Below are 72,089 nucleotides of genomic sequence, written 5' to 3'. Positions count from 1 at the left end.
GGTGAAATCGGGTGACAACCCCGCCCACTCCCCACATAACGGCACTGTTAAAAACTACTAATAGCGCGATAAATCAAGCACTAAATACGCCAGAGTCATTAAATTTTAAGACAGGGATCGTATGAGCTGACTTTATAGGAGCCGCGTTCGAAATTAGACAATTTACGTGGCACCGCCCACATTGAAAACCCATATCTTAGGATCTACTTAACCGAGTTCAACCAAAGTCGGTACATAATATTCTTCTCATATTTCTTTGATATGATTTCGGATTACAACCACGCCTATTTCCCATATAACAGCATTTTAAATTCCATCTGATTTTTTCACTTTCCACTATGCAAATCAAACAACAATGATTGTATCGGGATAAGACTTTGCGTGAATAATGCGTTTGAAGTACGCCACCTTGTGACCAAAAATTGTCTAAATCGAACCAAAATTATTCAAGTCCCTAGGTAGTGAATTTGTTGACCCCAGTGCCTATAGTTAACTTTTTACTTTATGTGTGCTCTTTTCACTTACCTTCTACCTTCGCTTCCTTACTCCCACCTTTGAAATTTGTTTGGTACTTTTTAGTATTATTAAAACTTTTTGACACATTTATTTTAAGATACAAAATTTCAGTAATTTATGAAGGTTATTATAAACACATTTTGTTTTCTTATTATTTTTTAAGGCGATACGGCGATAGTAACCACATGCAGGAGTTCGATAATATTGTGATTACCGGCAACAATTATATTTCAGCAATAGGAAATTGAAAGAGAAAAATACATTTTCAATAAAATAAATTAAAGATTTACTTGTAAAAATTTTAATTTTGAATACAACATCAATTGACAATTAACTATAACAATCGTGTGTTTCTTCGTAGGTATTTAAGATTATAAAATACACCGTTCTTTAAGTATTAACATAGGGAGTGAATTAAAAAGCTCTAGAGTTGTTTCGAGTTAACGTACGACTGCTATTACAACAACTTTTGCCAGGCATTACTTAGAATACGTTAACGATAACTTAAATTTAATACGCTTTATTCTAGAAATTGTGATAGCAAACAATATTGCCGACATGCTGTGTGGTATATTTGCAGACACATGCTCACTTGCCTACAAATACTTATGTATATCACATAATTTCTATTTTAAATGTAGTTTCGCGTAGGAAATGAGTATATTTAAAAGACCATGTGCAACTTTTACTTTTATATACACTAAACATCAAATATTACCCGGACTTCTTCTTCTTCTTCTTTTTTGACGTAGAAACCGCAGCCAGGTACTTCTCCACCTGATCTCTCCAACATAGTGGAGGTCTTCATTTTTCCACCGTCAATTAGTGAATCGAATACTTTCAAAGCTTTCTCATCCATCCGAACACCATGACCTAGCCGGCGTATCCGCTATATCTTGATTTTCTGAACTATGTCAACGTCGTCGTATATATCGTACAGCTGATCGTTCCAATGGCTGAGTATTCGCCAGTGTCAATACGTAAAGGAAGATAAAACTTCCGCAAAACCTTTGTCTCGAACACTCCTAACGCCGACGCACCAGATGTTGTCATTGCCCATGCCTCCGCATCATATAGCAGGACGGGAATAATGAGGAACTTGTAGAGTTTGGTCTTTGTTTATCTAGAGAGGTCTTTACTTTTCAATTGCCTACTGTTGGCAAGAGTGTATCTAGAACTTCAAAGTTATGATAGCCAACAACGATGTGTGAGCCAAGTTGCGAATGCGATGACTGTTTGTTTGATGAAAAGAGATATATCTTGTCTTCGTTTACAACCAGACCCAAGCGCTTCGCTTTCTTATCCAGTCTGGAAAAAGAAAACTAACAGCACGGTTGAGACCAATGATAACAATATCATCAGCGTACGGCAGCAGCTGTACATCTTATAAAAGATTGTACCTTCTCTATTTGGCCGTGCAGCTTGTATTATTTTCTCTAGATCGAAGAAGTCACACGATAAGGAGTCTCCTTGCCTGAAACCGCGCTTGGGATCGCACAGTTCGGAGATGTCCTTCCCGATCCTGATGAAGTTTAAGGTGTTGCGCAACATCAATTTATACAGACGTATTAATTTTGCGGGGGTGCCAAATTAAGACATAGCGGCATAGAGGCAGTTCTTTTCGTGCTGTCGAAGGCGTCTTTAAAATCGACGAAGAAGTGGTGCGTGTCGATCTTGTTATCACGGGCCTTTTCCAAGATTTGACACTTGGTAAATATTTGGTCAATAGCAGATTTTTCAGATCTAAAGCCAATTTGTTGACGGTGGGCTCCAGTCTTTTACGTACTATGCTCGATAGGACCTTATATGCGATACTAAAAAGGCTTATCCCGTTTTGTGGATTGGGCAGAGCACAAATCGTCCGCATTCATTCATCGAATCATATCCTGCAAATAAGCTGATATATACGCCTTGTCAGTTCTTGAATAGCTCGGCCGCAAATCCTTCGGCCTCTGCCGCTTTGTTGCTCTTCAGGTGGATAATTGCTATTCGAGCCTCATCATAGTCGGGCAATGAAACATTTAATCGATCATCATCGATTGAGGAATCGGCTTCGCTATCACCTGATATTACACATTCACTGCCGTTCAGCAGGCTGGAGAAGTGTTCCCTCCATAAATTTAGTATCCTCTGGACATCAGCCACTAGATCATCTCTTTGGATACTACAATAGTATGTTCCGATTTTGAAACATTCCGTTAATCGCTGCATATTTTCGTAGAATTTCAAGCATTACTCCAGTCAGCGAGCTTATTAAGCTTTTCATACTAACGCGTTTCTGCCTCTTTCATTTCCCTCTTCTTTTGACATCTACCCCACACGACAAGACAGTTCTCAACGTACCGGTTCTTTCGACCTTTCCTATAACCAATAGTTTCACTTGCCGCTGATTGAAAGGAGCTTGAAATGCCGTCCTACAGATCTCTTATAACGCGTTGCTGATGAGTGCTCCCAGACAGCAAGTCGAGTAGAAAACCGTTTGGCTGTCGGTTGTCATTGTGTGGCTTTTCGACGTCCAACCTCTCTTGTGTTTTTTCACTCACGGGTTTTGTTGTACAGAGCCGGATCATATCTTATCGGAACATACGGACGTAAAGAACACTGGAGGCATGTCATCTATCTATCGCAACATGATTGATCTGATTTTTTGCTTTTCGATCCGGAAACAGCCGCTGGAAATTGACCAGGACTGGTCTATTTAAATTGCACGCGCAAACTGAAACAATTAAAATTTTTTTTCTTAAATCAATATGCCATTACTTTGATTCCTGTGAAGTGTGATATCCATATGTCAATTGGTATATGTTTGACAGCTGTTTGTTTACGATGCGAACAATTTGTACTTTTTTTGCATATACAATATATCTGTAATAAATAAAATACACATGTAATTTAAATCTATATAAATAAAAACAATAATTTTGCAGCCCTTTCACTAAAATCACACATTTCAAATATATTGATTTAACAATCAATATAATAATTTTATGCTGTTGCATATCTTTAGGTATTTCGTTTTGAGAGAAGCAGCATCGAGCACATACACTCATTACATGCGAAGGCATATTTTACATTTTTGTACTCTCGCAACTTGTTGCTACAGAGTATAATAGTTTTGTTCACCTAACGGTTGTTTGTATCACCTAAAACTAATCGAGTTAGATATAGGGTTATATATAATATATATAAATGATCAGGAGGAAGAGACGAGTTGAAATCCGGGTGACTGTCTGTCCGTCCGTCCGTCCGCCCATCCGTGAAACTCTAACTAGAGTAAAAATTTAGATATCTTTATGAAACTTGGTAGACATGTTTCTTGGTACCGTGAGACGGTTGGTATTGCAGATGGGCATAATCGCACCACTGCCACGCCCACAAAACGCCATTAATCAAAAACAAATAAGTTGCCATAACTAAGCTCCGCAATAAGATACAAGACTGTTATTTGGTACACAGGATCGCATTAGGGAGGGGCATCTGCAGTTAAATTCTTATTTTAAAGTGGGCGTGGTCCCGCCCCTAATAAGTTTAATGTGCATATCTCCTAAACCGCTAATGCTATAATAACAAAATTCACCGGAAGCAAATGTTTTTAGCACTTCTATTGACGGTGTGAAAATAGTAGAAGAATAGAAATCGGGTGGCAACTCCGCCCACTCCCCATATAACGGTACTGTTAAAAACTACTAAAAGCGCGATAAATCAAGCACTAAACACGCCAGAGACATTAAATTTTATCTCTGGGATGGTATGAGATGACTTTATAGGAACCGCGTTCAAAAATATCCATTGGGCGTGGCACCGCCCACTTTTAGGTGAAACCCCATTTCTTGAGATCTGCTCAACCGATTTTAACCAAATTCATATTTCTATGTCATAGTGCGAAAATGGGTGAAATCGGACTACAACCACGCCTATTTCCCACCACCATAACACCATTTTGAATTCCATCTGATTCTTTCACTTTCTACTATGCATATCAAGCAAAGGGGATTGTATCGGGGTAAAACTTTGCGTGAATAATGCGTTTGAAATATGCGACATTGTGACCAAAAATTGTCTAAATCGAGTCAAAACTGTTCAAGCCCCTAGGTAATGAATATGTGGACCCCAGTGCCTATAGCTGACTTTTTACCGAAAATATCGGTCAACATAGAACAAGGCGGCAAGATCCACAAAGAAATCTAAAACAAGTACACCATTTGACTTTGCGAGAGTATAAAATGTTCGGTTACATCCGAACTTAGCCCTTCCTTACTTGTTATTATATAGCTTATATATGTCGAATATTTTAGAAAAATTTAATTTCACTCTTATCAAACATATTTTTGCGTTATTAATTAACTACAAGCATATGCTAATAGAAACAAAGCATGGTTTAAATTGACTAAGCAATTTCCAAACGAAATTATTACTGCGCGGCACTTCAATGCAAATAAACACTGAGTACATACCAATTTTATTTATTTTGCTTTATGCATTTTATTTATTTCAAATTGAGTTAGCATGATAAGAAAACTAATTCACTACTGATTGTTTGTTTGTTTGTTTATTTTAAAGGTTGTTTGATTGTAATGTTTCTGTTTAAATTCAAATTTCATGTTTTTAAAATTAAATGATATTGTAACTGGTAGACTGTCAAAAGTGGATAAATTTACTAACTTTAATTCAATTAATTTAATTGACATTGAAGCTTTAATAAATTCATCGATGTGATTAATTAACTATGAACACATTTCGTAACAAAAAATCGTTGCTGTCGGTTAAGTACAAGGACAAAATAAAAAAACAGTAAATACCAGATCATGAGCATAATACAGCTGCAAACAGCATATGAATGTAGTAAAATCTGGCAAAAACTGATAAATAAAGTTATATAAATGTGAAGATAGAGGAGAAACAGTTTCCAAAATAAAAAAGAAAAATATACAATCATAGGCATATATAAAAATATTATTTGTACATTAGGTAACATATCGCTTAGAAACAGTCAGAAATCCACTAGTTCACTATAATACCTAGGATCTCGACTAAGACATTTTTTTACAATTTTGAAAGGTTGTCACAGACGAATCATTTTCAATAAAGCTTGGAATCAGTATTATATTAGAACAATTTTTAAGGCCAGATAGGTTTATTTGCTTTGGAGATAAAAAATTCATTGCAAAAGATCAAAAAATTCCATGTAAAAGATATGGAAAAAGTAAAATTACTTAATAAAAAAGTAACGGACACCCTAATGTATATATCCGTTACATTTAAAGTGAACGTTGTATCATTGTCAGTAGTACAGCGTACTACGAGTGTGTAGTACATATTGGTGCTATCAGTTTCCAAACAAAAGAAATTGTTTATAATACCCTTTGTAGCCCCATATAAAGCTTTCTTGTCATTAGGTTACTCTTGAAAGAGCGACATACAGTTGACCATGTGAAAAACAGTCAACGCTCGAGTCTAAGCCTGCAACGTTGAAGGTTTGACCCTGCGATTTATTAATGGTCATTGTAAAAGATGTCTTTACCGGAAATTGTAAGCGTTTAAACTAAAAGGGTAAATGCGACAGTATCTGAGGGATTCGGGGAATAAATACATCTTCTCCGGTACTCAGGATGAATTGTGTGCACTCTATTATGAAAGTTTTCAGTGATTTTACCAGCAAACGCGTGCCATTGCAAAGTTTTGGTTAATCCTTCTCTCACTTTGTGTTGCAATGGAGAGTATTGCCAGCTTTTAGCAGCATCTCTGGAAATAGCCTGTTCTCACGTGAAGATGACGAAACCCTCATCATAGTTTTAAGCTCTAATTTATTGACATGTGGCCAAAGGTTGGATCTTTTTAGGGAAGCATTTATTTTCAGCACGTCTTCCTCGAGTCACAACTGGTAGCATTTGACGGAAATCTCCTGAGAACAGAATTGTACATCCACCCGTAGGTGAATTTTTTCCAGCGCTTCCACAGACGTCTTGTTTGACATGATAGCTTCGTCCCAGACTTATAATGAGCAGTCACGCATCAATTTTCCTGTATTGCTCTGTTTAGAAACACTACAGAAGCTGTTATTATCATTGGTTGCGATTGCGGGAGCTTGAATGTAGAGTGTGCGGTTCGGCCTCCGTCGAAAAGCGTAGCGGCAATGCCGGATGATTTATGGAATTTTTCCGGTAGATCTCACTTTTTTTAAAAGCTTTTTACTTTTTTCTGATCGATGTTTAATCGTGGCTCATCTTGACCTATATTTTGAAAGCTATTGTTTGATGTTTCTCTTGTGTATTCGGCGCTGTTAGTTAAATCTGAGTTAGTAGTAACAGCTGGCATCGGCAGCCCAAAATCTTGATCGATTTACCAGAAAGTAATTTCACTACTTTGTTCAATTCAAATAATGCTTCGTCAAACATGTTTTGATCATATTGTACATCATATGAGTTTAACTCTCGCCCTCGCCGAATCAGAATATTACTGGCAATATTTTCTTGAAATTTATTCCATAGATTAACAAAATCAGTTACTTGACAAAACGCTACTATGACGGCAAATAAATATCTTAATGATTTAGCTGAACTACAAACAGCAGCTTCTGATAATGTGTTTTCCCAGTGATCAAGCAGCCTACAAAGCTATGGGGCTCCAAGAGTTTTTTTACTCCAGGGAAACCATCAACTGCAGTACCTAGAAAGCAATTTTTAAATCTGTAATATCTTCGAAAATATTCATTTAAATCATATGCTTTAATGGGGAACATAGATCTATTATATATTAAATTAACAATGTATTTAAGGTATTTAGTTGGATAAGGATTACTGCTGTATTGATTAAAATTGCTTCGAAAATTAACCATTATTTGTCGTAATGGGATATCCATAAGAGATAGACATATACCATTGCGGAGTTTTCTGTAGACCTTTTCAATGGGAACAATACTTAGTACATTAATTTGATAAATTTCGTAGGGTTCAGCCTGCCTTTGCAATGTAAGCGGAAAAAATGTTATTTTTTACGACATTACATTAGAAACCTCAAGAAAAAATAGTATTTCTACACTATTCAATGGATGTTGTTATACATGCAAGTATAAACCTTCCACTTCAATCACTCTATCCATTAAAAAAAACCGCATCAAAATCCGTTGCGTAGTTTTAAAGATTTAAACATACAAAGGGATATAGGGACAGAGAAATCGACTTTGTTTTATACTATGTATTGAAGTGAGGTTTTTATAGACCATTTAAGACTTGTCTAGCCGTCTACTTTGTCCACTTGAGTATCGCCATCACTTCGCAGAATTGTTACTTAGCGCACACAAACTAATTTCTTACGAGTACATGCAGACGGGTGACATTTTGATTTCGATTTTCTTTTCTTTTGAATCTGTTACTTGGCTGGTTGTCTGTTATTTCATTATTCTCGCTGCTTAGCTTTTTATGTGATGTGTGTTGACTTGTTGAGTGATTTACAAATCTATGAAAAAATATACATTTGGCTGTGCCAAATGAAAACTTTTATTTATTTTCCTTAGATACCACAAAAATATCCGAAATGACGAAACAAATTCTTGTATAGTTTGAGCCATTAATATTATCATTACCAGGTGGCGTATTGGAATTTTCGATTTTCCATATAAATATTACATGAATATTCTATTTTATTTAGATATTTAATGCTGGTTAAATGTGTATGAATTCCAACACACCATTTCAATCACAATGATCGAACCACACACACGGAGCAAGGATGCTCCCCCTGGCTAGCTCATCGGCTTTACAGTTGCCACCGATTCTGATGTCTGGAGGTAGCCTGATGCTAATTCTAATGAGGACAGACACTCCTTGACATGCTATGATCACACGGTTTGCGCACTCAGGGCTAGTATTGCCGCTCTGCTGTCGGAGTGAATGCTCACCTCTCTAAACGAGGCTGTAGCAGTACTTCTACCGTCACCTTGATCGCAGCCACTTCTGCCTGAAAAACGCTACAGTGGTCCGGTAGCCTGAACCTAAGATTGACGGAGAGCTCTTTACAGAAAATCCCCTCCAACATTCCCTTCTAACTTCGACCCATCCGTAAAAAAGCTCACCGCGCATCTTCTTCAGCAGCTTCTTCTTACCCACATCTCTTTCGTCGGGATATGAGCAGAGAAAAAGCCACCTCGAGTGGCGGCAGGGGCGCAGTGATTCAAATTTTCAGGAATGCATCTGCAGGAGGAGAGAATTGCGGCGTGTCCTTGTTCGGACCTCTTCATAAGCCCAGCTTCTCTGAGCCTTATAGCACATTTCTCAGCAATGCACCTGCCGGCAATGTTCACAGATGCTTCGTTTAAAATAGCATTAAGAGCTGCGTTGGTGTGGTGCACCGGAGATTCCGATGAGCACCGCTCTTTGGGCCCGCTCAAGGTTTTTAGCCAGAGGGGTCCTTTCGAGCGCCCTCCACCCTACGAACACATCTTAGGACAATATTGGTTTGACTATGGTTTCGTAGAGCCAGAACACCAACTTTGGTGAGAGTCCCCGTCATTTCCTTATAACTCCTCTGCAGCAATATAAGGCAAGCGATGCCTTCTTAACTCTCTCCTCAATGTTTGGCCTCCAGGAAAATTTTCTATCGAGAATAAGCTCTAGGTTTTTCACTTTATCAACAGGTTGAAGACGTGAACCCCCGAAAGAGGGGAGAAGCACATTTGGGATCTTATATATCTTATTAAATAAAGCCATTTAGATTTTACTTGGGTCGACGGCTAGGCCGCTTCTATTCGTTGGATACCACGTTTAGGTACCTTCGGTGAGCTCATAGACGGTATTTAAGAATTTTTCTTTAACCATAACAACCACATCATCACCAAAGGCTGTCACCCGACAGCCTTGCTTCTCGAGTTCTATAAGTGGGTCGTTTACCACCAAGATCCAGAGCAGCGGGGAGAGTACACCTCTGCGGAGTTCTCCTATTAACCTTTCTGGTTGACTTGGTGCTACCCCACTCTACTATGACATTTCTGTCTCAAAGAAGATAAAAAATGAGGTGAGGATCAAACCTCATGATCCCACCTCAAACTTTTCGAGGGCTTTAACCACTGCCTCTGGCCGCACGTTATTTAAGGCCCCCTCGATGTTGACAGCAAATTCCTTGTGCAAAAGTACTATCTCCAGATCCACTTCGTCGTCGTGCCGCATATAGGCTGAGATAAGCCATAGTTCTCTAGCACTGTCCTCCAGCCTAGCAGTGACGACGTCCTCGCTGCTCAACATAGTCCCACAATTTTTGAAAGTGAGACAAGGAGCAGTTATATCTCAACCCTTGAACCCTTCACTAACTGGCGTATGCAATTTTCCTACAAAGGGGTTTCATGGCACCCCATAAGAAAACATGTTTTATTTATAAAATTATGACAAATTGAGATCAAAAATCAGCCCTTTAATTTATTTGGTGTTCCAAGTAAATCGGAATTTTACACATGTTGCACCTAGTCTTGCTCTTTCGATCACAACGTATCTGTGAGTAACGCTCATGAGCAGGAGGATTGAGAAGCATATGTTTATTGAGAATCGCAGATATTACTTTCTTTGATATTCTTTCTCAAAGTGGTCATTTGAAAGTGTTCTTCCAAATGCTATATATGAGGCTTATTATTTGCTTTTGAACATTTGTAGAGCACGCAGGAATTAATGCTAGCTCCATTTAATAGCCCATAGAACAGGCACATTGGCTAATGTTTTATTTTTTTTTTTTAACAGAGTATTTTAGCATCCCTTGTTTTCTTAAATTCCGAGATATCTCAAGCAAGATCATGTCATCATCTCTACTAAAGGCATCTCTTATCAATATTTTCTTTCCCGTCAGCACACTTATGACTTATAAGGTTAGGTTCATCATCGAATTCTTCAATTCCAGGATTAACCAGGTCTTCCTCATCACTCGATTCTTGATGTATTATATCATCTATTTCCTCAATTTTTAAACTACTAAATATTGAAATTTGTGCTGTTTCTCAATACTATAAAGTAATATTTTATAATAATAATAAATAAATAAATAATTTATATGATGTTTTTTATGTTACAACAAAACCTCAATAATGCATAGTTTAACCCACAATACTTTTATTTATGACAGAAGAGGAATGTATGTACTGTAACGAAATATTTTAAGAAAACTTTTTGTCCAGCACCCCTAGTAAGGTTCTAGGGTTAAATAAAAGTATTCATCGCTATCAAACTCAATTTTAATACTCCTTCATGAAGAAGAGCTGAGCATTTTACCTCATTAAAAGCTGTTAACAGTGGAGTAAGAAATTTGTTAGTCATTTTATATGGTAAGTGACTCAAAAGGATGAAGACATAATCGTTTTAATTGAAATAAAGTGGCAAGTTGTTAGTCTTCAAGGACTAACATGACCATATACCTAGCTAATTTTTTACAGTTTTAAAATATAGTAATAGGAAATGGATGCTAAGCCACGGAAAAGAATTAATATTAATATAATGTATTCAATGATTTTATATTAAAAATTGTCACATTTAGTTATTTTTTAAAATAACCAGCGTTTACTGTCTCCGTTCTAATAACTTCAACCTTATAATTTTATCTTGCTAAGTTCCTATACAACTTGTAGCAAAACTTCAATATCAAAACAAGAACTTTGGTCACTACATTTTGATTTATTGATTCAAATAATTAATGAAATTATACTTATGAAAACTAGAGGAAATTTTTAAGATCCCATATCAAAACAAAACTTCAGCAAAAGTCGTATTAAAAGCAAAATTTGCACATTTTGTCAAACATATATACAGTCCCTTTTTCATCGTTTTAATTTTTCAGATATTTCATATTATTTAAACAGTGTCTCTTCCTTCTTTCATTTCTTCAGCGCTCATGCGGTATGAAAAACTACAAAATGAAATCAACGGAAAAGCAATAAGAAATAGTAACAGGTGCTTAAGCTAAAGCTGCATACTTGAAAAGAACAAAAAACTTTATTAAAATAAAGTATAGAAAAGAAAAGAAGAACAAAATAAAGTGTAGAAAAGAAAAGAAGAATGAATTTCAATTTCTTGTCAGTGCTCTTCCGCTTCTTTTCACTTTTTCACTTACAATATTTAGTTCTGACTAAGTAAGTTCTTCACCATGCTTATCTGGCGTAATATTAAACTGCGCATAAACTTTTTTCTACTTACTTATAATTTGACCTCAGCGCTTGGAATTACACATTTCGGTCCTTAATCCACAGGTGTAGGTTAAATTTGGAGTTTTTGTGTTCGCATGCTTTACTGTTTCTATTACGAACTTGAAATTTATATTACTTCAGATCACTCATTCTGAAGACCTACATATTGACGGGACTCTGTAATTATTTGTATTATATTTTTATAGAGAATATTCATACTTTTATAATTCATTTATAAGTGAAAATAGTGTTTTATTATACTTTGGTAAAGATTCGGTATTGAAGCACTAGCGTTGATTATCATTTATTATAAGAGTTCATTTAAACTATAAATTTGATATTTTTTAGTTAGCGGTGAAGACGATTATCATGGAGTATAATAAAAAAAATGTAGAAAATTTTATTGACACTATCGGTATGTCGAAAATAAAGTGACAATTAAAACATAAATTCAACAAAAAATGTTTACAATCAAATTCAAATAGAAATTAATCCAGTATTTGTTAACGCGTATCGCAAAATACTTTTTTTCTTCAAATATACATACATCCTGAAGTATAAATGTACATAAATACTTACAAAATTATACGAGTATGTAACATCAATGTTAAACACGGCAAATCACTTGGAAATTGCACATATTATTAGATAAATAATTATATCCCTTAACCCTTTCACTATCGTAATATAAGCAGGGGTTTAGAAAAACTCATAATTTTTTTGTGGACCACCTTATGTATAGTAACACAAAAAAAAAATTTTTTTAATCTAGCGTCCTTGAAAAGGAGGATATGTCCTGGGATAATATGTCCCACTGAGTTATTTTCATTGTGTTAAATGTGAACAAATATTCAACGAAACTTTGAAAACAAATTAGTATCAAGAAACTCCACTTTCCGCTGACCCCAAAGTCACCTGACCTGACTGCACCAGACTTTTTTATATGAGGTTATATCAAGCAAGATGTGTACAAAACAAAACCCAGAAATCTGACTGAATTGAAGCAGTTCATTTAATCGGTAATTGAAGCAATCCCGACTTCTACCCTTCAGGCCGCAATGAATAATTTTCTAATTAGATGTCGTATACGCGTGGCTGAACGGTCCATATTTACGGTCTATAACTTTTAAAAATGATTAATTATATAAAATAAAACAAAATTGGATATACAATAAAAAAAAATGATTAATGATGAAATTGATAAAAAAAAAGGTATTATAGTTTATTTTTGTAGCAGGTTGCTCAGGAGAATTTAAATAAAGTTTTGACAATAAATTTTCAAAGCGATTTTGTGCAATAGCCCTATTTACAAACTCGCTTTCCATAGATTAATTTTGCGACCACTAATGAAAAATCTCAGGAAGTCTATGATAACCCATTGTAAGCGAAATTCCCTATACAATTTCTGTTACATCAGTTGGTGTTATATTACAGTTTCGTTACAGTAAAATTTCTTGAAATTGGGGCAAGATGGTGGGTTCAAACTCTTCAGTAATACAAAATCGAGAACAAAATAAGCCTTATACGAGAATATTGAGCAAAAACACGTCAAGTTGACCCTCCATTTTCCACTTGATCATCGAATTTGAATGTGAGTATTTTTTCATAAAGTAGTCATCATGAACAAGTAAGCTCACCCGCTCAGTTTTTTTAAATTTTAATTTTAAGAACAATTTTTTTTTAATTGCAAATTTTTACTACTTTTAGTTAAAAAAACAAGAAAAAACGTTAACTTCGGTTGCGCCGAAGCTATAATACCCTTCACAAAAACAAAGGCCCCTTACAAGAACTTGATTCCGAACGTTCCATTTGTATGGCAGCTATATGATATTGTGATCTGATCTGACCAATTTCTGTGGAGAATAATTTGTTGCCTTAAGCAATAACTCGTGCCTAATTTCGTGAAGATACCTCGTCAAATAAAAAAATGTTCCATGCAAGCACTTTACTCCGATCGTTCAGTTAATATGGCAGCTATATGCTATAGTCATCCGATCCATACAATTTCTTCGGAGATTAGATTAATGCTTTAAATAATAATACATGCCAAATTTCGTGAAGATACCTCGTCAAATGAGTTTCCCATACAAACACTTGATTCCGATTGTTCAGTTTGTATGGCAGCTATATGCTATAGTGTTCCGACAAATGAGCAGCTTCTTGGGGAGAAAAAGAAGTGTTCAAAATTTCAGATCGATATCTCAAAAACTGAGGGACTAGTTCGCGTATATACAGACGGACAGACGGACGGACGGACAGACAGACGGACATGGCTAAATCAACTCAGCTCGTCACGGTGATCATTTATATATATACTTTATATGGTCTCCGACGTTTCCTTCTGGGTGTTACAAACTTCGTGGAAAAATTAATATACCCTATTCAGGGTATAATTAATAATTAGAAAACTATTGGTGATTTTTTAATGAAATTTTCAGGAATTATAGTTCAAAACTTGTACTTTGAGAAAATATGTATGAATTTAAATAATTTTCAACTTCCCGGTAAGAAAATTGAAAATTTTCTAAAAATCGGGAAGTTACTGGTTTCACCCTATTTTGCAAAAATCGAGTTCTCAACAGATCTCGACGTTCTGAGGGTCGAGGAAGCTTTCCCGAACATTTCTACGATGATGTCCGTATGTCTGTATGTGTGTGGATGTATGTAAACCTCTTAGGTATAACTTTTAAACGGCTCAACCGATTTGAATAAACTAAACGGCATTCCAAAGGGTTTCATTGAAATTTGAACTTTAACGTATGAAATTAGCGGGAAGTTGCAGGCATGGCCCCTGAGGCCAACCGTTTTCCACATTTTTTTTCAAATTGTTAATTAAATTTTAAGTTAAGAAATTAAAATTTTAATGACTTCTCCCTTAAAAAATTTAAAAATTTATTTTTAGTATTTTGCAATAAATATTAAAGTAATGAAATCCGCAAAAATATTTGACTGATCGCGATCAGATTAAAGGCGGTCAGCGCATCCGGTATAGCGGTTTATGTTTGTGCAGTTCGGCAACGCCACACTTAAAGTGTGTTGCATATTGCATTTGTATGTTGGGATGATGATCTCACATTTTGCTTGCAGTGAATTAGCATGAATGTGGTAGAACAATATGCATAATACCTACCCGCTTAATAGTTTCAAAGAAATACTTAAGACGAGAATTCCCTAATCTACCAGAATGTATTGAATACCCGCTATTAATATTTCAAGGCCACATTTTTAACTGGAATTTCCTATTCTTTAAGTATTAAAAATTCATAATTTCTTTAAATTGAATATTTTTGACTATCTTAGTCATTGACTTATCTTTAGAGTTACTTAGTAATTATAAATAAGGAATAATACTTTATGTTTTAATTAAAAATATCGTTATTTTATGGTTAATTTTATTTCAACAAATGAAAGATAATAAATTAAATATTTTTTCATAAATAAAAAAACAAAGAAGTTAAATAATTGTTAAATTAATTCTTATAACTTATACGTATGGCTTTATTTCTTTTTTTTAACTTTATTGGTAACAATTTTAATGTCTTTGGCGAAAACTTTGCATTAGAGTTACATCACTCTATATTACTCTATCTGTCTATCACTCTATTATACATATATTAAGAGCTCTGTAATGATGATATTGGCGTGTATTTTTTATGGTTACACATCGGTCATAACGTAATTTAAACTTCTTCTCATGAGAGTCATGATCTTCCTGAGAGCAAAAACCAACGTAATTTTTTTAAATGCATTCTTACCCCATTCAAATAATGAAGTTGCATTGGTTATGTGCTTATCGCTTTCTCGTTTGTTTAAATGACTATAAACTCCCCCTCCAACTACACCGCTTCATCGAGGTTAAATAATGACACATCCTAATACAACACACCACACCTAGGAACACAACTCGCACTCACAACATACCCGACCACAGTGCACACGATGTCACCACAGAAGTTACCACCACACACGATGACACCCCACACAATCAACAATAAAAGAGGGATTGGATCTTCAATTCACCACATTCGAAGTAATTGCGATCCTGCGCGCAACTCAACTTTCAATTCGACACTGCGTAATATACAATCAAGCTCGCTACAAACATGCGTCAAACCATTGGTTTACCACATCGATCGACATTGCTCCGGATTTATTTCGACCATCCACTTCGATACCGTTCCGCACTCTTTTGCGTGAAACGATTCATTTTACTATTTAATACATCAATAGATTACGTGTAAAATAAACTTGTGTAAAAAATAAATTTTCGCATATTTTATATTTATTATAAATATTATGCATTTTCACTTGTAACATTAACCGTGTATGTAAGTGATTCACAAAAACTTATATATGTGCTGTGTGCTTTCCGTTAAAAAGGGCACCCAATTAATCAAGGTCCTTCGAGCCATAGTGAGCGGCACTATGGAGTAACAAAAAAAAAACCTATAAAAACGAAAGAAGAAAAATAACAGTGAAGTGGCTAAACGTTAATATATACATGCAAACGAACCAAAACCCAAAAAAATTAAAAAATTGACTAAAAAGTGCTCTGCAGTGAACTGACATACATACATGTACACATAGAAGAAGAAAAACAAATTGTTAAAAAATTAATTTAAACAAGTAAGGAAGGGCTAAGTTCGGATGTAACCGAACATTTTATACTCTCGCAAAGTCAAATAGTATACTCGTTTGAGATTTCTTTGTGGATTGGCTGATATTTTCGGTAGAAGGTCAACTATAGGCACTGGGGTCCACATATTTAGTACTTAGGGGCTTGAACAGTTTTGGTTCGATTTAGACAATTTTTGGCCACAAGGTGGCATACTTTAATCGCATTATTCACGCAAAGTTTTATCCCGATACAGTCATTGTTGCCTGATTTGCATAGTGGAAAGTGAAAGAATCAGATGGAATTTAAAATGGTGTTATATGGGAAGTAGACGTAGACGCACTATAATATAAAAACATGAAAAGAACGTTATGCACCGAATTTGGTTGAAATCGGTTAAGCAGATCTCAAGATATGGGTTTTCACCTAAAAGTGGGCTGTGCCACGCCCAATGGATAATTTTGAACGCGGTTCCTATAAAGTCATCTCATACCATCCCAGAGATAAAATTTAATGTCTCTGGCGTGTTTAGTGCTTGATTTATCGCGCTTTTAGTAGTTTTTAACAGTACCGTTATATGGGGAGTGGGCGGAGTTGCCACCCGATTTCACACCGTCAATAGAAGTGCTAAAAACATTTGCTTCTAGTGAATTTTGTTATTATAGCATTAGCGGCTTAGGAGATATGCACATTAAACCTATTAGAGGCGGGACCGCGCCCACCTAAAAAAAAAATTTAACTGCAGATGCCCCTCTCTAATGTGATCCTGTGTATCAAATAACAGTCTTGAATCTTATAGCGGAGCTTAGTTATGGCAATTTATTTGTTTTTGATTAATGGCGTTTTGTGGGCATGGCAGTGGTCCGATTACGCCCATCTGCAATACCAACCGTCTCACGGTACCAAGAAACATGTCTACCAAGTTTCATAAAGATATCTCAATTTTTACTCAAGTTAGAGCTTGCACGGACGGACGGACGGACGGACAGATGGACAGATGGACGGACGGACAGACAGTCACCCGGATTTCCACTCGTCTCTTCATCCTGATCATTTATATATATATAACCCTATATCTAATTCGATTAGTTTTAGTTGATACAAACAACCGTTAGGTGAACAAAACTATTATACTCTGTAGCAACAGGTTGCGAGAGTATAAAAATATAATCACCTTAAAGAACACAACAACAACCACACCAGCCTAAATCAGCTCAGCGAAGCAGTAACTGGGAGAGAGCCACAAGCGGAAAAAGGAAAACACAAGTATACCATACACACATATGGTATACAATATTGTCCCCAAAACCCCTGGCGGACCCCAAAGTGAGTCGTATCGTTTCCTATTCTTTTATTTTATCATGCATATATGTATGTAAAAATTACAGTTTTATATATATAAAACCTGTAACAAATACGTTTACCAAACTACAACAGTTCGGTAAAATATATATATACTTGTATATACCAACATATAGATGTATTATTAACAACAACAATAATTCAATGCCTATTTTTGCTTAGCTTCGTGTATTCAAATACACCATCAAGAAACAAAAAGCAAAAACAAATTTAAGTATATACTTGCAAATTTCTCCAGCAATACCCTTGTGTTTAATAAAGCAATAAGCAGGATTGCATATAATAAGTAAGCAAAGACAAAATAAAGCCTAAAACAAGACAGAGAAACAAATAAAAACACAACAAACAAACATACATATATGCATATCGAAATAACGTTTATATACTACATATATCGTTGAATATATATTTTTAATAAACATATATACATACAAAAATATATTTACAAAGTGCATACGGTAAAATACCTGCACATTATTTACTTTGCTTTCGCGCTCTCTTCGCTGTGCGAACCTACATACATACGTATGTACCTTCTGCTCAAATATAAACGAGACTGGCTCAAACAACAAAAACGGTTAATTATTCTTCAATATTTATTTTATCCCCTTCAAAATAGTCACCATTAGAGGCGATACACATATGCCACCTTTTTTTCCAATCTTCATAACACTTCTGGTAGGCCGCTTTAGGTATGGCTTTCAGTTCCTTCTTCGAATTCTCTTTTATAACTTCAATCGACTGAAAATGCTTTCCACGAAGCGGCAATTTGAGTTTAGGGAAAAGAAAAAAGTCACACGGTGCCATGTTGGGTGAATACGGTGCTTGCGGAACAATATTTACGTTGTTTTTGGTCAAATAATCGCGTACAAGACGAGACGTATGAGCTGGATTTTGGAACAAGTCGAGCAGACACACGTCTCATGCCCAAAACATCATGAATAATGCTATGAGCGGATCCATTTGATATGTTGAGCTCACTAGCTATCTCTCTCAGTCACACGACGATTTTCCAACACAATTTCCTTTACTTTTTCGACGTTTTCTTCGTTTATTGACGTTGCTGGACGACGATCATGGGGCAAGTTCTCCAGCGAATACGGCAATCCTTGAACGACTTATACCAATCCAAAATACGTGCACGTGATAGCAAGACTCCCCATATGCCTTCTGCAACATTTTCATTGCGTCCGTCGCACTTATTCCATTGGAATAACAAAATTTCAAACAAACACTTTTTGCTCAACGTTAATTTCCATAGTAAAATTCGAAAAACACACTCGAGGTTGACTTGTTTATAGTGCCGTTAAAAAAAAACTATGTGACAGATCGCGCTCAAATTTGACATGTAAACATATAACAGTCCTGCCAACCTAAGCAAAAAAAAAAGTATGGCCATATGTCATGTCCTTGTCGAGTTATGGATAAAGTCTCGTTTTGCGTTGGGCAGAAGGTATATATACACATTTATATACACAAACGGCAATTAATATATCTGTAACTTTATACCCTACTTTGGGACCTAATAAAGTTATTTAATATCAATTTCAAAAAAAGAAACAACTATCATAAATTTCGAATATTATCAAACGGCGATAAAACAAATATATGATAAACGAATTTATTAAAAATTAAAATAATTAAAAACAAAATACAAAAAAAAAGAACATCTTTTCAACAACATACTTACCCTCATATGATACATATCTATATACAATTTTACATACATATATTCAAAGTCCTCATAGGCAATACCCCTTGTTCTTTGACAAACAAAACAAGCAGGATTGCATACAAAAAAAAGCGCATTGATCTCTTCAACGAGCTCTCAATATCAAAAGAACCTAACTGCGTACAAACAAGTACATATTAGGGTGTACCTATATTCTTCAACATAAGGACATAAAAAGTATTAATAATTAAAAGTGCGGTTTCATGAAAAAATATATATATACCTATATCTAATAATAACAATAATAATATTGCAAGTAAATACGAAACTGTATTAATAAACGTTTTTCCAATATAATATAAATAACAAATACTTATTAACCGAAAAGAGTAATAAACTTTATTGCTTAATTCAAACCAGTATACACTGAGAAAATTTTAATTCCTTTTGACACTTATTTAAACATATAAATCAAATGATAAATGTTGATAATAAACAACATACACCTGGAGCTTCACGCTCAAAACAGGTTGCTATGCTTATTTCAGTAAGTGACAGGTTAATTAGATACTGCACTAAGTTTTTATCTTCACCGATTCAAGACAACTCAGAATCGTTATTAGAAATAAAAAAGCAAAATCTTACCAATTTTTGGACTCGTCTCCAAGCGGCTCATGACGCCATAGTAGAAACTGAGTAATCAGATCTACCACAAAATTTTAAAACCTCGGCTCTCGCCAATTATGAAAACTGCTTAGACCAGTACGGAGCTACAAAAGCTATGATCTCCGATCAACTAAAAAGCAATTGCACCTACTCCACATCAGCGAGTTGACCTGCACAAGTACAAAATCAAGGGGCAAGTTCAGGCATCCATCTCGAGGTGCCCGCATGTGACACAGAAATATTTTATGGAGGTTATGAAAAATGGCCGTCCTTCTGCGACATGTTCACTGCCGTATACATCAACCATCCAAAATTATCAAAAGCGCAAAAATTGTATCACCTCCGATACAAAACTAAAGGTCAAGCAGGCGCAATAGTTAAACAGTTCGCAATAAATGATGACAATTTCAAGCTCTAAAAGCAAGATATGAAAATGAAAGAATATTGATCGATAAACAAGTAACGACACTAATAAACTTGTCTAAAATTCCAAAAGAAACAAGTGAACAATTTGTTAGACTACAATCCACTGTTTCTAATTGTTTGTCGGTTCTATCGACACAAAACATTCCCACAAACAGCTGGGACCCTATTCTGGTAAATATATACACCGCAGCATTACCAGAAAAATCGTTACTTTTATGGGAGCAATCGTTCTCATCACGAAAGAAATGCCCCACGTGGCAACAAATGAATGACTTTCTAACTAACCAGTACGCAATCGATGAAAGGGTAGATAAAAAACTAATTAAAACAAAAATTGTTCAACACGACCTAAAAAGAAGCTTCAATAGGCCCCAAGCTAGTAGCAAAAAATATTAAATTAAACAGAAGAGTTTACAAAACGCAATCGTTCACATCCACTATGCACAAGAGGGCATAAACTATAATCTTGCGAAAAGTTTAAAAACTTAAAAGTTAACGAACGAAATAATTTGGTCAGATCAAAAAGACTTTGTACAAATTGCTTGTCACATGCGCATAAGTATAAAAATGGCAAAAGCAAATTCAATTGCTTATATTGTCACAAAGGACACCACTTAATGCTTCATTACAGCAAATTTCCCATATCACCCCAAAGAAGCGCTTATACAAAAAGAACCACAGGTTTAGTTGTAACAACAACTCCTAAAAACCAAAATCCCGAAAATTGCCAAAAGACACCATGTTGCTCAAAGGCACAAAAAACTCAAACGCTACACAGCGAAATACAAAATAGGGTATTACTACCCACAACAGTCATATCCATTGAACACCGAGGAGAGCTGTTAAAACTTCCTCAATAGACCAAGGATCACAACGATCATTTATAGCATCTAGGGCACTATTTTTGGTTTGGACTAGTTATGGAACCAGTTACCACGACAACAACTCAAGTTGACGAAAATTCCAAAGAATACCTTAATTCACAATTATGGAAATTTCGGGAGTTAGAAAAACGCCCCCTCATAACAACCCCAGAAGATCAGTATTGTGAAGACTTCTACAAAGCCACAACTACTCGATCAAATAATGGCCGGTACGTCGTTCGACTACCACCAAAGCCACAATCTACAAATTGGCACAAAAATCCATGTCAGAGTTTCTTCTGACAACCCCAGTGTTAAAAACACAAATATATATAATTCAACCAAATCATCGAGATATATTACTAAATATTCGAAAAGAAAATTTGTTGTACGCATTATCCGCAATAACATTTTTGACCCCGCAGGATGGCTCTCGCCAATTATGATACAAGCGAAAATGCTGGTCACAATTCTCAAACAATCTAAACTATATTCGAATCTCCCGATTCTTGACCACAATCGCCCACGTCCATACATAATATCGTTCGCAGCATAATTGTCCTAGAAAGTCGAAAAATCGACACCTATCTTACTATAGTGGCTTATAGTTGCCTAAATTTTCATTCAATTTACTCCCAATGTGATACATTAACGCACCTGGACTTACAGAAAGCAAAGGTCGCAGATATGGTTGATTGGAATCAGCTATAAAAAGCATCAAATCCTACTATCCCAGTAGCTGGATATTTCAAATATATCGAATTTACCACATTAATAACTCGAAAAAAGCCATTATCCATTCACGGCTAATCACTGTACTCTCTCAAGATCCCTCTTCAAAAGTTTGAAAGGAGCACCCATTCTGGCCATATCTGAGCCAGGCGCAGAGTCGCTATCCTATAAGTCGATAATACAGAAATAATAAATAACCGCCAATAAATATAATGTATCTACAAGTATCACATAATAATAAGTCGTCAAGCCAGAAAATTCATATTAAGGGTATATCAATATGACCCCCTTACGCACAATAAAGCTGCTTATCTTTTCTGAGCACTAGTACCAACATAAAAATACAAAATTTGATATAAAACCAAATTCGCGTATGTTATACCTACAGATAAATATGGATATACAACTACTGCCTTATAATGCATACCGCGCCCTCGGCTACTCCAACTGCAGTACGCCGTGATACCTGGGACATTTACAGCATATCTGTACTACTACTATAAGCTTCTTTAATTTTTTTGTGTATTTCGTGAACATTATATAATAATAATCGTTTTTGTTTTTGGATTTTCCTCCCATTTTCAATCACCGAAAGATAATCTTTCATACCAGGCATTACGCGGCTGACATCATCGGATAGATAGAAAGCTTCAATACGATCGAGGGTTTCAATGTTTAGAGATTTTCCTCTCTTAAGCATAAGTTGCGATGTGAATCCTCGTTCTTGTCGTATTTTTTTTGCAGTTGTCACCATTCATTTGGAAACCTTAAACTCTTTCCTTATCATTTTAATCGACCAATCTGTAGGAAGCGTAGTCAAAACCTGAATTTTATCAGCTCTACTAGTTTTATCATTGAAAGCAGATTTAAAGTTATTAAGTAAAAGCTCTTTTGGATCAATTTCACTATTTACATTGTTAATATTATCCGTAAATTTACTTACAACATTTGTTTAAACGTTTTGACATTCTTTATTACTTGAGACTCTCTTGATTTTGATTGGAGGTTTACCAATTTTACCAATTTTTTCAATTTTTAATTTGTTATTTACTGGTTTTCAACGAAAAGTAGGATCTTTTTCTTCGTCATCTTCGATAACATCATTTGACTTCTCAGGCTTGTTGACTTCAGGACATTTATTCACCGATAATTCACCAAGAATTTCAGGTTTTCGGCCTGAATAAATAGTCCGTTCAAATGAATTGCACATATAATTCCCAATAAAATCTTTAAAATCATAAGCGCGGCTTTTTTTTTATTAAAACTAAGTTTTTAATGACTTTTTTATGGTTTTTTTTGTTAAATGGATTGCAGCATTTCTTAACGATGCTCATGATTAATTATCAACGAAATTACAAATGGCTCGAGATATTCCTTTGTTGTTCACATACTTGTAGATACTGGGACATAAAATATTAAGATGCTTTCATATTAATTTTATTTAACCGCAAAGGATTTAGTTCGAATATCATTTTATGATATGTTTTTAATATCATTTTACTTAAAACAAGAATTTTAAGAATAAGAATGAATAGAAAAAAATATGGGGTAAAAAAAGTATGGATTTTTAATACTTAAAGAATAGGAAATTCCAGTTAAAAATTTGGCCTTTAAATATTAATAGCGGGTATTCAATACATTCTGGTAGATTAGGGAATTCTCGTCTTAAGTATTTCTTTGAAACTATTAAGCGGGTAGGTATTATGCATATTGTTCTACCACATTCATGCTAATTCACTGCAAGCAAATTATGAGACCATCATCCCAACATACAAATGAAATATGCAACACACTCTAAGTGTGGCGTTGCCGAACTGCACAAACATAAACCGCTATACCGGCAGCGCTGACCGCCTTTAATCTGATCGCGATCAGTCAAATATTTTTGCGGATTTCGTTACTTTAATATGTATTGCAAAATACTAAAAATAAATTTTTAAATTTTTTAAGGGAGAAGTCATTAAAATCTTCATTTCTTAACTTAAAACTTAATTAACAATTTGAAAAAAAAAGTATTTAAATTCATACATATTTTCTCAAAGTACAAGTTTTGAACTATAATTCCTGAAAATTTCATTAAAAAATCACCAATAGTTTTATAATTATTAATTTTTTAACTAAAAGTAGTAAAAATTTATAATTACAAAAAAATTGTTGTTAAAATTAAAATTTAAAACAAGTAAGGAAGGACTAAGTACGGATGTAACCGAACATTTTATACTCTCGCAAAGTCAAATGGTATACTCGTTTGAGATTTCTTTGTGGATTGACTGATATTTTCGGTAGAAGGTCAACTATAGGCACTGGGGTCCACATATTTAATACTTAGGGGCTTGAACAGTTTTGGTTCGATTTAGACAATTTTTGGTCACAAGGTGGCATACTTTAAACGTATTATTCACGCAAAGTTTTACCCCGATATAATCATTGTTGCTTGATATGCATAGTGGAAAGTGAAAGAATCAGATGGAATTTAAAATGGTGGCCGCGGTTGTAGTCCGATTTCGCCCATTTTCGCACTATGACATGGAAATATGAAAAGAACTTTATGTACCGAATTTGGTTAAACAGATCCCAAGATATAAGTTTTCACCTAAAAGTTGGCGGTACCACGCCCACTGTCTAATTTTGAACGCGGTTCTTATAAAGTCATGTCATACCATCCCAGAGATAAACTTTAATGTCTCTGGCGAGTTTAGTGCTTGATTTATCGCGGTTTTAGTAGTTTTTAACAGTACCGTTATATGGGGAGTGGGCGGAGTTGCCACCCGATTTAAACTATTTTCACACTGTAGGTAGAGGTTCTAAAAACATTTGCTTCCAGTGAATTTTGTCGTTATAGCATTAACGGTTTAGGCGATATGCACATTAAACTCATTAGGGGTGGGACCACGCCCACTTTAAACAAAAAATTTAAATGCAAATGCCCCTCCCTAATGTGATCCTGTGTACCAAATAAGAGTCTTGTATCTTGTTGTGGAGCTTAGTTATGGCAATTTATTTGGTTTTGAATAATGGCGTGTTGTGGGCGTGGCAGTGGTCCGATTACGGCCATCTACAATACCAACCGTCTCACGGTACCGAGAAACATGTCTACCAAGTTTCATAAAGATATCTCAATTTTTACTCAAGGTAGAGCTTGCATGGACGGACGGACGGACAGACAGTCACCCGGATTTCAACACGTCTCTTCATCCTGATCATTTATATATACATATATAACCCTATATCTTACTCGATTAGTTTTAGGTGATACAAACAACCGTTAGGTGAACAAAACTATTATACGCTGTAGCAACAGGTTGCGAGAGTATAAAAACTGAGCGGGGCATTACTTGTTCATGATGACTACTTTATGAAAAAAAACTCACATTCAAATTCATGATCAAGTGGAAAATGGGGGGTCCAGTTGACGTGTTTTTACTCATTGTTATCTTCACCAGAGACTGGTAGATGGAAACCCTCACTGCCCATTATATGCGAATTATTCATTATCTGTATTATTATCAGAGTTGCTAAAGGGCTCATGCATTTCTTCATCGGAATTTGGAATATACTCGGATTCGGACGCACTAAAATCTCTGAGGACAGAGGTGCTGGTATCTATGAGCACAGCCATTTCGTTTGCGTTGAAATTTCCACCAAAGCTTCTTCGATTCATTCTATAAAATTGTTAAACACAAAAATAGATTGACTATTTTTATATGACTACTCTACGCCAATGGAATAATATATCCCGTGACATTGGGATATATTATCCCTATTCAAAAACAAAACATTTATATTTTGAATATTCTGTTTCACTCAAAAATCCAGCAACTTTATAAAAGCACATGCTCATTCAATAGATGTTTCTGGCAGCTAATTGCTATAAAAAATTACGCAATCATTAAACAAACAAAAAAAAGATGACCAAAAACAGAAAACTACCAAGGGGACCATTTCTTACTCAAATACAGTGCAAACTAAATTTTTTCGATTTTTTAAACTCCTACTGAGATGCACGGCTCAAAGCTTCAACCCGGCTAACCACAATAGAAATGATGAAGGTTTGTTAAAACTTATGTAATTCATAAAACTTTTTTTCATTGTTAGGCCAAAAAAATTTTAGGCCACGTAGAAGTGTTTAGATTGTTTTGAAATATATTTCTATTCTTTAAATAAAAAGTGCTTGTAATCTCTGACAAAATATTTACATAAATCATTTATGTCAACTTTGTTGTTTTGTGTCGTATTACATGAGGATTGAAGACATTAGTTTTTATTAGTTACAAATAATCGGTTCCCAAAGTCACAAGCGTACAAATACTTCTCAGCTAGTTTCTTTATACCATATACTATTACATTATTCGTGAATGCATAATATACTATACATAAATACTTAATGTCGAAGTTGTGGTTTCCAAACAAGAAAAAATCGCAAGAACAAATTTGGCATTAATAACAGTCTATACACACAAATCCTCACTATGTTATGTGTAAGCGTTTGTTTAGTCGCTTTTTTTTTGACTGTGTTTAAAAATGTATGCATTTAACCTTTTCTCACATATTTACGCTTTTGTAGTTCACTTTTTACTCTCATTGCCAACTCTTCCTTTTCCTGCGCCCGCTTTTGCATAATCTCACAGCACTCAGTACTTAAGCCTTTCAATCGCGCGCTGTGTGCCGATACTGGAGATTGTATACAGCATCTACCAATAGAGATGGCGTGATTTTGACAGCTCTTTTCAGCCACTTTTGTTTACGGATTTGTGCAAAATTTTGTCAGTGTGTTCAGTTAGGTTTCCCATTTCATCATGTCATGTTTCACTTTGGTACAACGCTTGAAAATTGTCCGAGATCATTACGCAAATTCACGTTCTCTGGTGCATGTTAAATGAATAATCATCTTCTCAAACGATCTCTATTACTAACAAGACGGTTCGCTGCCTCATGTTTCCCGTCTTAACACTGACACATTGCGTGCAAAGTTTGGCTACTCCTTAATTTCGAGAAATGACCTAGTCAAATGGCCGCTAAGATCATGCGATTTAACGCCTCAAAATTATTTTCTCTGGGGGTATGTTAAATCAAAGGCTTACGCCAATCAACCAGCAATGCTCGAAGAGCTCGAAGACAACATTCAGCGCACTTTAGCTGAAATTCCAGCCAAAATGCTGGCGGTCATCGAAAATTGCCGAAAGCGGGTGAAGATATACAAACGGAGCTGTGATGACCATTTTGCCAACATATTATAAAACTATCTGCATAACAAATAAAAAAAACTAATTTTAACCAAATTTTAGTGTTTTATTTAATTTTAACATCACGTCGATCTTGTTGGTAGTCCCTATATGTGTTTGTTTACGTATGCTATTCCCTTGTGTTGTAAAATGCGCACGCATGTTCCTGTGGTGCTTCAACCGCCCGTGGAAGCAAATTCTTATTTATGCGGATGAAAATCTATGCTAACTGACGATTGTGAGGCTGAAATATGCAAAGCACATGCTGATAATCGAAATACTTGAAGTTTTTACTTTTTTTTTCTTAAAGTAAGGTTTTATGCAACTATTCTAAGAAGAAGGGCATTTACCTTGATTATTTAAGTATGTGTTGTTGATATCGCCAGGAAGAAAATATATCTCCTTTTTGTAACAACTCACTCGCATCATTAAGCGCGTTGCCTAAGAGCAGCGTTTGAAGTGCGTGTTAAACTTTGACTGCTTTTTGTCTTCATATTTTGAAATTCATCTTTTGAATGCTTTTTCCTTCTACCTGTGCGCTCTAACAACTTTTTACATCTTAACTGAAGTTCTCTCTTTTCATTTTTATTTTCCTGACCGACATGTAACAGTGGTAAAACTTACTTAAGGCGTGTATGTAGGTACCTTGTGATTAAACCCCCTGTGTGAATTTCCTAACCATCTTTTTAACTCCTACCGTTTATTTCATACATACAAAGACCCAGAAGTTCTTATCGCTACTTAATGAAAACGTACATAATGCCTATATAAAAACACATTTCACTTAACACGCACGTAAGTGAATTTTATTAGTATTGACCACCTTTGTGTCTAAGTAAAGCCGAAAAAATTTACTTTTCCTTCTCTAGACTTTCATGGCATTTTCATCTAAGCGATTCAGAGTATAATAGTTTTGTTCACCCAGCGGTTGTTTGTATCTTCTAAAACTAATCGGGTTAGATATAGGGTTATATATAAATGATCAGGATGAATAGACGAGTTGAAATCCAGGTGACTGTCTGTCCGTCTGCCCGTCCGTCCGTGCAAGCTGTAACTTGAGTAAAAATTGAGATATATTTATGCAACTTGGTACACATGTTTCTTGGTACCGTAGGACGGTTGGTATTGCAGATGGGCGTAATTGGACCACTGACACGCCCACAAAACGCCATTAATCAAAAACAAATAAATTGCCATCACTATGCTCCACAACAAGATACAAGACTGTTATTAGATACGCAGGATAACATTAGGAAGGGGCATCTGCAGTTTAAAATTTTTTTAAAAGTGGGCGTGGTCCCGCCCCCTAATAGGTTTAATTTGCATATCATATAGTTAACTTTTTACCGAAAATATCGGTCAATGTGAAGGATATATATCCTTCATATAATAAAATAAATAAATGAAACCTTCGATAATAGTATATTTTGTGTCAAATGAGTTGAATCGGATCAATACTTCCTTTGATATAAAATTTTGCGAACACCTAAAGTAATTTCCCGGCTTTGATCCTTGCAAGTTGCGAAAGTATAAAATGTTCGGTTACATCCGAACTTAGAACTTCCTTACTTGTTTATTTTAGTTTCATACTTTTAGGGTTCTAAGCGTTTCGTTTTCTTATTTTCGTTGTTTTTGCCTTGGTGAGGATACATACTAACGTATATATTCACATGTGTATCTGTTAATACATGTTAATAAATTTACTTAACAATTCTGTGAATTTTAACCTTAAAAAGAAATGTCCTCATACTCTGCTTTTACTGTTTGAATTATAAATACACTTACATATAAATCAATATATTTGTATATCCATATTTGACAAGTAGCCCAACTATAAAGGTCAAAGTAATCACACGTGTTTCATAAGAATTTCGTACTCTTTTTCCTTTTCTTTTCTTCCTGATGCCAACCTACACATTCATATGAATGTAACGTTCTGTGGCTCACCGTAGAAAATTCAACTTAATGAAAATCACGTGATAACGAAAAATCATCGAATAAGTATAACTCACGCTGAGAAACGTGCTTGGATATTGAAAATTCGTGATGTCAAGGAAGCGGACAAGGGCTGGTGCATGTGGCAGATCAATACCGATCTGATGAAAAGTAAAATTGGCTTCCTGGGTGTTGTGGGTAAGTACGACAAACTTTATTGTGTCAAGTTATTATCACGTGCGCTTAGTGTGTATGAGACATAACAAAAATATTTATAAATATGCTCTAACTGTCCAGAATATGTGTATTTATCAACAGTAATGTATACATGTGCATATAATCTTATATAACACGGGTCAACAAAAAAATAATTGTTGTTTGTCCTAAACTTTATACTAGGATTTTTCGATTTAGACACAAAAACGAAAAGAAAATACTTTTTTTTGGTATAAAGTTTGCTTTTGCGATAGTTATAATAATAATACACTTTATTCAATTTTTTTAAATTTTTATTAGCTTTAATGCATTCAAAAATACCGGGAGATTGGAGTAGAAATTTTATATTCAGAGAGTGCCTCCAGATGGCACTCAAGTAATAAATAACGATCAGGTGTTTCGTACATATCCAGAAAACGTTAAAATGTCATCGAGAAAGTGAAAATACGATGCTGATGCATTTTGTTATATAGGTATGTGGTGAATTTATGAAAATTAGAGACACTGCGATGCCTATGAAGCATATTTTGACTGTACTGTTCGAAATCAAGATAAATCATGGACTCCACATGTTGCTTGTGGTTAAAAGATGTTTAGAAGGTGAGCGATTTTTGAGCGGCGAATCTACTGTAATAGAAATTGATTTCAATTCTATAGTTTATGCTGGTATCGAGGTGAAAAAAGGTCTATGAAGTTTGCGACACCAAGAATGGCGTGAACAAAGAAACCATGTCCATGATTGCTACTTTTGTATTGTTAACCCGAGTAAACGCCGTAGAGGTAAAAATGCAAAACCTGTCGAATATCCTGACCTTGCATCTTCTTCTGCTCCAATTCCACATGACCTGACTCGACCAGTGCCTGAGCCACCAAAGAATCTATCTCAAAAAAGTAACTCATCTCTGAGTTCATATAAAAGTAATTCCGATAAAGAGTTTTTACCTTCCCCAGAACAACCAAAATACCTTCTTATTACTACAGAAGATATGATGACCTAATAAGAGATTTAAATTTACCAAAAAATAAAGCAAAGCTTTTAGGCTCCCTGTTAAAATAGTGGAATTTGCATGATGATGTTAATATAACAGGTCAACGAACTAGGTTTTCAACGTTTTTCACAAAAGAAGATGGACTTTGTTTTTGCAATGACATCAAAGGTATGTTTGAAGAAATTGGCATATCTTGCATTCCTAGCGAATGGCGCTTATTCATCGACAGCTCTACCAAAAGCTTGAAAGCCGTTTTATTACACAACGAAAATAAATCTCCATCCCTTCCAATTGCTCACTCGGTACATATGAAAGAAAATTATGATAGTGTTAAAATCTTGCTTGACGCAGTAAAGTATGACGAGTGCAATTGGCAGTTGATTGGTGATTTTAAAATGGTCAGATTTTTAATAGGATTACAGAGTGGATATACCAAGTTTCCGTGCTATCTGTGCTTAAGGGACAGCAGAGCGGATGCTAAGCACTACATTCAACGGTCTTGGCCTGAAAGATCCGAATTTTGTATCGGGAAACAAAACATAAAATTCAGTTCTATTGTGAAAGCAGAAAAAGTGTTAATGCCACCTCTCCATATTAAGTTGGGATTGATGAAACAATTCGTGAAAAAACTCGATCAAACTTCAGAAGCTTTTGAATACTTAAGAAAATTTTTTCGAAATTATCAGAATTAAAGGTTAAAGCTGTGATTTTTGTTGGTCCACAAATTAGAAAAATTTTCGCCGATGAGTTATTTGAATAGTGAAATTTAATAAAAATGATAAATACATTTATTTATGTAGTTCTATCTTAAATTAAACATTAAAACCACAGATTTTGAGAAAATTCGTTTAATTAGTTTCCTGACCACAAAAGCAAACTTTTGAAGGTCATATATTTTTTTTTTGTGTGTTTGTGACCTAAACTAAAGAAATTTTACACTTTCAAGTCGAGGTCAAATTTCGTGTTGACCCGTGTAATTATATATAAGTATCAAACATTTACACAATTTAAAAATTATTTCAAATTACCGCGCATATACCTCCGTCAAATTACTAGGCCTAGTAGCGGTAAAGTATATAATAAAGTAAACTATATGTAAGGGAGTATTGATGCAATACATTTATTTAAACGCGTTCTTTGCAGCGTAAGCAGGGTAAAGTAACACAGCTGCGGACAGCATAAGTCAAGAGGGTAACCATAATTAATAAATGAAGATATCCCACATACTCTTTAACCCATTTTATAAAATTAAACGAGTAAATTGGAAATCGTTTAATTGATGAAGCATATACTATTTTGCTGTTCCTCATAAGAAAATTATATAAATTTATAATTGGCTTCTGAATCTGTCCGGAAAAAACTACATAATAATCGCTGATTGATTGACCTAATAAAAACTAGTGGAACTACTAGCCTATTTATAATAATTTAGTCACAGCCACACTATTTTCATAGAGGGGGTATGAAAACATTCTTTCTACAGTTGCTGCAAATATGTTAATAATAATATGCAACTTGTAATTTCGTGTGAATTAAATTTATTTCTTGCGTGACTGCTTTTTATTCTTTTGGATATTATTATAATGCAATAGTAACCTTAATGTAACATTTATATTAATATAGACAAAGCTCCAAAAGTCCAGTTTTAAGTTTACTGTAGATCACACATAAATCCAAATATAATTCGTATAATGTGCGCTATATAAACAAAAATAGAAGCTGACGGCACTTAACAGAAACTATGAGTACATCTAATTTTAGCGTGAGGTGGCTCTACACAGGCAAATCATTTACTTATTTATATAATATAAACATGAATGATCATGATCATAGATCATGAAATTGTTTGCTCAAGTCAATAACACAAGCAAACGATATATGTATATATGTGTAAATAAAGATGTATTAGATTGTGTGAAATTAAGCGTTTGGCATGGGGAAAATCAAAATGGCTCGTTGGTGTGCGACCAGACTGTGGGTAAACAATGCAGTACAACTACAACAACTTCAACTAATTAGCTCATTAATCACTCAAGATTAATTAAAATTAACTGGCAGCAAATGTTGTTGAAAAATTTTGTCCCAAAATTGCAACAATAAAGAATTTAAATTAAATTTTTATGAAAATAGTAGTTGTGGTTAAACACTATAAACAGTAACAATCAAGTTTTGTATTGTTTTCCGATAATTATTTTTACCCAGTTTATTTAAAATAAGCTTATATTTGTTTTTAATAGTTAGCTTGTTAGTGGTTGCCTCTACTGGCGAAGGTTACGTATATGTATGTACGTCACGGGCATACTGAATAAATTACTCGTTTTGATGAGCAACTAAGTTTTTGCGCATATGTGTGTGTGCGCCCAATTAAGTTACACATTGTCTCCTATTATCCTTATCGATATTATTTCCAACCAAAAATGTTGTCTGTGATGCAAATTAGCGCAAAGTTTTGTTTTGAAAGCCTGATACTATTTTTTTTTTACAAACTAAGTGATATTCAGAATATAACTATTTAGCTACTATCTCCGCTCTGAAGGGATACTCTAAGTTTCATTAGAGTAGAGAAAAAATAAATAGATACACTTTTTTTGTGGCGGTTAAATATTTGTTTCACAATTTTCTTTCAACTTTTATAGTTCACTCAAAAAAAAATAAACATTAAAAATTTTACTACAATCAATTATGACAGTGAGTAAGCGAAAAGTTCAAACGTCTTATCTTTCAAATAACTGATCCAGAACTTATCATTTACTTCAATTAAAGTTTAGCTTTTAAAGTGAGAACTATTTTATATGAATAAAGAAAACTTTAAAGCGTAAAGAAGTTTTCTCTTTGGCACTTTTCAGTATCTGCTCTATGTTCTATGTAATTATTTTTAAATCACGGTAAATATTTTTAGGGAGAACAAACAATAAATCTAGTAACACTAATAGTCTTCCGGGTATTACGCCTTAGAACGAAATTCGTTATTATTTAAATCATCCCAACAATCAACTATATTTCTATCTCTACATGTATCCTGAATATTTGTATAACTATTTTGGATGAAATTTTATATTCTTCATTCACGCGATGTTTTATTAAATTACAAAAGTAGAGATTTAAAATTCAGCACTAATAGATTAAATTAGATTTGATTGCAATTTTTTAACCGTCTAAACAGTTTTAAACTTTCAGTTGGAAATATTTTTCTATTATACCAATAAATGATAAAAAAATGAGATAATTGAAAAAGAGATTTGTACACAGGAATTTATTACTGAAATATGTTAATACATAGAAAATAGTAAAACACATGTGCCTTGTTATATTTAAAACTTACAAAATTATTATATCTTTTGAGCGTTATTTATTGATTCTGAAATATATATACAAATTACTTTGAATTAAGTCATCAAAAATCAAGGGTGACGTTAACGACCTGGTACACCTTAATATACCTTATGAACCCTATATTGTGACACAACAAGTAGTATAAGTATGTTTTGATTATTACAACCGTATGATATAACTCGTTTGCTTAGTTATTCAAGGATGCGGCCTTTTCAACTGTCAAATAGGACGGAAGACTGCATCCCTTTAGTGTTATTATGGATTGCAATTCATGATTTTTGACTTGTTTTCATTTTGATATTTCTAGTACTACCAGAAGAGCTCATAGTTTATGTTCAAGCTTGATACGTTTTAAATTTTTTATTGTACCTTTTCTTTACTTTTTTTGTGATGACTTGCAGTAGGTCATGTGGCGCATATGACATCTCATAAAAAGGTTCCACTACCACTTACCAATTTTGCCATAGTTTTAAAGCCATTAAGGCCATGTTTTCACGACCATGTAGACATCGAACTAGGACATTGAGACCGTTTCCATGCTTGCGTACAGTCCCTCGGTCAGCTTGGTTACATGTTGTCGCATGGTTAATCACATATATGTAAATGCTATATATATGACAGAATTTAAGGTGGCAACATAACACTGTCAGCAAATTTAAAGCCATGAAAATATAACATAAGAACCAAATATTTATATCATACTCAATTTGAGTCAGAAGAAAAGAAATTGTAGCTTAGCTAAGAATAGTCTTACCTTCCCTTAAAATATTGTACGATAATAAAGTATTTCTTTCGAATATCCCCAAATATGTTAACTATAGCAAATAATATATATTCGCTTTTCTATCATCAAACGGTGACCAAGCTCTGATCCTTAGTACTGAATTATTTACACAGACAATAGATAATAAAATATATATTAAATATTATATAGATAAGAATATTATATTAAGTGAAAGTCTGAAATGTGTGAAGTTCTAAATGTTTCTTCAATATGAGATAAGCTTATTTCGCACGTTTTTTCTGTGTCTGCATTTAGTTTTAATTGATTTTCATTCCTTTTCCCTTGGTTAAGCTTTTACTACAGTAAGTGCTTCATACTCAGCAAATAATCATACTATCAAGAAAAATTTGCAAATAAGGAAAACAGAAAATTATTAAACTGATTCGAACGACCTACCTTGGTAAACAATCTTGAGTTTGAATTCGTGGAATTGAGAGAATTGCCCATATGATTTACAAAAAAAATGTAATAACTCTTCCGCAGCTTCTTTAGAAAGAGTACTGTGCAAAACAAAACAAACAATATTATTTCAACCGGAACTTTTGATATATTTTCTTGAAGTAAAGTTTTACAAAAATGAAATTGCTAAATATTTCATTCTCAGTTTACATTTCCGTATTGACTATGAAGTAGTTTTTGTTAAATATTTTATTTAGTGATTGTTTACTAAGAATTGAGTTTTTTTAAAAGAGAGATTACAATAATGAAATATTCATTCATCACATTTTTGTAAAACTCTATTTAAAGAAAATATATCAAAAGTTTCAGTTGAAATCAATTTGTTGCTTTCGTTTTGCACAGTATTATATTATATATACCATATATGTGTTTAAGTATATAAAGTTCAATTTGAGGAAAGCGTTCTGAATATTCGCTGTGGCGTTTATCTCCATACCTTTTTAAGTATGATATACGCGCATACACAACCATCCTCAAATGCATACGCAGAATACAAGGTGCAATTCAAAAGTTTCAGAACTTTTACTAAAAAACTAATATTATTTGTTTTTTTTTTTTGAAAAATGTATTGGTCGCCTTCAAAATAGTCTCCTTCCGCCTGAATACAACGTTTTGCATGTTCAAGAAGGTTATCGAATGACTTTTTTAGGTCATTTGTCGGTATAGCGTTGAAGATGGCGGTCGTCGCCTTTTGGGTGGCATCAACGTCAGCATAGCGGTTTCCTTTCATGGCCAAATGTAGTTTTCCGAACAAATAAAAATCTCAGGGTGCCATATCAGGCGAATAGGGTGAATGGTTAATGATATGAATGCGATTTTTGGTCAAAAAATCTGTTTGATTCTGAGTTCTTTTTCGTGTTGTTTCAAAGTGTGCGGGACAAATCGAGTACAAACCTTTCTGAGGCCCAAATTTTCTGTCAAAATACGATAAATCGACGCTGCGGATATTGATAATTCCGATTCCATATATTTAAGCGATTATTTCGGCTCTTTTTTAATGAATTCACGCACAATTTTCGTGTTTTTTTCATTCACAACATCTTTTGGCCGGCCCGAACGTTCGTCGTCTTCCAAGTCCTCCCGTTCCTCTTGAAAACGTTTAAACCACTCGTGAATACGGCTACGGGATAGACAATCATCGCTATAAACTTGTTTCATCATTTGATGAGTTTTGGTAAAAGTTTTACCAAGTTTAAAACAAAAATTAATGTTGGCTCTTTGTTCGATGCTCATTTTCCGACCGACACTACAAATGTAATGTCACATGTAGCGCGATATCTCAGCTGTTATACAAGTCAGCTGTTATATAAATTTTATACGACAACACTGAAGAATACACAATTGAGGGATAACAATTTCAGACAGATGGCGCCACTAGAAGCCGCGTTTTTTAAAAAGTCCTGGAACTTTTGAATTGTACCTTGTATATAGAAACATATTCATAAATAGGAAAGCCGCAAGCTCATGTGGGAGATTCTACGCATGCTCTTTTGTGTTTGTATTTTACAATCAATTCTGACACACTTATCAAACAATAAATTGGTATCAATTTACCGACGTTCACTTTTTCTGGACTATATGTTTAGTTCCCAATTTTCATATGTTCTTTGTCTACAAGTTTATTAAGCGCATTTGGTTTTTATTTTTCTGTCTGGTATATTTCTCAAATTTCTTCATTTGTGCTAACATTTTTCCTCTTCGCTTTTAACGAATCTAATTATTATTCATTCTTTGTGAAAAAATGGACCCAGGGCCATCCAGAATAGGAGAAAATAGGTTTGCAATATTAGATAATTCACCAAAAATTAATAAAAGAAAAACGTACAAAAAATTCGAATTCCCTGAATTGATCGGGTACTAGCAAACCCCAAAATTCGTAGTAGTATCCGCAGCTGATCGAAACACGTCATTGTCCGATTACTCTTGCTTCATATGAATAGAGCACTGTACGCAATAAGCATAGAGATTATAAAAATACAACCGATAAGAGACGGAAACCTTATGCTGCTAGTAAAGTCAAAAAATCGCTTTGTGATCTGAATACTGTCAAGGGAAAAATCTTTGCCCCCTGCTTAAACCATATCTCAGACGGAGAAATACTTAAAGAGCTTAACGCCCAAAACATAATAGATGTCTACAAATTAAAAAAAAAACAAGTAAGGAAGGGCTAAGTTCGGATGTAACCGAACATTTTATACTCTCGCAAAGTCAAATGGTATACTCGTTTGAGATTTCTTTGTGGATTGGCTGATATTTTCGGTAGAAGGTCAACTATAGGCACTGGGGTCCACATATTTAGTACTTAGGGGCTTGAACAGTTTTGGTTCGATTTAGACAATTTTTGGTCACAAGGTGGCATACTTTAAACGTATTATTCACGCAAAGTTTTACCCCGATATAATCATTGTTGCTTGATATGCATAGTGGAAAGTGAAAGAATCAGATGGAATTGAAAATGGTGTTATATGGGAAGTAGGCGCGGTTGTAGTCCGATTTCGCCCATTTTCGCCCTATAATGGTATCAGAAACTCACGATAATCGTTCAATCACAGCAGTAAACAGCAACACACACAATTCAACAGTAGAATCAGCAAACGGCACTTTCACAAAACATAACATCTACAACTACACACAATAACAAAGCAACGAATTAATTAATTCTCATTTTTTGAAGTAGTTTCAAAAAAAATTCTCAATACAGAAATTCACAAAAACAAAAGTCTAAACTTAATCGAAACACACAAACACTCATTAGACTTTACAGGAATAATCACTAAAAACAAAACAGAAAACAGAAACGAAAAAATTCAATTTACAGATAACACAAACGCAACTAATAGCGACACGTCAGACTCAACTAAAAAGATTTTTAACGCATATAAGACAAAAAAAAATAAAATGCAACAAAATTGAAAACGTAGTACTTATAGAGAACCTATCAGTCCTAAACAACGGATCCCCTACTCATTTCTCAACCAACAAAACATTTACTTATGTCGACCTCACCATAGTATCGGCATACATTCTGCCAAGATGCCACTGACTTCATTAATAGCAACTTGTATGGCAAGGCCCACTTCCCGATACAAACTAACGTCTCAACAAATTTTCACTTTGAAAAAATCAAACCTATCCCTAAATTCATTATTAACCGAGCAAACTGGAGTCTATACCAAACAATACTTTAAAAATCTCCAGAACCTTAACAAAAATCAAGAATTTGCCAAAATCACAAAAGCCAAACAATTTGAAATCTTATATGCCACAAAATAGACAATACTATTTTCAGAAATAGCAAATTCCTTTGCAGAAACGTGATCAAATTACTCAAACGACAGAAAACTTTTTTACCAGGCTGCGAAAAGAGTCACTATAGCCAAATCATACATTTTTCAGCCAAAATAAAAAACAGCAATGGATCTAGATTCTAAAATCACTTTTGTAGAATTGGAGCAAGCTCAAAGCATTCAAAGGGGTAATCATTAGGATATGACAGAATATCCAACCCCAAACATCTTCCCACCGACGCAAAAATGGAGCTAGCTCTACAGCAAATGAAATTTGCGGATACCGGCCAATCTCTCTGTTGCCATGCATGAGTCAAATTTTCGAATTCTGGTTAAAAGATTAATGTGGCTTCTAACCAATAAGAAATTAATAAGTCACAATCAGGTGGCATTCTAAAGCAAGCAAAGTACGATAGACTATCTGTACACTTTCAATAGTACTATTTATCATAGCATTTGAACAAGTATCAAATATAATACAAGAACATAAAAATATAAGTATTTCGCTTTAGGCAGACGATGCTATAATTATCACTAAAAGCAAAGGTATAAAAATTGTAAATAACATATTTTCGAACATATTAACAAAACTAGAACCGTGGGGACTGCACTCTGGCGCGTCTCTTTCTATAGAAAAATGTAAAATATTACACATCTGCAAAAAAACCAATTGTCACCCTACTAATCCTATGTTCAAAAACAAACCTATCGAAATTGTAAATGAACTCAAAATATTAGGAACTATTTTCGATACAAGATTTACATTTAGAAAACAATGTATTATCATAAGAAAAATCCTGGCTGCCATATTAAACATCATCAAATATCTTACATCAAATAAATCTTTTATAAATATTCATACACTAATAAACTCGACTCACAAAATAAAATCTTAAATACGGAATTTATTAACGCTTTTACTCATAAACGGAATTATAAAAAAATCAACTATCCGCAGGTGTGTCAGTTATTGCAAAAAGCAAACACAACCCAAAAGTTCCCGTTGATGCTTAAGTGCATTGGATTTTGCAAGCCACAACAAAGGGAAATTTGTAATCTGCACTGATAGCATGTCCGTCATCGAAGCGGTACAAAACATTTACAACAACAACCCCTTATTGAACAACATCAGAAATTTTCTTCTCAGATGCAGCAAAAAAACAAAACTGATATGGACACCAAGTCTTGTTCACCAAGTCACTTGTAGGTATCACCGGCAATGAATTCACCGACTCCGCCGCACCTTCCGCAGGCAAAACAGCGTACCTAAATTTCCACACAACTGAACCAAAAGGTTTGTCAAATTACATTACTCTCAGTTTGGCTGAAAAAAGGAAGTAGAGTGGCAGCAGAACCACCATCGATACGTCACATTGAATTCAAAGAGCACAAGGCAACATACCCAAAACCAACCCCGAGGCAGCAGTCTACAGTAATGATTCGCCTATGAATAGGCCACAGTAAATTGACACAAGAACACCTCTTGACAGGGACTCCCAAAAACCATGTCCCTCTGCAAAGGATTATTATGCATACATCACCTAATTCACGACTGCAAAAAACTAATATCCACGCGAGAAAGAATCTTCGGGCAAGTTGCTACAAGAGATTTACTTACGATTATAACAACAACAAACATCGAAGTAATAAACAAATTTTTCAAGGAACTAGACTTAAGCAAGAAAATCTAATTAAAAATATACATAAACTAAAATACATAAATTGTGCACGTGACAAACACCTTATTAAATTATTACTTTTGCGTGTGCCCACATAAGTATATACTTAAAAGTTCTGAGTAACTACTGAAATTATAAATATTAATTTGTAAGAAATGCAGGATAAAAATACACACAATCCTGATGTTGCGAGTGTAACATATGTTCCAACTGAAGTACTTATATTTAAGTAGTTGAATTTTTAGTACCAACGAAGTACAATATACAAGTATACAATAGTTTGATTTGTGTTTTCTATACTGTTGTATACAAGGCTCACACATAAACAAATGGGAGGATGAGCTTCTTTCACGTTTCTAATTCATATGCCTGCATGTGTCATTGGTATTGTAAGATATAAGTTAAAACTACAACAGACTTTACGCAATTAAATTTTTTGTATTAAATGGAAAAATTTTGAGTTTAAAGTTTTCTTTATAAATACCAAGGGCTTGTTGTAAAGATTCTGTTGTTTTCAAATTTAACCTGTAAAAATTTTTACAAGAACAACAAAACCATAAAACTATGCACACGCACTTGCAAGAGCACATAGGCGACGTTCTCATTCAACGTTGTCAACAAATTGATATTTCAGCTGCACACTGCATCCCTTTCTTTCTCTCCCTCTCTTTACAACAATTTTCTTCATTTTTAACATTGTTTACTATTTTCTCTTATGTACTGACATAAATTAAAATTTAAAATTTATTTCTGGCGCGGAAAAGTCAAAAGTTACAGGTAAGACTTTTTTTATTCTGTTGACAGGAAGTTTTTGCACAACAAAGAGAAATAACAAGCGTATGGCAACTAGCTTCCGGATGTTGAAGTTTTCTTTATGCGCTTAAATGTCTTTGCAAGTTTAATTTGTTCCATTGCTACAAGCTAACTATTGTGTATGTTGACTCACAAAGCTATTGCACGACAACTTACTTCCTGTTGCTTACTTTATATACATTTTCCTTTTAAAAGTTGCAAATAAATTTTTACTAATAGTAAAAGTCTGTCTTTAGTAAGCTACTCACACGCATCTAACTTATATATTCTCCTGTTATATTTCCTATATTCATTGAATCTTGTTCATCATGGAACTTTAGGAAAATGCTACCCTGAACAGTGTATATTAAGTTTGGTACGATGTAACACCCAAAAGGAAACGTCAGAGATCCTATAAAAGATGTATATAAATGATCAGCATGACGAACTGAGTCAATTTAGCCATGTCCGTTTGTTTGCCTGTCTGTATTTATATACACAAACTAGTCCCTCAGTTTTTAAGATATCGATCTGAAATTTTCTACCCGCCCTTTTCTCACCAAGATTTGTCGGAAGGGAATCGGACGGCTATAGCATAAAGCTGCTATACAAACTGAACGATCGGAATCAAGTGCTTGCATGGAAAGCTTTTTTATTTAGCGGATTATTGCCTAGAGCAATCCCCGAAGAAATTGTTTAGATCGGAATACTATAGCATATAGCTGGCATACAAACTAACCGCTCAAAGTTCTTGTGAGGAATCTTTTGCATTTGTAAAAGGTACGTATATTTTAGCTTCGGCGCAACTGTGAGAGTTTAGTGTGGGCTAAGAGAACACGGCATAAAGCTTTAAAATCCTATAGAATGTATTCAGCGTCATTGGTTGTGCCTTTTTTTGTATTTGAATGCTTTAAATCGCCTTAAGTTTTCGGGCTGGACCACTGACATTAGATTGTGATTTTAAACTGTATACTGGAACAGGCATTTCTAAGGTGTTTGAGATTATCTTCGTATACAGTCGGATATATAATATAATATTATTTTAATGGTGTCTAGAAACATACTTCGCACAAACATGGCTAGTGTATGGAAAGTTCTTAAGTACGATAAACTCGAAATTAAAGCATATTCCGTATTTGAAATATCACATGTAAGTTCATCATAAGCTTTTAGAATTTTTGGCCACTACTTCGAAAAAAGAAAATATCAACAATCCAGTTTAGAAGAGGATATCTGGGTTGAAACCGTGAGCTCCCCATCAAGCAGCATGTGTTCTCATAATTTCAGTTGTTTCAGACAAATTATTTTAACTTACAGCGATATGCAACTGTCAAAGTTCAGTAGGTCTGACGTTTAGCAATTGGAAAAAGAGGGACGGGCAGATTAAAATCCTACAGAAAAATATGTAGACAGAGAGATTTGTGCTGCTGTTACAGATCACTAACAAAAATTGGAAAACAATGAAAATGAAAGAAAACGCGAAATTGAATTGTATGTGATGATATTTTTTGTGATGTCATGCTAAGTGGTATTGATGTTCAATTGAAAATTTTCAAAAGCATTTATTAATTTAGAGCTAATACATTTATTCTTTTAATTACGTATTAAAAGTTCAAAAATCAATGGTTTAATATATCACAAAATCACAAAAAAGAGTATAAAAACGTTTCTGGATATGATGGGTATTTTAATTTAAATTTCCAAATTTTATTATTTTATCCAATCTGGCTACAATGGAAAATGTTATAAAAAACGCTAATTTTGAGGCGCTCTCACACTGGAAAGCATCCCATTATCCCTGCATAATAAATCCTTTATATATGAGCAATTATTTAAGAAATAAGATACCTCTTAATACATGACAAGTTAATAAACGTATTATATACGAGGAAACAAGTAATTACTAACTCTCTCACGTGATTACTCATAATTATTTCCGATGTATATAAATAAAATTAATCTTACAGAAAATGCACACAAATACGATACCAAAACAGCCTCACCTCAACTATTATTTTGCTAAAAAGGCTAATTTATAAGTTAATGTATTATTTAAATATATCTATGAAAGTTTATTGCATTTATCTCAAGCCTTAGTTAAGTGGCTTTCAATTAAAGATATAAGAAAACATAGAATTTACTATGTGAATTATTAGCCATTACAGATTCTTACAATTTGACAAACATGTTTGTGTTTTCTTGATAAATTTCTAATGTCCTTAAACCTTACGTTTACTGCACTTAAGCTGGCAACAACCAATAAGAATTGCATAATTAATGTGGATCTAATTAAAATGGAGTTGAACTGGCTTATACACATGTAAAAGCATACTCAAATATATATACTTGTATGTATAGGCATTTGCCAACAGCCACTTTGGTCAATAGTCAAGTTGCTGTGTGGACTGAAATCATGTGCTAATTATTAAGTTGGTGCTAGATATTGAATCGAAAATTTTGGTTTGCCATTAATTAAATTTATTTGTATCCCATATAAATACATCTGTATGTGTATTATAAGTAATTTCTATTTTCTCGAAACCATACAGAAGCCAAATATATATTTGCCCAATGAGTGAGCAGTTGAAATGGATTATAAATTAACACAGTAATGAACTCAGGCTTTCAGGGGCTTTTTTCGTTAACTAGAAAATTGGATTTTGGAAATTCTATGAGGTAATGTATGAAATCAATATATTCATAGAATATACTTTCTTGTACAATATAATAGTTCTCAATAAATACAGGTATCTGCAAATACTTGAGATAAAGGAGTGAGACCCCGCTCTGACCTGGAGTCGAGGACCGAGAAAAATAGTAATTCGTTTAATGTAAAACACATGTCTTTAACTCTAGTGCACTGTTAGTTGAGGTAGTTTCAAAACAGAAGAACGGAAAAATACAGGGTGTTTTTATGATGAATAAATTTTGAAGCGTTTGATAAATTTAAAATACTGAATAAAGTCTTCTAAAGTTTACAATGAGTTCCGCTATTTTAGCTTTGATTTTATTGGAAAAAAAAGAAACGGAAAAATTAAAAAGTAGATATTAAAAGATACAGTAATCCACTTGATATACCAAGGGAATCGCAAGTAAAATTCGGCTTGCATTTACTTTTAAGCTTGAATACATCTTTATTTTACGGATTTATATCACATTATCGACTGAATAAAGACGCATTTGGGTGTTAAATTACGTTTTGTAAATCATCTTAAAATATCTGGATTTTCCATAAACTCAATAATTTAGACGTTTTGCGTTTTATTCTTATGTTTTCCTTTATAGAAATAAAGATAAATAAAATTGTAGCAATAATATAAATAAATTTCTTAACTTACATTTCAAATCTGTCAGCGACTATCCTCTTGCTTTTTTCTGATAACAAAACCGATAAAATTGGTTTCCGTTATACCCAAAAACCGATACAATTTCTGTTTCGAACGTCAAACCAATAATATCTGAATTAATGATACCTACTACATATTTTTATCGGTTTCAATTCTGATTCCGACAACTATCAGACTTTACAACACCCCTGTATATCTAGAAAATATTTTAGAGAACGATAATTAAGTTGGTGTATTTTCTATGAAATAATGAGAAATGATGGGATTTTCCAATAAATCGTCGTGGACTTTATAGTTACCTAATTTAATATAGATAATATAATATATAAAAGTGCATAAGAAGCAGTATATAATAACTAAGACTTAAATCGGATATATATACAGATATATCATTATTTTCGAAATGCCTTTTCGAAAAATGTGGTTTTATTATATAGGATATTTCTTTTACTATTTTACTTCTTTATAAAATTACAACCATAACCTCTGTAATGAATGCTTGGATTAATACTGTAGATCAACGTTTCTAGAAAAAACTTCACACAAAATCGAATGTCGCCGATATTTCATCGTCAGTGTCATTGAATAATGTTTATACTGGCGCCACATCGAGTTTATGGAATTCACGTTATCATTATACGGGGAGAGATAATCAATTTGAGTACATAAGAAAGAGACTGTAGTACACTTTTAAGCAAAGTATATTCCTATACAAAAATCTGAATCACGTTATTCACATCTTCCAAAAGTTATGATGTGGAGATGGGCGCAATCGGTCACAACCACGCCTATATCCCATATAGTACAATTTTAAATTTCATATGATTCTTTCACTTACCAGTACATATGTAAATCAAGCATCAATGAATACATTCAGGTTAATTTTTGTACAAATAATACCTTTGATGCCATCTCGAGTCTAAACATTTTTCTGATAACAGAGTTTACTCCACATAACTGATATTCAGGATTTTGAACCATCGGGCTAATTTTACTCCATATAATTGTATATGTATGTTTACATTTATATATTATATTTACAAAGTTTCTTAAAAATAAGTTCTGAAGTATACCTGAACAATGTCAAAAATCAATCAGCTGGTCCATTTCTCTGCCCCTAAAATATCCTACATAATGATTTCCGAAGTTACACCTGACTTTTAACCGTTTAGGTTCGTCTAAAATATGTGATTAAAGAAACTAAGAGGGCCGTTGATGATTGGAAACGTCTTGTCGGGTTCGATTAGTCTAATTTAAACAGTTTTCAGTCAGACGGAAAGCAATACTGTTGGCATAGACCCGGAAAATGTATACAAAGACACCATGTTAAGCAAACTCTTAAACATGGCGGTGAAAATATTATATATTTTAGAGAAATTTACATGATATGTTGGCCCACTGCATTTAGTAGATAGTACCATACGAAAAGAGGACTATCTTCAAATTCTACAAACCAATCTTCCCAATTTTATTGAGAAATGTGCTTATCCCGAACTTGTTATACCCTGAACAGGGTATATTAAGTATGCCACGAAGTTTGTAACACCCAGAAGAAAAGCCGGAGACTCTATAAAATATATACATAAATGATCAGCATGATGAGCTGAGTTGATTTAGCCATGTCCGTCTGTCCGTCTGTCTGTATATACTTATACAAACTAGTCCCTCAGTTTTTATGCTATGTATCTGAAATTTTGCACCTGTCCTTTTCTAACAAAGAAGCTATAGCATATAGCTGCCATATAAACTGAACAATCGGAATCAAGTGTTTGTATGGAAAACTCTTTCATTTGAAGAGGTATCTTCATGAACTTTAGTGTGTATTATTATTTAAGGCATTAATCCAATCCCCGAAGAAATTGTATAGATCGGATGACTATAGCATATAGCTGCCATATTAACTGAACGATCGGAGTAAAGTGCTTGCATGGAAATTTTTTTTCTTACCTCTCGAGGTAACTTCACGAAATTTGGCACGAGTTATTGCTTAAGCCAACAAATTATTCTCCACAGAAATTGTTCAGATCAGATCACTATATCATATAGCTGCCATACAAATTGAACGTTCGGAATCAAGTTCTTGTAAGGGGCCTTTGTATTTGTGAAGGGTATTATAGCTTCGGCGCAACCAAAGTTAACGTTTTTTCTTGTTTTTCAATAAAATAGGGATCCGAAACACACAGCAAAAATTGTAAAGGAATAGATTGGAATTTGAAATTTATGGAGTGGTTAGTAGAAAACCTCGACCTTAAAAGACGGGAAGTACGAAGCAGTTCCAACAAACATGGAAATTTTTCGGGATCGTGTGACAGCCAAATGGAGTCGTATTCCAAAAGACATTATGAAAATTTGGTAGACAGCATACCAGACTGCATAAAAATAGTAATTTATAATAAAAATTGAGCGACAAAATATTGAAATTGATTTAGCTATTGAATTTTTATGAAACTATGGTGGTCCGATCTGAACAATTTCTCCGGAGTTTGCCTAAGTCCTTTAGACAATTATCCAAGTCAAATTTCTTGAAGACATCTCGGCAAACGACAAAGTATTCCATACAAGCACTTGATTCCGATCGCCCAGTTTATATAGAAGCTATGTGCTTTATTGGTCCGATATTGGTTATTATTTTTATACTCTCGTAACGGGTGAATGTCTGTCCGTCCGTCCGTGCAAGCTCTAACTTGATTAAAAATTGAGATATCTTTAGGAAACCTGGTATACATGTTTCTTAATACCGTAAGACGGTTGGTATTGCAGATGGGCGTAATCGGACCACTACCACGCCCACAAAACGCCATTAATCAAAAACAAATAACTTGCCATAACTAAGCTCCGCAATAAGATACAACACTCTTATTTGGTAAACAGGGTCACATTAAGGAGGGGCATCTGCAGTTAAAAAATTTTTTTTAAGTCGGCATGGTCTCGCCCTCTAATAAGTTTAATGTGCATATCTTCTATACCACGGAAGCCATAATAAAAAAAATTCACTGGGAACAAATGTTTTTAGCATGTCTATCGACGGTGTGAAATGGGTGAAATCAGTTGACAAGCCCGCCCACTCCCCATATAACGGTACTGTTAAAAAATACTAAAAGCGCGATAAGCCAAGCACGCCAGACATTACATTTTATCTCTGGGATGGTATGAGATGACTTTATAGGAACTGCGTTCAAAATTAGTCAGTGGGCTTGGCACCGCCCACTTTTAGGTGAAAACCCATATCTTTGGATCTGCTTAACCGATTTCAACCAAATTCGGTGCATAACGTTCTTTTCATGTTTCTATGTCATAGTGCGAAAATGGGCGAAATCGGATTACAACCACGCCTATTTCCCATATAACACCATTTTCAATTCCATCTGATTCTTTCACTTTCCACTATGCAAATCAAGCAACAATGATTAAGTAAAGTATGCCACTTTGTAACCAAAAATAGTCTAAATCGAATCAAAACTGTTCAAGCCACTAAGTACTGAGTATGTAGATCCCAGTGCCTATTGCTGACTTTTTACCGAAAATATCGGTCAAGGCGGCAAGATCCACAAAGAAATCTAAAACGAGTATACCATTTGACTTTGAGAGTATAAAATGTTCGGTTACATCCGAACTTAGCCCTTCCTTTCTTGTTTTTTATTATTATTAAAATTTTTTAAGTTTGCAGATAATTTTGAAATTCATGTACTTATGCAGTCAGTTAAATGCAATAATCCGTGCACACTAGTAGTTGATAGCCTCATGATTTTGAAAACAAGTTCTAAAACAATTTTCTTTTTACTAAGTAATAAATAACATTTATAATATATTATTTAATATAATAAATTTAAAACCCTACATATGCGAAACATAATATTTTTGCCCCAAAATGAGTACTTTGGATCCTATTGAAAAACTTAAGTGAAAACAAGAAAGAAGGGCTAAGTTCGGATGTAACCGAACATTTTATACTCTCGCAAAGTCAAATGGTATACTCGTTTGAGATTTCTTTGTGGATTGACTGATATTTTCGGTAGAAGGTCAACTATAGGCACTGGGGTCCACATATTTAGTACTTAGGGGCTTGAACAGTTTTGGTACGATTTAGAAAATTTTTGGTCACAAGGTGGCATACTTTAAACGTATTATTCACGCAAAGTTTTACGCCGATATAATCATTGTTGCTTGATTTGCATAGTGGAAAGTGAAAGAATCAAGTGGTATTTAAAATGGTGTCATATGGAAAATAGGCGTGGTTGTAATCCGATTTCGCCCATTTTCGCACTATGACATAGAAACATGAAAAGAACGTTATGCACCGAATTTGGTTGAAATCGGTTAAGCAGATCTCAAGATATGGGTTTTCACCTAAAAGTGGGCTGTGCCACGCCCACTGTCTAATTTTGAACGCGGTTCCTATAAAGTCATCTTATACCATCTCAGAGATAAAATTTAATGTCTCTGGCGTGTTTAGTGCTTGATTTATCGCGCTTTTAGTAGTTTTTAACAGTACCGTTATATGGGGAGTGGGCGGAGTTGCCACCCGATTTCAACTATTTTCACACCGTCAATAGAAGTGCTAAAAACATTTGCTTCCAGTGAATTTTGTTATTATAGCATTAGCGGTTTAGGAGATATGCACATTAAACCTATTAGAGGCGGGACCACGCCCACTTTTTAAAAAAGAATTTTAACTGCAGATGCCCCTCCCTAATGTGATCCTGTGTACCAAATAACAGTCTTGTATCTTATTGCGGACCTTAGTTATGGCAAGTTATTTGTTTTTGATTAATGGCGTTTTGTGGGCGTGGCAGTGGTCCGATTACGCCCATCTGCAATACCAACCGTCTCACGGTACCATGAAACATGTCTACCAAGTTTCATAAAGATATCTCAATTTTTACTCAAGTTAGAGCTTGCACGGACGGACGGACAGACGGACAGACGGACGGACAGACGGACGGACGGACAGACAGTCACCCGGATTTCAACTCGTCTCTTCATCCTGATCATTTATATATATATAACCCTATATTATTCGGACTACAACCACGCCTACTTTCCATATAACACCATTTTAAATTCCATCTGATTATTTCACTTTCCACTATGCAAATCAGGCAACAATGACTGTATCGGGATAAAACTTTGCGTGAATAATGCGATTAAAGTATGCCACCTTGTGGCCAAAAATTGTCTAAATCGAACCAAAACTGTTTAAGCCCCTAAGTACTAAATATGTGGACCCCAGTGCCTATAGTTGACCTTCTACCGAAAATATCAGCCAATCCACAAAGAAATCTCAAACGAGTATACTATTTGACTTTGCGAGAGTATAAAATGTTCGGTTACATCCGAACTTAGCCCTTCCTTACTTGTTTATATTTTCAATTATTTCATATATTTACTTATATGCCTCCAATAACTAAAAACCCAAACTTAAATTATTCATTTTTCAAATTACAGAAAAGAATGTTCCAATAGCTTAAAATTACGTCACTAAAGTATGTATGCACTAAAAATAAATTGCGAAAAAAAGTTTAACGGTTGAGCTTTGATGGACGGTTAATATTTCGTTGGATAGCCTTTGGATTTTTTAATTGTACTCAACATGGATGGCATGGACTTCACCAGCTTTTGTCTTCTGATTTTTCTTTCTAAATAATCCCACAAATGCTCGATAGGGTTGACAGCAGGAGATTGTGTTTTTAATTGTTTAGGTGTCTTGTAAAGACGCCATTCCTTAACAATGGTGCGGTGTGTTGTTGGAATACAAATAATCCTTCAAGTCCCAATCTAGCAGCACTTTCGTTCAAATTGGCTTTTAAAATGTTAAGGTATGCATGTAATGAACACAAGATTACCTACTCCAGATGCTGCTATACATCTCCACACCATGAGCGACCCACCACCATGAGCGACCCACCACCATGTTTTACCGTGGCAGTCATATTCCGTGGATCAAGCTCAGTATTCACTTTTTTCCAAACTTTTTTATGCCCCTATGAGCCAAAAATATTGTATTTACTTTCGCCCGAGAAAATAACAGAATTCTATAAATTTTCGTCTTTATTTTCGTGCTCTTTCACAAACTTTAATCTTTTTTGTCTGTTAATGTTGTTTATGAATGGGTTCTTACGGACATTACGACCATGGTAGCCAGCATCATACAGTACTCGACGAATAGTTTGGAGATTGCAGGTTTTACTCACTTTTGGTGCATTTTTTTTGGTTTCACCTGTATCTTGCGTGTCATAATACGCCGCTCGTTTGCATCAAATATTTTTGGCCGCCCAAATCTTTCCTTATTTTGTGTATTTCCCTCTTTTTTTATATTTTTCTATAATTTTTTGAATAGTATAACTACTTTTATTTGTTATTTTTCCAATTTGTCTCTGACTTTTTTTTTCTTTATGTAGTTTTATTATAACATCTTTTAAATCTTATGATAGTTTTCTTCCGCGCGCGCCATGATCAAAATTTAAATAAATTTACGGTTGAAATATCAAAACTTGGAAATCTTTATATCTTAAACTAAACTAAATTAGCGTAACGCCATCCCCATGATAGACTGCAGAACATGTAAGGTGTTATGCAGACACATCTACCACCGCCTCTCCTAATTTGTTCAAAATTATTTTCCAAACTGTCTTGACAAAGCTGTAGATGTTGGAAGCCTGAGCGTGACAAGAATCACCACAATCGTTTCAAACTTTTTATCTTAAAGATCCCACCCTTAAGGTAGTTGAAGCAGGAAGTAATGTCAGCCCCGCTGTCATCGCTAACCCTAATTGTCTTTAAAAGTTTTATAGCCTCATCTAATGACTGTATTTGTTCGGGCGTTGCCGAAAAAACTAGACAATAGCTTCAAAATTGCTACTATTAAAAGTGTCAAACAATTTATTAATAAGTAAAACATATTCCGCCGTTTTGCAAAAACTAGGCGAAAGACAAGTTAAACTACCGGAACCAGAGAACGAAAATGAATAAAGAAGGAGCAAATATTAAATGAAATCTTTTTGAGTACTAATTTGTAATTCAACATGAGGGAACATCGAAAAATATAACTTCGAAAAAGAAAAATACACCACACAATATGCGAAATGCTATAAATAGACACAACGAATATTCCTATATGAAAAATCGTTGCGCATACCTATTTAGATTTATGTTTTCAATTTCTATGATATGACAAATTTATAATTATGAAAAGCCTTTTGAATTAAAAAGGAGGATTACTGGCAAAAACCCCAGAATTCATAATAAAATAACCTTTGATATGCAATTTTTCCAACTTTTGTATGTGCGTTACGTAAGCAATATACTTATTAAACAAATGATAACAATAAAACTGTGGCTAAGCGGTCGCGTTTCCATTTATATAGTGGCTTAGGTCGTAGGCGTGAAGGAGTTAAGCTCAATGATAAAGCTCAATGATAAACGACTGATAAAATACATAAAATTGAAATTTTATTTAATTTTTTTATTTTATTAATTGGAATTAATTAGCATATCTAAATTCAATTACTTAAATAGCATATTTTACTTTCAGAGATAATTAAAATATTTCAGGAAAATATGTTCATATGTTTAGGTTTATTGAATATTTCCTTATTATGCGTATTTACACAAATGTGATAATCACACATACATTCTTAAATACACCTACGCTGATGCTTGCTTCTTCTTGCGACGCACAAGCAATGACTTTTGTACACACTTTTTGCTCTTTGCGAGTTGAACGATCGCAGGCAAGGAGGGATTGGGGCGCACTGCCACATAATTATTTCAGATATATATTTTATTAATCGAATTTATTTTAAAACGATTATAGGTATGAATTTGTTTGCATTTATATATATATGTACATATATTAAATATATTTTATTACGAAAATAATTCATAAATGCATCAGCATTTTTCAATAGAAATTAAGCAACATTATAATATACTAAGAGTCCTCAGTTAGAACGCCTCTGTGTATGGTGGCAAGCCAACGAAATAACGGCGAGTTCGCGCAGACATTGTGTTGTTGAAAAAAACCAAATGACGACTTTCTCGACAAACGTACATACATACAAACGAGTCCGCATAAATATTGACGCCAAATTTTGCGCATCGTCCCGGAGTTGACAAAATTTATTTGAATCGACAATTTTGCGACAATGTCGGTCGGCTATGTTGTCTCGTTTGTCCTTTTTGCAGTGGTTTGCAATTGAAAGTTGACTTATGCTCTTTTGAAATATTGCGATTACCGATTGAGCTGCATTTTCATAGTCTCGTATTTAGATAAAATGGGCTAAATCGACAAACTATGAAACAATGATAATAAGTAAACATATAAAAGTACTATATGCAGTGTGCATAGAATATATAGAAGTAGTTAAAGATTTCTTATGAATGGCAATTTTATATAAATTTTTTAATTTAATGCCATAGGTCATGTTGCCAATTCTCCTTTCTGAAGGGAACATCGGACAAATTCTCACAGAAAAAATAGCGCGCCGCAGAGTTATGAACGAACGCACTTTGCTTTGAAGCAGACGCACTTTCCTTATGAATGAATTTGTTCTCGTTGTAATATGAAATACTTAGAAAATATGCCGCGAGTTCGCTTGAATATTATTGGCCGATGATGGTGCGTCTACGTTTTTTTTTGTTACTTGCGCGAATTTTTGATTTTTTGCGAATGGCATATTGAGGTACATACATATGTACATATGTGTACATATATGCAAATATATTTGGACATGCGAATGAAGGAAGGCAATTTCAAGAATATTCACACATAGACATATGAACATTTGAAGCAAGTAAACAACAATAGCCGTTTGAGTTCACAGATTAGACATAAGAGTTTGAATATTGTCTGTGGTGCTGCTTGTATAGCAGATTTCTTTATTGCAACGTGAAATATTTTGCCTAAGTTCAAATCCAATCATATATTATATAGTCCTTTTTTATTTTTTTAACCCTTTTTTATGAATTGATATTTGAATTCTATTTTAATATTATTTCCCTGATTATTAAATTTTCCTGTCAGAAGTCAATTTCTTTCGTTTTTATTATTTCAATTTTTGTTTATGCGCATATCAAAGAACATCTGCGCATATGTATGTATATACATTTTGCTTATAGAGTGGTGTAGTTCGTTGCGTAAATTGATAATTGTGGTGACATTTTATTTTCAATCTTGCGCGTTTTCGATGTTCTCTCATCGTAATTAACATTTTAGTACAGCTAACATTGGCTCCTTCTCTATTCATTTACGTTCTCTGCCGGAATTATAAATGCATAACATTCCGGAAGCGACTATGTCTGAAGACTTTTCCTGCAAGCTTGACATTCATTTTTTGAAAATAATTAGGAGAAATATGTGCAACTGAAAGTTTCGGTGCACAGCGAATAAAATTTTGTGAATTTTTAACTTCCCGCTAAGAAAATGGAAAATTTTCTAAAAATCGGGAAGATATTGGTTTCACCCCATTTTGCAAAAATCGAGTTCTCAACAGATCTCGACGTTCTGAGGGTCGAGGAAGCTTCCCCGAACATTTCTACGATGATGTCCGTATGTCTGTGTGTGTGTGTGGATGTATGTGACCCTCTTATAACTATTAAACTGCTCAACCGATTTGAATAAACTAAACGGCATTCCAAAGGGTTTCATTGCAATTGAATTTCGTGTAAGTTTGGACCCAATCGAATTTTTTCCAAACGACTTGACCGATCGACACCAAAAACTAATCAGTTCTAAACCTTGAAGAAACACATCGTTTGCCGCAAACCGGGTCGAAATCGGTTGATTTACTTGCTAGATATCGAAAACGAAAAATTTCGAAGAGCTCAAAAGCAGTGAAAAAAGCGAAATTTCAACGTTAGCGTATGAAATTAGAGGGAAGTTGCAGTGAGGGCCCTTGAGGCCAACCGTTTTCCACATTTTTTTTAATACAAGTGCACTATATCGGACCAAATTATCGGAGGAGACTTACTTACTTTATTTTTAGAGTTATAAATAATTTTAGAATTATAAATAAATACATCTTTACCATTTACTTCAAGTATGGGTGTCTTCTGAAACACCCAAGACTATAGCTAAATTGAAAAAATTAGATCCCTAGTCACGAACAAAATGGCATGGATTAAGACCAATGTTATCACAAAAAAGAAAATGGGAATATACATTTTTATTTTTGCATTTTGAACTTAAAAATATATAGAAGAAATACATGTAGAACATGAACTGAATTACCTATGTATTGTACATTGTGTTTATTTCACTTAAAAAATAGTGTCGAGTGAACGCAAACTATATTGGCTATGTGTATGTATATTTTTATTGTTTTCTAACTGTAATAAAATATAAAAACCATTGATTTTAAATCTTTTTTCATTACAAAGTTATTATCAGTAGAAGTTTTGCTTAGTTCTTATAATAAACTGAATATGAAAAAATATTAAAGTTTTACATATAACCAATATTTTTTTTGGACAACTTTTTCATAAATTAAAAGAAAATAGCAATATGCAACCATTTTCCGGTTAAAAGTCGGCCGTCTTGGCGGTCAATAGGAACTCCTGGGCGGACTTGAAGTTTCTCCATGGACACCTCTCAGCTGTAGCTTAGTTTACATCTAATAGTTTCTGCACTCCCCCTTAACGATGGTTTCAATGATAAAAGTTCCTAAATAACCTACATATATAAAGAAAAACTTGAATTAATATCAAAGACAAAAAAATCTAAGGCTCGTCTAGAAGCCGATCATTTCTTTAAATCCTTAAAAATTACTGATAGTATAGGTCGTGATATCACGAACACATTTTCTTTTATTAATGGATGGCTTCTAAATATAAAAGGCTTACGATATTTGTGGAGGATTTTATCCACTAAAAAATTCGATGGCTTAAAAAAGTTCTGGGGCCTTAGTTCCGTTAACTATGTGACTAAGGCAAATTGCGAACTTTGCCTAGGAACGAATATGAATCCTGAATTACTAGCACCCTTTAAACTTTTAACTGGCGGTAGTATTTTGTCGTTATCACCGGTAATACACCGGTAGCCAACGCCTTAGTGCACAAACAGTCACCGACATTCCTGCCTTCCGTACTTACCGCCCGTATCAAACCAAATTTGTCCAAAAAGAAAAAGTTATGCCCGTAGTTGCAACGCAGAAATCAGTTTTTGTTTTCGTTTAGTTTTTTAGTTATAATTTTTCATAATGTAAAAGCTCAAAATTAAAATCCAACTACTAAAAATAGTTAAATATTTATAAATAAGTGTATTCGACTGTGATTTTGAGTTATTTTAAGAATATTTCAAATATATTCAAGTTCATTATTTAATTACTACAAAATAACTAGATTGCCAAGCCTGCGTCGCAAGAGATTGCTCTCTCACTCTCAGCTACCTCGTTTTTACGGAAAAAATCCAATTTTCGCGGATATCCTACCGTATGGTCTGTTGAAGCTGTGGTCACTGTTCATTTACATTGCGATCTCATAAGGTAGGTCGTATTAGCTGATTCGGCAAGGATGAAATGATGCGAGACTCTTTAAACCGAGAGAGCGCTGTCAAAACGATTGGGTATTTTAAAAATACGTTTTGGATATTTTGCAATTTCCACACTACCATTGAGGTATGCAATTAGCGCGTTACCGATATTATTTTTGGGTGCTCGGTTCCCCAGTAGGCCTATATCACCCATATACTATATACATAAGTATTTACTTTTGAGAAATAATATATAATACTATGCAAACATAAAAAAACTATAACAAAAACAAAACAATTCATAAAAAATATCACATTTGTATTAAGTATAACAAACAAACAAACCAAAAAATTATAAATAAACAGTAAATATAAAATATATAACAAAGAAGAAAACATTTCATTAACAATATCACATTTGTATAAAGTATTAACAAACAAACAAACCAAAAAATTATAAACTTATATGAAATATATACACAAAGAAAGAAAACATTTCATAAACAATATCACATTTGTATAAAAATAACACAATACAAAAAATATATACATATATAAATAATAAAAATATAAAAATACATAAATTAATAATAAAAGTAAAATATATATACAAAGAAACAAAACTTTTTACAAGCAATATCACATTTGTATGGGAAACGTATAAAATACAAACATTGCCAATTTATATAAAAAAATAAGTAAACAAAATTAAATATTACTAAAATACTAAAAAGCTATATCTTAGTATAATATTTACATATATAGACAATAGTATTAAATATAATGCCAAAATTTTCCAGAACCCAGTTTTGAATATACTAGTAAAAAAAAAAAAGAAAGAAGGCAAAGAAGAAATAGGACACAAGAAATGGTCTCGAAAATTATCTCTCTATTATATATAAAAGTTTTTTGCTGCTGTCGAGAATCAACTAACATAAGAGCGAGCTAGCTCGCGCTCGGCGGGGGGCGGACGTAGGCGAGCGAGCGCAGCGGAGGGCGCCTATAATTCTATATATTAATTTTGAAGCTATTTTGTCCCAAAAATCTACATATGCGAAATATATAATATTTTTGCCCTAAAGTGAGGAGTACTTAGGTCCCTATTGAAAAACTTAAGTGAAAAAAATATACGTATCCTAATATATAACGCTAGAATAGCATTACTGTTGCTATTATCGCAACATTTATATGGGCTGACATTCTTCATTTTGTCGAACAATAATTGCTCTACACCTATTCTGTGACAAGTGGAATCCAATTCTCTAACAAAAATTGCTTCTACTGCTTTCAAATAATCTACAAATCCCTGTGGCGGCTTAATCAAATTGCACCTGTCCACTTGCCTTTCCTGCGTAAAGAGATATTCTAAAGAATTTTCGTCTCCTAAGTAGGGTAAAGGTTGGGAGCAAGTGTGTTTTAAATATTTTTAAATATAAGTAGCCGCTAAAATATGCAAATGCATTTTCTTTTAAAAAATCTACCTCAACATCATCTACCTCATTATTGCTTTCTAACCCTAGCCTGTTGAACAAATGTTCAGGTCGTGGAAGTCCTTGAAACTCTTGCCACGATAAGTCCTGCGTTACACGGTCATTACACACACTTTCTATCAATTGATACGAAGTATTAGGGGAAAAACTTTCGTTATTGTTAATAGGTTCGCAGTTTCCGTTCGTTACTAAATTAGCGTAACGCAATCCCCACGATTTCCTAAATAAAATGCAGAACATGTAAGGTGTTATCCTTACACTTCTACCACCGCCTCTCCTAATTTGTCCAAAATAATTTTCAAGACTGTCTTGACATAGCCGTCTCGTCTGTATATGTTGGAAGCCTGAGCGTGACAAGAATCGCCACAATCGTTTTAAACTATTTATATTAAGCATCCAACCCTTAAGGTAGTTGAAGGAGGAAGTAATATCAGCCCCGGTGTCATCGCTAACCCTAATTGTCTTTAAAAGTTTTATAGCCTCATCTAATAACTGAATTTGTTCGGTCGTTGCCGAAAAAACTTTTTTGCTAGGCAAAATAGCTACTATTAAAAATGTCAAACAATTTATTAATAAATAAAACATATTCCGCCGTATTGCAAAAACTAGGCGAAGGACAAGTTAAACGACCGGAACTATAAATGGATAACATTCCGGAAGCGACTGTGTCACTGAAGACTTGTCCTGCAAGTTTGACACTCATTTTGAAAATTATTGGGAAAAATATGTGCATCTGAAAGTTTCGGTGCACAACGAATAGCATTTTGTGAATCTTTTTTATAAAAGTGCACTATATCGGACCAACTTATCGGACGAGACTTGAAATTTACTTTTTTTTAGAATTTTCAAGACAATTTCTTGTATTTTTCAAAAGGTGGGGGCAGTCATTGAAAAAAAATACATTCTTGCTATTTACTTCAATGTATGGGTGTTCTCCTGAAACTCCCAAGACTCTAGCTAAATTGAGAAAATTAGATCCCTGATCACAAACAAAATGACATGGATTAAGACCTATGTTTTGCAACTGGGTAATGGCCTCAAATATATATTTTTTGGCTACATCCCCTTTACAGGAACCGTGGACAATAAAATATGATAGGGGGTGAGACCAAGGAGCTCCTATTCTCCTCCGCTATTCTACTTGTGCGATTTTCATCGCCATAATCCTCAACTCCTACAATTTTGTCAAATTTAGGTAAATATTGCATGTGACTCTTAAGTGCCATTTCGTCACACAAAATTGACACGAATTTTTGTTTCTGACTAAAGCCCCGGCTTCTCAACTCTAAACACCTAATACTGCTACTATTACATCCTGGATCACGGGGCTATTCCGAAACAAACTCGTCCAGAGTTCTCTCATCCGGAAACCTAAGGAGTGGCTTAAGGTGTCTATAAGCTAAAGGTGAAAGGAAGTAACACCTAAAGCCAGTGTTTTAAAATAATTGTCGTATCTACGACCGTTAGGGTTTCGGTTAAAATTTTTAACATTATTTTGTACAATGGCGCTTATCTGTGGAGGAAAATTACTACAAAAGTGACCTATTACATCAAAACCTTCCTCTTTCTCCTTTAACTCATTTTTTAATCTTTTATATTTCCTAGCTAAATTTTTTAATTGAAATTTGAGGTAACTAATTTCCCTTTCCTTTTCTTCTAGTTTATTTTTTAACTCAAAATTTTCCTCCACCAATTTCTGTTCCCTAAACGCCCCTGATACTAAATTCAAATTTGTTTGGATTCCTATATCTTTACAATGCATTCTATCAAATAACCCTATTTCTTCCTGGGCTTCTTTTGCCACAGATGCTAATAACATTAAATTGTTTGAGATATCGGGCGATTCCGCAATAACTGGCAAAAAATCTTAATTACCCAATTCGATTATTGAATTGGGACTATAAACCTCTTCAATACTGGGTTCGGACAAATTTGGCAAATGTATGTCCGGAACCGCATTTTTTTTAAATTTGTTTTTTAACTTCATGTGAATGGAGAAATGTCGATCGCACGCAAACAAATATTTATTTTTAATATGTCCTACACGCAAGCGTTGCAGCCAAATCAAATATCTAATCAAAATATAAATAAAAAAGTCCTAAGCCTTACAACCAAAATAAATTTAATGAAATTTGAGCAAAGTTGAACGTATGCTGTCCGCCCTCGCATCCCACAACGCATTTTCGGAATTTTTTTACACAATACAAAACACTGAATTGGAATATATCACAAATATCATCACTATTATTATTTATTGTACGCAAATAATTTATTTGAATTTACTTTTATCATTATAACAATACGTACCAACTTGTTCACTGATATTCTGTTTCACGCTGAAGTCTGTCGGTTATTTATAGCGGCATTATTTCTGGCATCCCGCCTTTTTTGACATCAGCTGTTCTTTTGATTTTAATAATCAGGGAAAGAGAATAACAGAAAAATCAGCGAAAATGAGAGAGTCTCTCATCATGTCATGCTTGGATTCGGTACACGGTTTTGCGTCGGTGACTGTTTGTGCTATTAAAACATTAATATAATAAAAAAAAAGTAATTCACAGCAAGTATTAGAAAAAATTACTGTCAAGTTCAATGTCATTGAAACAAAGCAGCCTTATTACATCATGTAAAAAATATAATTCAAATTTTATATGTTGTTGGAGGCGTCGCAATTTTTAACATTTGCTTTGTCTTTAACGTTTATATTATCTTAACCTGTATAATTGTATCTATGGATGCATGTTTGTAACTTTTTTTTCAGTGACACTGAAACTAGATTGCAGTGTTGAAAGAATTAACAGTTTGATAGGCACTGAAAAAATACCTAAAACTATGCAACTAAAAACATCAACTACCATATTCATGCTGCAAAAAGAAAAACGAAAAAAATGCCCATAAAACTATGCAACTAAAAGCATCAACTATCTCTGCTGTCTTTTGAATAACAAATTTATTCAAATACATCTTTAGTGAAAACACCACCAGTGGCTAAAATAATAAAAATGAGTATGGTTTAAATAACTAAAAAAAAAAAACGCTTTTAAAGCAATCAAGAATGCTTTGTGTCAAATGTATTATTACTATGTATATCGAGCATATCACATTTATATATTAGTATTATTATAATTTTTTTAGTTTGCAGATAGTTTTGAAATTCAGCACTTATGCAGTCAGTTAAATGCAATCATCCGTGCACACTAGTTGATGATAGCCGCATAATTTTGAAAACAGGTTCTAAAACAATTTTCTTTTTACTAAGTAATAAATAACATTTACAATATATTCTAAATCCTCCACAGCGAGATACTTATTGAAAAACCCTATCAAAGGAATAGTGATGAAGAAAAGGGTCCTATACTAGGTGTACGAAAATACTTAAAAAACAAACGAAAAGGTACGTAATAATAGGCGCCTAATCAGGAAAATTCTCATTTCAATATCAAATATGTAAGAAAATGTCTGCGTTGGCAACATTAAGATTGTTTATGTTTGGTTTCATCATTTATTGATATTTTTGAGAGCTGAATATACACTAGCTGCGACGAAAATCGTCCGTATTGTGTTTTACACGACGAATATTCGTCGTCGCCCGTATTGTGTTTAAGCTATGAACCGCGCGATTAAGCTCACCAGCAAAGACTAATCACTCTCTATTGAGTAAATATTTTTAGCGTATAAATAATAGCTGTACATTTTATTCGAAATGTTTATTTATTTAACGGTACATCTTCAAGGCTTGCATATTTAACTAACTATAAACAAAAATCTAGGAAGTAAATGAATGCTTTAAAGTTGCCAGTAAGTAATATATTTATACGGTCATTCGATGCCTAGTGTATATGTGTATAAATTCCGACATATTTAGGCACACGGGTGTTATTACTATTTTTGTGTAACACACAAGACCTTTACGGTTTTGAAATCACTTTGTGTCACTTTATTATTAAAAGGGTTTACTAGAAAATATGTTTGGCTTGAGAAATAGCTTCTCGCGCCCAGTTTTGTGTGCCGAGGTCCACTTATGAGTGCAACTAATGTCGTTTAGGGTACCATTTTCATATACATACTTACATATATGAACGATATCCGACCATTCAACTATACGCCAATTAACAACGACTTTGTTCTTTTTATTTTCGTGTACTTTTTAAAAGATGAGAATCAAAGAAGTAAATTACTTCCGAGTCATTCAATACGAAATAGGGCCTATCTTTACATACTCCTACTAACCTAGCAAAATTTACACAATTTTACTATTGGTCGCTAACTATTTGTCAGCTTAGGACGACCCTATTCAGTTTTTGTTATTTGCACTTTTGTTAGCTTTTATTCCTTATACCTTTTTATATAAGTATGAATAATCTATTATTTTTATATGTACATATATAAAACAAACCTATGTACGTATTTTTCTTCAGATGGGAAGAGATATTCTACTTACACACTGCTACTGTCTCCTTCAATAATCAATAAATCAAACTTTAACTGTAACTTTGCTAAAACGTGTAAAGCATGGTATAAGGGAGTAGCGAAAGTCCCATTCACAGTAGTTTCGCCACCTCTGAGGCGTACGTTCACAATAAAACCAACATGGTGGCCATGGTGAGTTAGGGTGGCGAGGGGTTAAAACGGGTTGCGCTTATCAGAAACGCCTAAATAATTACTTATAAATATTTGAAATTTTGGTTATTAATTGATGTTTAATGATAACAATATATGATATTATACCATGTTGATATACATAGGTAAATATGCGGCATATTTTAAAGCATTTTAGTTAACTTATTAATGAAAAAACTGAAAATTCAATTCAACTATGAGTGGAAGGGAAGAAATAACTATTGTAACAGAATTTGATATTATATATAAGTAATAATAATTTATATAATCAACAAAGCAAAACTTATCATTGTCATACAAGTGATAATAATTCATTTAAACAATAAAGCAAAATTAATCATTGTACTTATATTAAAAAATAGTTACTGTGGCGATGTTTTCTCTAATTTAAGTATAGATTTATTTAATCACAAATTTTATTTACGTTTTATATATCAGCAATTAACGGTGGATATATGTACAATAGTTTATTACAACTTTTGACATAAAAATTTACCATATTATTATATAGTTCTTAGTTTAGTTTTTAAATATATAGACTTCTAAAATAAATTATTTTTTGAAGTTGCAATATCTTTATAGTATAAAATACGGTAGGTATATCAGGTAGCTGTCTCTGTCTTTCAGCATGTAGCGATTATAATATGTACAATATTTTACCTATAACTCTTTACATAAATAAATTACCATATTGTTATATAGTTCTAAGTTTAGTTTTTAAATATATAGACTCCCAAAATAAATTATTTGTTGAAGTTGCAATATCTTTATAGTATAAAACATGGTATAAGGGTATAAAATACGGTAGATATATTTCTTTTTTAAAAAGTAATTTAAAATTAGCTTGCGCAACACTGTTACGCATTGCTCAATAGCAATACTGGCATTTGAATTTATTAACAACTTTTAGTCAAACGGACGGACAAGTTTTTTTGAAGAGTAAGTTGTCTTTTTTTTAAATGTTTTTAATATAATTATTTTATGGTTTTTTTTTTCATAGAAACAAACAAGTTATTTCGGATCAACAGGTTAGTATTATTTTCTATAATTCAAATTAAAAGAAAATACTAATGGAACTTTTTTACACAGCAATATGCCACGCAAGTGCATCAGAAGTTGCAAAGGCTCGTTACGACTTCATAAATTTCCGGGAGTGCGGGAAATGCCCAGGTGAGTAAAGTATTTCATTTTATATGTTTATTTAATATATACTAGTTTTTACCGGTTACGTGGTCTCGGTGTGAAAGCGTAACAAACATACTTACATTCACATTTATAATATTATAATATTAGTATGGAACTATGGATATGGATATGTATATTTCGATCCCCGTATTCCGGGTTTATAATAAATCATGTAAAAGTGTTAAAGTAGAAAATAGGAAATTTTCGATTTGAATTAAAAAGTTATTGCTCATGTCTCAGAATTTACGATAATTTATTACCTATGCTAATTTTAATGAAATGCTTCTATTTTGTGATTCAATAATTAATTTTTGACCATATTTCTTCATTTAATACATTTTTCAAAGTTTTTGTCATTAATTTCTATTTGCTTTTCAAATTTAAGTTCAAATATTAAATACAAATATAACATACATATACATATGTATATATATTATATGAAATTTTTGGTATGATCAAATTTCAAAATTGCACACTAGGTGTGCACTTAATAAAAAAAATTTAAATTCGAAAAAAAAAATTTTAAATACACACTATGAGCGATAAATATAATATAAAATTTCAGTAATGGCCAAATATTAATTAATATATTGTAACTGTGTATATTTGTTTTCATAACTTTTCTCCAGAAATGTACCGACATACATTGGGATCGTCTGTTAATTGCCTCCTCTGTGGATTTACAAACAGATGCGTACCTAAGTGAAGGGACACCTAGGAAAAAAAAAATTCTGGATGATATTGTTAGCCTTAAAAAAAGGAATAGTACTTTAGAAAGAGAGGTGCAAGAATTAAAAAAACAATTAGGAAAAAAAGAAAAAGAGATTAAGGCCCTAAAAAAAAACAGTTTGCCTATTGAAAAAAATGAGAATAGGCAAATTGTTGAGCTATGTAGCAAATTGCCTCCACATATTGCTGCATGTGTGAGGAATAGTTTAACAAATAATAACCGTAATCTTCTCGGTAATAGATATGATAGGGAATTGAAAACCATATCTCTGGGGGTTCACTTCTTATCACCTCTAGCGTATAGATATTTAAAGCCCTATTTTAATTGGCCATCACCAAGAACTTTGACACAGTTTATTCAAAGTTGGGCACGAAGTCCTGGTTGCACGTATAGCAGCATAAAAACTCTGGAACTCCGTAGCCGTGGCTTTACGAGTGACCAGAAATACGTGTCAATTTGCTGCGATGAAATGTCTCTGAAGACCCATTTGCAGTATGATAGATATAGGGACTTAATTGTAGGCCTGGAGGATTATGGCGATGAAAATCGTACCTCCAGAATTGCTTCAAGTGTTTTAACACTAATGGTTCAAGGCATAGGTGGGGAGCCTTGGTCTCAACCGTTAAAAATTAAATCTTGCAAAGGAGATGTTTTGAAACAATATATCTTTGAAGTTGTGTCCCAACTTCAGGGGATAGGTCTTCACCCCTGCCATTTTGTATGTGACCAAGGGACAAATTTTGTGCATTTTGCCCGGGTTGTAGGAGTGACAGAGGATAGGCCATTTTTCATAGTTAATGGAGAGGAAATCGTATTTTTTTACGATTCTCCTCATCTTATAAAAAGTGCCCGAAATTGTTTGCAAAATACCAAGAATTTAGTAAGTTTTAATGGTCGTCTTGCAAAATGGAGTGATATAATCACTTCCATGAGCAAGACGCTCAACAAAGTATTAGGTGTGCGCCTAAGATAACTTCGGCTCATCTAAGGCCTACAACTTTTCAGAAAATGAGTGTGCATTTAGCTACACAGGTTTTCAGCAACACGGTTGCTAGTGCAATGTTCGCATTATATAGCTCTGGGAATTTAAATATTTCTAAGTCTCCAACTTTCCTTAATACCGCCGAATTTGTTCTTTTTTTTTATAAAATTTTTTTTGGAAATAACGTAAGAACTACTCCGTACATGTTCTCATGTCTTTTCCGAAAGTCCTGGGGCTTTAGGACCGTTAATTATGTGACTAAGGCCAACTGCGAACCTTTGCCTAGGGAAGAATGGGAATCTTTAAGTACTAGCGCCCTTCAAAGCGTTTGCAACGACGCTTTGATTAATGATATTTCTTGGCAAACCTTTCAAAGTTTGCCAAGGCCGCCCTTAGAAGCACTTCGAAATATTGAAATCGCGGAAATTGATTTAAATGAAAGCTTTTTCTTGAAGCAAAATTCGTTCGTTTTTTTTTTGCGGCTATATTTATTCAAAGATTTTAAAACTTCATAATTGTATGAGTCCTATCCCTCGCCTTGAAGATGAAACTGATTCTCGTTTTCTTTTTTCAATGGAAAAAGAATATAACGACTGCAGTCTGGTGAAACCCCCTTCAGACTTTATAAACTTCCTCGAAAAGTTAGAGGAAATATTTTGCAGCAATTTTGATTCTTGCTGTCATTTACGAGGGTTTTCCAAATTTTTATTTGAAAAAATGCAACACATAGAGCCGTTTTATTGCTGTGAGAATTCTCAGCCAGACGTTCTTATATCCCTTTTTATTAGAATAAGAACGTACTTTTCTATTAAAATTTTTAATAAACAGACAAGCACACCTGCTTTCAAGCATGTGAAATTTTTATGTTTTGCACACATGTAAAATTTGTCTGAAGTCCTTTGTCTGGGTGTCTATCTGAAAAAAAATCTTCATTTGTTGTCCTGACTACAACGTGATAGATATTTTCACATTTTGAAGTGCTCAATTAATAATTAAGATAGAAATGCACATATAAGTATTCTTGTTATTAGGCACATTTCGCACTTTTTATTGATAGGTCCTACCCTAGGTCTCCACTGTTGGCAATGCATGCATATCAAATGTATTTATATAATTATTGTAAAATGAACTTTTTGAATGTTTTTGTTTTTTTATTATTATTAATATTGTTATTTAGTTTTAAGGTATATGGGTGAAAATAGGCCTCCTGGGAAACCGAACACCCAAAAAAAATCGGTAACGCGCCATTTGCATACCTCATGGTGGTGTGGAAAATGCATTATAGATGTAATGTACTAAAATCCAACGAAATAAAACATATTATTTGGCACAGAAAAAATTATGTTTTTATTTAAACAAAGTATTTACATTAAGATTTTTAAATTGTTTCAATGAATGCAAATAGAGGCGTTGCAAATGAAGAAATTGCCCATGATTCTAACTTTTGTTGGTGTTGAGCACTATAATACTGGCCACATATTAGCTTTGGAAACAATTAGATGCACACTAAAACATTTACTCTGATAAAAGCAATTTGATCGTAGGAGTATGATAATTTACATATAAACAATTTTGTATCATTTAAAACGTAATGTTTGTTTCACTTTCCAAATCATTGTCATACATAAATCAGTTTCTAAATTTAAATCACTCAACTAACTAACTTAAGTACGCAATCTAAAGAATCAGGACGTTTATTAATGAAATTATATTCTTCCAAAACGATATAAATATCATGCACATTGTGGGCGGGTTAAAATAGCTTTTGGTTTCCTCTGAAAAAAAAATAATTTTAGCTATTATTTATTATTCTATTCACTAATACACACCTGCATATTTTAAATTCTTGTGTGAGCAGTTTTATCCAGAGCAATTAGCATTAAATATGCACTATTTTACAACGTTTGTGTTGCAAATTTTTAAACATTGCCCTCAGTTCCGTTGAATAAGCATTTTCTGCATCCCGTTATTTGACATAGTTGCTTAATTGCACCTTACCTTTTTCTGTGGTGAATATTTATTAAGTTACCACATATTAAGTTACCACAGTTAAAAAAAGGCATAAATATATATCGTAATTATTCTGAAATTTGCCAACAGCCGCTTTATTAAGAACATATATTAAAATAAACTTATTTTATTTTGAAAACATATTAAAGTTTTACACATAATCAATATTTTTTGGACAACTTTTTCATAAATTAAGAGAAAATAGCAAGATGAAACCATTTTCCGGTTAAAAGTCGGCCATATTGGCTATCAATAGAAACTCAACCCCTAGGCGGCCTTGACGTTTCTCCATGGACCCCTCTCAGCTGTTGTTTACATCCATCAGCTGATTCTTTCTCTACTCCCCCTTTACGATGGTGTAAAGCTTCTTAAGGATAAAAAAAACTGTCCGTTGAAATGACTTTTGACATCACACGGTTGCTCAAAATTTATAGATTTCACAAACCGTTACACAATAATATTTTTGATAATATTGAACGGGGACATTGCTCTATTTAAAATGGCGGCTATCGTAAATAAAATGTGTTTCCTTCCCCTTGACGATGACACTTAACAAATTAGCGAAATTCTGAAAACTAGAGGCCAAAAAAATGGTAAGGAATTAGCCCCCCTATATTTTTCAGTTGGTTAATGGCTTCAAGAATATATGTATGTATTTATTGAGGACATCGCCTTTGCAGGATCCTTTAACGAAAAAATAAGCTAATGTGTGGGGTCAAGGCACTCCACCTATGCTAGCATCGAATTGCTATCTGCACCTATTATCCTATCATACTGCAAATGACATTTCAGTGACATTTCATCAGATGAAACAGACATGAACTTTTGTTCGAAGGAGAAACCCTATTCCTAATCTCTAACGATTTTATGGTGCTTTGGGTGCAACCTGGGAAACGGGGCCAGTCCGTAACAAAGTTTTCCAAAGTACTTTCGGACCTGCTGACTTAGCGGCCGTCAAATTCAAATATCAAAAATATTTTATATTCGTCAAACAGAGGCGAAAATAAGTTGGTGTTGCGTACGTGTGACCGTCTCCAAGGGTCTTAACAATTAATTAATTAACTTAAGATTAAAATAAACGAATGCCAATTTCCTTTTTGACGAATAAATATTAACCTGACGGCCATTTTTATTGTATGCCTTTCTATTAGAATAAGAACGTAATTCTTTCATTTACAGAATTAATTTTTATTAAAATTTAAATTAGTGATGTAAGCTTAAGTCTCTTCTTGAGCATAAGATATATGTGTGTACAATGTACATACATATGTAATAAATGGTACAAACTATCACAGAAACGCGAAGTCTCCTTATCGGCAAATGCCTTCTGAAGACGGCTTCTTTACATTTTGAAGACGACAAGCGAACTTCGAACAGCTGATGTACATAATTTCGTTTTACCATACTAAATTAAATATTTTGTTTAAACTGAAAATTTTTGTGCAAACAATTAGTATATACTTACATATATAGGTCGATTTATCAATTGTTATTAAAAATGATATATCAGAGCTATTTTATGCTTCTGTTGGTAAAATAATATTAGACTTTTTGTTTTGAATAACTTTACATTTCACATATTAATGTCAACAATACATGTATTTTAAAATGATTTGGATATTTTGCAATTTCCACACTAACATTGGGGTATGCAATTAGCGCGTTGCCGATATTATTTTTGGGTGCTGGGTTCCCCAGTAGGCCTGTATCACCCATATACTATATACATATGAAAAATAAGTCGTAGTACTAATATTATATATAATATAAGGGTCGGCTTTATAGCTTAAACACAATACGGGCGACGACGAATATTCGTCGTACTCGGCGACGCCGTCGGACGGATTTTCGCCGAGTGTTGCCGCCATGTAAAACACAATACGGACGATTTTCGTCCCAGCTAGTGTATATTCAGCGCTCAAAAATATCACAATAAATGACGAAACCAAACATAAACAATCATTATTGTTAAAGAGGGTATATCACTCTTTTTAAACTTCAATTTCTATAACGGAATTTTCTACAACTAAGCAAGGTACCGTTTATTTTTTTGTCCGTTTTGTCATTATTTTCATATTCAAATTGAATTGGTAAATATAATATTGTGCATACAAGTTATTCCGCAAGTTTTTACATTTTTCCGTATTCAGCTAAATTGTGATAATTTAAAAAAAAAATTAGTGCAAGTACATCAGGTATGTTATAAGAAATTTAAAATTCTTATTGTACAAATATTACTTAAGTCTTTTAAATAGATTGTAACGAACCGTCAACCAGCCGTGGTGTGGTAAAAAAAAAAAACCAATGTTTTCACAGTGTCCGAAATAAAGGAAATGTGGAATTTCCCTAAAATAATCCAAAATTTCGACACTAGTGAGAAATGTATATCGTTTGCAGATGAGAAGGGCTTAATTTTAAAAAGCAAATTATGCCGTACGCATAGGATACCTATGTTGGTATCGATATCCGATAGGAGCACGGTTGGCATATTCCGATGCCGGGAAGGTGCTTGCCGTAAACGAACTGCGGTGTCGAGGTCGAGTGGGACATGGTTCGAAAACGCCAAAATACCACTGCCTCAAACTTTTTAAATAATGTATGCGTTTGCATTGCACTGGTCGCATCCAGAGGTTCGAAAAAACGGTTTTATTAGGGAGCCAATTTTATCCAGCGCTACCATATGTGACTGGTACAATTACTGCCGCGCAGCGTTAGTTTTATACCAGGTAGCGGTAGGTAAAATTGGCGGCCGTCGTAAAATTGTTCAAATAGATGACAGCAAATTCGGGAAACGAAACTATAACAAGGAAGTGTGTCCTGAAAATGTGGGGTCTGCTGAAGTGGTCATACCCTTAATTCAGAGACACGTTGCACAAGGTAGCATCATATGTACTGATTGTTGGAAGGCGTAAGACTGCCTGTCCAGTCACGGGTATGAGCACCGAAGAGTTAACCATAGCGATCCAGACAATCCGTTTGTTGCCGAAGATGGACACATACGCAAAGAATAGAGCCTCATTGGCGCGTTATCAAACGGTTTTTTGAATTTAATTATAATGAATCTCCTCTATCCAACTAGACCCCTCTTAACCCTGAAATCGTGGGATGCTAAACTAAAGTTTTCCCATATATAATACTATACAAACATTAAAAACTATAACAAAAACAAAACTATTCATGAAAAAATATCACATTTGTATAAAGTATTACAAACAAACAAACAAATTATAAATACACAATAAAAAAATTTATACGTAAAGAAAGAAAACATTTCATAAACAATATCATATTTGTATTAAATATAACAAAATACAAAAATATATAAATAAATATTGTAATAATAATAAATACTTGCCGAATCAATTTCTATCATGGTCAACAAGCTGTCTTCCACTTCTGCATAACTATGTATTTAATCTGCTGCCGAAAATGTCCTCCAACCTTTTATAGAAATAACATATTTTGCGTAAAGTATCTAAATAAAAAATTATGGTCACAACTAAAAAAAAATGAGATTTCATTAAAAGAATTAACTTTTTATCGTGTCGCCGTCCGTACTTCCTGCACCTGTCGACCCTTCCCACGCCTTTGCTTTGTTATAACTAGTCGCATGTTGCAAACTTTTGCACACACTACATATTTTCCATTCTACCGCCACTTGCCTTTCTTGGATAAAACGACCATAGAAATTTTGAGCCGAACTCCACAAGCGCTTTTGCGTCTACCGCACTCCACTTATGCACCGGGTTGAAACGGCGGCGTTTTGGTTTACACTGCAATAAAATCATTTGCAACCACACAAACAACAAAATATTTTTATATTTCACTTTTATTAAACTTAATGTACCTGAATATCGTGCTTCCTTCCATATTATTACCGAAATTGGTTAACTTTATTTCACTTATTATTTTAGACACACATTTATTATTTAGACACAAACGTAAACATTAAAATGTAACCAGATAGAACGTATTATTCTTTAAATTTCTAAGCTGATTGATTGCTTACATAAAATTAATGGAAAACAAAACAAATTATAATATTTATAGAAATTAGGAAATATTTAAAATATATTAACATTTATTATTCTATAATACTTTTTTATATTGTATGATATATAAATTACAATAATTACATATATGACTTATACTTTACATTACAATACCAATTTATATTTAATAATATTGAATCTAACATACATATGTATATCTACAGTTAAAGACAAAAGTTTAAATACACCAACAAAATATCACTTTTTATGCAAACAAAGTATTTTAACGCAAATGTAAGCATGAAGTTTAATTTTAGTAAATTATTTATTAACATTGAAACCAAAAAAAAAACATTCAATGTAGCTTAAATAGCGGTTAATTCATCAGAAACATAAAATTCCACGGAACAAAAGTTTAAATACAACCACTGAAAAATGCGCATAGCATATGTTTCACAAATTCTTTAGAAAAAAAGTGCCGTTATATTCGATGATTTAGCAACATATACATTTTTATTCGGTATTAGAAGCGATTTCTTCTCCAAGAGTGGACAGAGAATAAAAAAATGGGTAAAGCAAAACAAATAGAGAGTGGCGTTAAAAATTTTATAATTAAACATTTTCAAGATGGAAAATCTTACCGAGATATAGGGAAAATCCTTAATCTATCTTGTGCAAGTGTGCAAAATATTATTCGAAAGTACAAAACGCACAAATCCGTGGAAAATAGGCCAAGGTCTGGGCGTCCAAGGAAGCTTTCTCGGCGAGATGTTAGTTTAATCATCAAAGAAGTGACAAAAAATCCCAAAATAAGTGCTCCAAAGATAGCCGATAGCATCGCTGCAGCTTCTGGTAAATCTGTACACCCAAAAACTGTAGCAAGAGCCTTACGGGAATTTAGCTATCAAAGCAGAGTTCCACGAAAAAAACCTCTCATATCTGAGAAAAATAAGCAACTTCGTCTAGAATTTGCAAACAAATACAAGGATATGGATGAATCTTTTTGGAGAACAATCCTGTTTACTGATGAATCTAAGTTCAACCTTTTCGGAAGCGATGGTCGTACAAAAATTTGGCGTAAAACAGGAACAGCATATCAAACCCAAAATTTAATACCAACCAGCTGGCGTAGGACATCTAACGTTTATCGATGGTATAATGAACAACATATGCAGTCTTCGGTGGATTGCTTAGGCCTCGGAAGTTCTTGGATATTCCAACAAGACAATGACCCTAAGCATACCTTGGGTTTGTGAAGGAATGGCTGTTGTATTATGCCCCTCGTCAACTCCATAGTCCGCCACAATCACCAGACTTGAACCCGATTGAGCATGTTTAGAAGCTATTGGCACGGAATATTGATAATGCGTCTTCAACTAGCAAATATATAGTATATATTATGTCATATTTTCCTCTGCCATGTTATTTAAAGCGATAGCAAATGCTTGATCTTCACGCTGGCGCATTATTTCAGTGAGCTCAAAGTACCGAAATTGATCCCAAAACAGTGTTCCTGTAATTGTACTGTAATGATCATTCCTATTCGGTGCAAATATCCATCGA

General features: G+C 33.8%; 1 long non-coding RNA gene and 1 pseudogene across 1 annotated transcript; both read right to left on the bottom strand.

The window, feature by feature from the left end:
- Nucleotides 1-11,142: 11,142 nt before the first annotated feature.
- On the bottom strand, nt 11,143-12,080 carry LOC106619127 (uncharacterized). The gene is made up of 3 exons (XR_001330779.3): nt 11,933-12,080; nt 11,682-11,848; nt 11,143-11,394 (listed from the first exon to the last, which is right to left on the bottom strand). It is a non-coding gene; the product is annotated as an uncharacterized lncRNA (long non-coding RNA).
- A 45,753-nt stretch (nt 12,081-57,833) lies between these two features.
- LOC138856441 (uncharacterized) lies at nt 57,834-58,769 on the bottom strand (annotated as a pseudogene).
- Nucleotides 58,770-72,089: the final 13,320 nt, after the last annotated feature.

This window comes from Bactrocera oleae, chromosome 3 (assembly GCF_042242935.1).
Source record: "Bactrocera oleae isolate idBacOlea1 chromosome 3, idBacOlea1, whole genome shotgun sequence".
In the NCBI taxonomy this organism is placed as follows: Eukaryota; Metazoa; Arthropoda; class Insecta; order Diptera; family Tephritidae; genus Bactrocera; species Bactrocera oleae.
The sequence above is the reverse complement of the archived record's forward strand: the minus strand, read 5'-3'. Positions and strand labels throughout refer to the sequence as shown.